The sequence below is a fragment of the Amblyomma maculatum genome, chromosome 6 (genome assembly GCF_055883805.1).
Source record: "Amblyomma maculatum isolate TAMU_Amacu chromosome 6, ASM5588380v1, whole genome shotgun sequence".
NCBI classification, from domain to species: Eukaryota; Metazoa; Arthropoda; class Arachnida; order Ixodida; family Ixodidae; genus Amblyomma; species Amblyomma maculatum.
The window spans coordinates 106756400-106828315 of NC_139349.1; the positions used below are offsets into that span (position 1 = coordinate 106756400).

The 71916-nt window shown below is 46.1% G+C and overlaps 2 protein-coding genes and 1 long non-coding RNA gene across 4 annotated transcripts in view; 1 reads left to right on the forward strand and 2 right to left on the reverse strand.

Annotated features, from left to right (window-relative positions):
- Positions 1-743: 743 nt before the first annotated feature.
- Positions 744-57883, reverse strand: Cdc16 (cell division cycle protein 16). Of its 2 annotated transcripts, XM_084607241.1 has the most exons (18): positions 57739-57883; positions 57520-57574; positions 57326-57423; positions 57177-57215; positions 56882-56992; positions 48012-48171; positions 45745-45839; positions 45479-45612; positions 41005-41084; positions 40874-40923; positions 37242-37312; positions 37027-37152; positions 36527-36613; positions 34999-35151; positions 29384-29509; positions 24522-24657; positions 14752-14842; positions 744-921 (listed from the first exon to the last, which is right to left on the reverse strand). In XM_084607241.1, the coding sequence occupies exons 1-18, from the start codon at positions 57856-57858 to the stop codon at positions 794-796; spliced, it is 1860 nt and encodes a 619-aa protein (XP_084463367.1). In that variant the 5' UTR covers positions 57859-57883; the 3' UTR covers positions 744-793. The 2 variants fall into 2 exon arrangements, with proteins under 2 accessions (XP_084463367.1, XP_084463368.1); XM_084607242.1 differs by lacking the exon at positions 36527-36613.
- Positions 57884-64350: 6467 nt separating this feature from the next.
- On the forward strand, positions 64351-67740 carry LOC146186517 (uncharacterized). The gene is made up of 2 exons (XR_014708126.1): positions 64351-64795; positions 64891-67740. It is a non-coding gene; the product is annotated as an uncharacterized LOC146186517 (long non-coding RNA).
- A 2455-nt stretch (positions 67741-70195) lies between these two features.
- The window catches only part of LOC146186518 (uncharacterized), a 4744-nt gene continuing 3023 nt past the window's right edge, over positions 70196-71916 (reverse strand). The window contains exons 1-2 of the mRNA XM_084608057.1: positions 71567-71916; positions 70196-70263 (exon numbers count right to left, since the gene is read on the reverse strand). The exon at positions 71567-71916 is cut by the window's right edge and continues 3023 nt beyond it. Coding sequence (XP_084464183.1) covers positions 70196-70263; positions 71567-71916 — 418 coding nt within the window. The remainder of the gene's footprint in view (positions 70264-71566) is intronic.

Below are 71916 nucleotides of genomic sequence, written 5' to 3' on the forward strand. Positions count from 1 at the left end.
TCATTTTTTATTATTTCGCCGCCGCTTCACGATGTTGAGAATATGAGTGATGGAAAAGCCATTGCAAAAGCTTGGCCACAGTTAAAGTAGCCCAATATTATTACCATTTAATGCCATCATCCTTGGCCAGTGTCACAGGTCTGTTTTCAGAGCCATGCAAAGTTTTTACTGGAATCAAATAGTTTCCCTTGCTTAATTTTTCTAACATCACTTGTTCTACAAACCCCAGTGTCAATCTCCCACGTGCATTATGACTTTTCATTTATTATTTCATTTCTTTTCCTCTAGCCCTCCAATCATATTCTTCTTTGATATGTAAGCATACTTCAAAAACTTTACTCTGCTGCCCAATTCTTGGCCGATTCCACTTTGTGGCTATGTGCTTGCTACCTAAATAAAAAGCTAATCATCATACCAAATTATAAACTGAAGATTTTCAATTCTCCTAGCTTGTTTGAGTAGTAGTCAAATTTTAGAAACTAATTTTGTTTGCAATGGCCCATGTTTGCATGTACAATGGCCCATAGCAACTACTCTTTTTTAAATGTACATTCTAATAATTGTCAGCTGGCTAAAAACCTAACTTATTTTTATTTTTTCAACAGACCTTGAATGACTCTTGCATTATCTCCAAGCCTTAAGCCATCAAATTATAAATGCTATGGCAACAGAGAGCCCAGCATGCAGGAGTTATATGTGCTCAGTGTACGACGTGGCAGACAGCAAAACAAAATTGTTTCCAGTTTTGAGCAAACAGTTTATTATGTACAAACACAAGGAATGATGGTTTTTCCTAGTCGATGCCCGCAATGTCGTCATATTCCTGAGAAGGACAAGTAGTGTTACTTGTGAAATCCATGTCCAATGTAGGGCTCTGCGGGCTGTCGCATGGGAGGTACTGAGGCGGTGCGTCGGGAACACCTGTAAAAGCAAAGTCAGACTCGTCACACTTCAATAAAAAACACCCAACCCCGCATTAAATATTGGCCCAATGTCGGCAATGCATTGGTCCTATGTAGGGCCAGGCATTGCCAACATAGTTCCGATACTGTGCCAAGTGCCAATTATTTGCACTGCATGGGACGCTGCACATGCACACTTCATCGGCTCACACTCACACATCCCATTAAAGATGTGATAATCAAAAATGCCCTGTTTGTTTGTAAAAAAAACTTGGGGACAGGAACTTGTCCAGCCAGTAATTAAAACAGCTGTTTTTTTTTCTTGTCACCTCATGACCCCAGCAAGCATGAGAATAAATGTTTGATTAGTGATTTGCTTTGAGAGTAACAGCATGTGTGCGGTGCTCTAACTGCAGAAAACAAAACAAGGTAAATGGTCATACATTTGAACGAGCATGCGGAACTTCTCCAATCAATGGAACCACCCTACTGTCATGATGTCGTGCTCAACTGCTCTGCAACTGCTAGTATTGCTGGTGGCTGGCAGGTTTCGGTCAGGGTGTTGAACCGGAAGTTTTTTGGGTTTGGTTTTGGTTCACGCCTTTCGGGTTTGGACACGGTTACGGCTCCAGAGACACATTCCGTACCATTTCGAACCGGAACAGATGGGTTCAAAATAATAAACTTTGGGTGCATTCTGTGCATTTTGTTCCAGTATGCAATAAAAGCAGAAAATTCATACAGTAATCCGTCTATCCTTTTTGCCGTAGGATGTGATGGGCTTCACTTGATCGTACAAACCTCAGCAAAATGTTTATAATGAGTGACTGACGATTGTGACTGACGATTAGACCAGGAAGAGGGAATAAAATTATTATTTTCATTAATACATAACCAAATAAAGCTGTTACGTGCTGAAAGAAAGTAAGAGAAAATAATGTTTCCTGTTTAGCTTTAAAGGTACACAAAATTTCGCATGAATTTTATGTGACAGCGAGACCTCTACAACTACACTACATGTACAGCAATGTTTCGTCTGGCTCCCACTAAACGACTTTGAAATCACACCAGGTCAAATCAGGCGCACGCTCCAAGACTAACGATGCATACACCATATGTGTGACTATATATCGCACAGCACGCGAACGCCTCTGCATTTTGCATTTCTATGGAGACAAAACGTAAAGGCAACCACGTGTCATGGCCCGAAATACGCTGACAAAAATCCCCTCTGCCACGTATTGGGGTTAGAGTCATTATCGTATTTGCTGAAGAACTGGATTGTCTTGCTCCTGTGACCACAGCGCAATATGACTCCCATCTTGTTGGGCATCATAGTTGCCTTCATAAGTGTGCTATTTTGAGTCGTGCAATATTGACTTACTGTGCCGCTCCCTGGCTTGCTCCATTCTGCCGAGCGCTGCCCCACAAGCCCATTGTTGGCTTGGGCAGGCTCGTATTTGTATGTCATTTTTGAAATAAAATAATTTATATATATATATATATTCCATCTTCTATAGCCACTGTGAGTCTAAACTGACACGTTTAGTCGAATATTTTGAACGTCGCAGCTTCACTCCTGGCATAGTTTAACTTCCCAAGGAAAATAACACAAGCAGACATTGCTAGGGGCAAAATGAAGAGAAGACAAAAGGCAAAATTGACTTATAGAATCACCTTTTTGCTAAGTTCAGATACAACTCAAGAACATATTGGTAAATTGCTGCCCAAGGCAGCGTTCCCATCATCAGCGTCAGCTTATCATTCTGAAGTCTTGGCCAACCAAATTGCATCTGCTGGCGTCGCAACGAATACGGCTGCTATGGATGTCCCACGTGACTCATTGCGTCGTCGTCAAATGATCCGAAAATAAAATGATTTGCGTAATGTTTTTTAACAAATTTGTCATTTTGTTTTTGAGTTGTACATGATTATATGTATTTATTTATCTAAATATGCAACTCAACTTACGAATTATATTGCCACCTGACGGTTCGAGGTAGCGCTTAAACGACAAAGAAGTTGGAGACTCTCGCGCGCTTCGGCTAGTTAACCCTTGTGGACTCTTGAGCTTGTGTCTTCGTGCTACCGTTTCTCGGGAACCTCTCTCTCGACTGTGTGTATCTGCCCCTGTTGCCGATACCCCTAAATCCCTGTCTTCGTGACAGTTTTGGTGGAGGTGCTGGGTAATTGTCCTCTCAATGTCACACACCCCTCCGCGAACCAACGACACCGAGCTTTTGCCTGTGGACACGCCAGTTCATCGCGTCAGCCGGAGGAACCTGGGCCTTCCTCCCGAACACGGGCCCTTGGAGTCCACTTCAACAACGAGCCTCCGGCCAGCCACGCAAAGCACTACGACAGTCATGCAAGGTACTCCTGTTTACGTTCAAAACCCCCGAGTGCCGAAATCGTTCCATGGCACTGCGCATGAAGACGTTGAGGATTGGCTAACTCAGTTCGAACGAGTCGCATCCTTTAATCAGTGGGACGACAGCTTAAAGCTACGGAACGCCATTTTCTGCCTGGAAGACCATGCTTTGACATGGTATGAGAACCGAGAAGGCACAATAACATCATGGCCTCAGTTCCGTCGTCTTATCGTAGAGGCGTATATCAGCCTTGATAAGCGCGAACGAGCAGAACGTGCTATACAATCTCGAAAACAGATGCCAAACGAGTCCGTCATGATGTATGTTGAGGACATGATGAAACTATTTCGACGTGCGGATCCCAACATGTCTGAAGAGAGAAAGCTGCGCCACCTCATGCATGGGGTTAAAGAACAGCTTTTTGCTGGTCTTGTATGTAGCCCACCAACTACAGTTACCTCATTTTTAACAGAGGCGGTCACCATGGAAAAGATCCTACACCAGCGCCGCTCGGCGGTCTACGACAGCTCAATCCTCGCTACGACTGCTGCCGAGCCTCTTACAGCTGCTGTAAGAAATACTGAACAGCTCCGAGATCTTATTCGTGCGATTGTACGCGAGGAACTGCAGAAGGTTTGTGGCACGTTCCAACCCAGGGGTGATTCTCTCGCACATATGATCCGCGAAGAGATTCAGCAAGTCACACAGCCATCTCTGCATGTTGCTGAAGCTCAAAGTACCCCTGTTCCTGATTATTCTCGTCCGACTTACGCTGACATTCTCCGACGCCCAGTTCCCGTCCAAGCTCCGTTGTCTACGTTACCACCAACCCAGTGCATGCCCGTCCAGCAGCCAATGCAATACATTCCTGTACAGCAGCCTACGCGGTACGTGCGGCCACCGCGATCAAACTTTCGACGAACGGACGTCTGGCAGGCACCTCGGAGCCGCCGCCTTTGCTACCACTGTGGGGAACCTGGTCACATTTTCCGGTGGTGCCTTTATCGGGAACTCGGACCGGAGGGTTTTTACACCAACGCACCTAGACGCACGTTCGGACAACTACCTCGTGACATTAGAGACAACCTCGCACAAGAGAGCCTCCGGATGGCGCGCCGACAATCCAGGTCTCCATCCCCACGTCGGCAAACCGCTTCAACAACTGGCAACTTCCCGCGAGCACCGCCTGGTCGCTCGTCAAGCCCCCACCGGGAAAACTGAGTAGAGCGACCTCCGGGGGCGGGGCCGCTAAATGTCAGCACAAAGAAGTCCCCCCAATGAGAACAGATATGGATTTTGGAGCAGAAACGACAGCATTTGGTTCACGAGACCGGCTATCGCTGGACATCCCTGTGTGCATCGATGGTCATAATGTCAGCGCTTTAGTGGATACCGGAGCAGACTTTTCGATTTTGAGTGGGAAACTGGCAGCTACCCTTAGGAAGGTTATGACACCATGGTGTAGCACACAAATACGCACGGCTGGGGGCATGTAATTACTCCTATTGGACAGTGCACGGCTAGAATCCAGATTCGTACTTCAACGTTCGTTGTCAGCTACGTCGTTCTCCGGGAATATTCTCGTGATTTGATTCTCGGTGTGGATTTCCTGCGGGAATATGGCGCCATCATCGATCTCCGACAGCGAACGGTCTCGTTCTCAACGGAGAAAGCGGCTGCCAGCCCCACCGATGGCCAACGTACGTGCGCCCTACGGGTTTCAGCCGAGTGTGTTTCAGTGCCTCCCCGCTCCAGCGTGTTTGTGAGCGTTGTGTGCGACGGGCTTCATGACGGGCCGATAATAGCTGAAAGCAACCGTTCTCTTTTATTTTCTCATGGCATCTGTGCAGCTCGAAGCTTAATTATTCTCAGCAATGGTCACTCTGAGCTTCTCGTCACGAACTTCACGAATGAATCTCGCCACCTCTATCGCTCTACTGCCATCGCTTTCAGCGAACTGTTAAATGAAGTTTCTGAATGTTTTGCGTTTGACGTTATCGATACTCCCAGTGTTCTAGACCACATCGATGTTAGCAGTGACCTTTCTTTCTGTCAACAACGCGCCCTGCGTGCCTTACTGCTGGAGTACGCCCCGTGCTTTGCCTCATCATCGAAAGTCCGGCAAACTTCTATCGCCAAGCATCGCATCATAACGTCTGACGATGCCCGACCTATTCGACAGCAGCCGTACCGTATTTCGGCCAAAGAACGTGAGGCAATTCGGACACAAGTCCAGGAAATGCTTAACGATGATGTTATTCAGCCGTCTAAAAGTCCGTGGTCGTCGCCCGTCGTGTTGGTTAAGAAAAAGGATGGCACGCTGCGTTTTTGCGTTGATTACAGGAAACTGAATGACATCACAAAAAAAGATGTATATCCGTTGCCCCGTATCGACGATTCACTCGATCGACTTCGCAACGCCAAGTTCTTTTCCTCCATTGATTTAAAAAGTGGTTATTGGCAGATAGAAGTGGATGAGCGCGATCGGGAAAAGACTGCCTTTGTGACACTCGATGGCTTATATGAATTTAAAGTATTGCCTTTCGGTCTGTGTTCAGCGCCAGCGACGTTCCAGAGAATGATGGACACCGTACTTGCTGGTCTTAAATGGCAAACCTGTTTGGTTTATTTGGACGACGTCATCGTGTTTTCGGAAACGTTTGACCAACATCTTAAGCGGCTGCGAACGGTATTGGACGCTCTTCGCTCGGCCGATTTGACACTCAAACCGGAAAAATGTCACTTTGGATATCAGCAGCTGAAATTTCTCGGTCATGTGGTTAGCGCTGACGGTGTCCGGCCTGACCCTGATAAAACAGCCACTGTAGCCAATTTTCCCATCCCTACCACGAAGAAAGCAGTCCGACGTTTCTTGGGCCTGTGCGCGTACTATCGCCGTTTCATTGCCGATTTTGCCAAGATTGCTGAACCTTTGACACGCCTGACACGTGATGACGTCCCGTATGTCTGGTCTTCCGAGCAGCAGGAGGCATTCACCGAGCTGCGCCAACGGCTGCACAACCCTGCCGTTCTTGCACACTTCGATGAGGACGCTGCCACCGAAATTCACACCGACGCCAGCAGTGTTGGTCTGGGTGCTGTTCTGGTCCAGCACCAGCAAGGCGAGGAAAAAGTGATCGCTTATGCCAGCCGCACCCTTTCTCGGGCAGAATCAAACTATTCAACTTCTGAAAAGGAGTGTCTCGCCGTCGTTTGGGCCACAATGAAATTCCGACCTTACCTCTACGGCCGTAAATTTAAAGTTGTGACAGATCATCATGCTTTGTGTTGGCTAGCTAGTCTTCGAGATCCATCAGGACGTCTTGCATGGTGGAGCCTTCGTATGCAGGAGTTTGATTACTCTATCGTTTATAAATCCGGACGCAAACATGAAGATGCTGACACGCTGTCTTGATCACCCGTGGAGTTGGCCCATGACAGTACGGATGAAGACGCCCATTTTCTTGGCATTATCAGTTCCTCTGATTTAAAGGCCCGGCAACGGGCTGACCCAGACCTCAAAACTGTGATCGATCATCTGGAGGGTTTCGATTCTACAGTATCTCGACTGTTTGCTAAGAACTTGTCATCCTTCTGTACGCGCGACGGAATCCTCTACAAGAAAAGCGCCGGCAACAGTGACCGAGCCTATCTTCTAGTCATCCCTCCAGATCTCCGCGATGAAATCCTTCATGCTTGCCATGATGAACCCACCGCTGGACACTTGGGCTTTGCACGCACTCTTACGAGAGTGCGCCAGGCCTACTACTGGCCCAAACTTACCGCCACCGTTCATCGATATGTTAGAGGTTGCCGCGAGTGCCAGCGACGCAAGACACCGCCATTGAAGCCAGCGGGTTTCCTGCAGCCTATTCCCCCACCGCTAGTACCATTCGACCAAATTGGTATGGACTTTCTTGGCCCTTTTCCTCTATCGTCAGCTGGCAATAAGTGGATTATCGTGGCTACAGATTATCTGACACGTTACGCGGAAACTATGGCGGTGCCACGTGCAACATCCTCCGAAGTGGCACAATTTTTCATGACGCAGATTGTCCTCCGCCATGGCGCCCCTTCATACGTCATTACTGATCGTGGCAAGGCATTTACAGCGCGTCTTCTTGAAGAAGTTTTCCAACTAAGCCAGACACATCACCGAAAGACTACTGCTTACCATCCTCAGTCTAATGGCCTTACTGAGCGACTAAACAAAACAATAGCGGACATGCTCGCCATGTATGTCGATGTCCGGCATAAAACATGGGACGAGATATTGCCTTATGTCACATTTGCATATAACACGGCCGTCCAAGAAACAACTCGATTCACTCCGTTGCGCCTAGTATACGGACGCGATGTACAGACCATGCTCGACGCTATGCTGCCATGTGTGGCTGACGACCAGCTGCTTACAGCTGACGCAGAAGAATTCACCACCTACGCTGAGGAAGCTCGCCAACTCGCCCGTAATCACATTACAAAACAGCAAGCAACAGATGCACGCCGATATAACGACCGCCATCGCTATGTCGTGTTCCAGCCTGGTGACAAAGTCTGGGTGTGGACAACTGTCCGACGCCCAGGCCTGTCAGAAAAACTTCTCAATCGTTACTTCGGACCTTACAGAGTGTTGCGTCGCCTCTCGGAAGTTACGTATGAGGTTATTCCAGACGGAACTGTACCGAGTTCTAGTCGTCAGTGCTCGTCTGACCTGGTGCATGTGCTTCGCATGAAGCCGTATTTTACCCGCTGAAAGTCATATTTGCCATCCGGAGCAGTTTTTTTCTGTGAACTTGCGGTTTTTTTTTCGAGGGGGGGAATAATGCCACCTGACGGTTCGAGGTAGCGCTTAAACGACAAAGAAGTTGGAGACTCTCGCGCGCTTCGGCTAGTTAACCCTTGTGGACTCTTGAGCCTGTGTCTTCGTGCTACCGTTTCTCGGGAACCTCTCTCTCGACTGTGTGTATCTGCCCCTGTTGCCGATACCCCTAAATCCCTGTCTTCGTGACAATATGGTATTATTTTACTGCCAAGGAAGGCTCTCGAGTGGGGCAACTTTCTGCATGAGCACGGCGCCACTGCGCAGTGCAGTGGCCACCCGTGTTTGGGATGAAATGGTAGCCCGGCATCAGATGATGGTGCTATGCATGTGGCAATACAGTCGCCGACTGATATTTCGGACCCTCAAGGGGCCGAGCTAGCATCCGGAAAATCAGGCAGTCCGAGAAAAGGAATTCACGCAAAAAAAAAATCACTTTATTTAGCGAGCGGCTTGAAAAAGTGGTCAATATGCTTCCGCGGGGCTCTACGTTGTTGTACAAGTAATACCTCTGTCACACTAGCAGACTTAATGTCATTCGAATCGAATATCATTCGATTTCTTTCGGTGCTACACAGTAAAATATAATGTCATTCGCAAATGGTGACAATTATGATCAGCTATAAAAGAACACTGCTTAAGGAACATCGGTGCTCATAAAAGGCGTTTCAAATCACTGTGTAGCATTTTAAAGCTGATTAAAACCTTTTTGTACAGTAATTCAAGTGAAAAAACATTACTTCTGACTGAGCTGTAGCCTCTCGCTGTACACAGCCGAAAGCACCATCAGAGCTCGGGTTCACTGCTAGCTGGCAGCACAGCCTCTGGCTCCTCACTGTCAGAGCCCGAGTCATCCCTTTCAAGCACCTGGCGAACAATTTCGTCGTCGGTGAGTTGAGCGCAGAGCTCGATTTCGCTATCAGCGTTAACAAACTGCTCCAGCGTCACTTCCATGGGAACGGCTCCTGCAGCACATAAGTGCTCGATAAGGTCAGCAGATGAAGACGGCTGATGGGATTCACTGGCGCTATCATCAGATGACGACGGCACTTCATCTCTGATAGCGAAACCCATGTGGCGGAAGCAATTCCGCAGTATCTCTTCGGTCACCTCCATGCATCGGAAAGCATGCCGAGTGCAGACAAAAAGTCGACACTGTAGGTTTTGCCGCTGTCCATGCATTACACCATGCGACTAAGCATGCGTGACCGATAGAGGTGCTTGAGTGTCAGGACCCTATGGGTAACGCCCGGCGTTAGTGTCCGATAGTTGATGCGGTGATGTAAACAGCGCAACACACAACACGTGTGGCGACTGATGACTGTGCACGACGGCAGCACGGCAGAACTGGCACTAGCGGGACGGTGCAACAAGCGGTGTCTGCTATCGAGGCTATGACGATATGACAAGTGGGTTCGAGATTGCAGAAAACCAAAATGACAGTGGCCAAAACAGCAAAATGGCACTGGCGTTTTCGTTTTCAGTAGCTCTTGAGTCGCAAATCGAAAGAAAAGTTCGGAAAATCAAATGAGAGGGATTTCAAACGTCCGAAATTTTGGTTGACGTTACACATTGACTCTGTGGAGTGCGTGGCGGTGCCATGGCAAGGTTCACATTTTCAGGCAAGTCCGGAAAATTGGGCGTCCGAAATATTGGTCGGCGACTGTATATTCTCCTTTGTTCTTGTCATCTTTTTGCGAGGGACGATTCTCCAATATGGTTGCGACGTTTAAGGTTTGCAGTGACGCTTTGAAAATAAGCGAGAAGAGCGCTTTACAAGCAGCGATAAATGAAAAAATAATGAAGGTAAGTAGCCAGCAAGCGTGAGACGGAACCGTACCGCGAACCAGTTCGGACCGGTTCCTCCAATTTATTCCGATTCTGGTTAAGTTCCAAGATGTAGGAAAAAGTTTGAATTCTGCTCGGTTCAGGGCAAAAATTGGGGTCCGGTTTTAGTTTTCAGTTCGGTTCCTGTTCGACACCCTGGTCTCGACATCATGACTAAATAGTATGCACCAGTGATTGGAGAGCCTTCTTTGAAAGAGAGGCATTGGCCACCAAGTCTAGAAATCAATCTGACTATATATCAACAATTAACCAAGAGGATATCAAGATAAGTGAAAAACTTGAATGCATATTAACTTTACTATGGGAGTTTAAACTGAATATTCAGCTCAGATTATATTATGCATTGAAAAAGCAACTGATTCATTATTACTGTAGGCCAAAGAACCACTGCAGGACATTGAGCCTTTGCCAAAAATATACAGCCCAAGGAATTTAGGCTTTTGCTTCTAAAACTGCTGTCACACGGGAAATCCCAATCCCCATTCAAGTATGATTCCAATTAAAGTTCTGGGCGTGCCCCACATCCAACACTGCTACACGCTTCCACTTGATCCAAGTTGACGAATTGGCCACCTTTATGTGAAATTGGCGCTGTATGCTCGCGCGATTATATATACGGCAGCAAACAAAAAATGGGTTCGTAACCAAATAACGGCAAACAAAAACACTGCTTACTTCGATGGTAGTGACGTAACTGCAGCAGGTTCCATCACAGACGAATGCAAAGCCCCCTACTATAGGCCAGAGGACATGAACGCTGCGATTGTTCACAGCCGTCCAGGTAGGCGTGCGGTGTTGACAGAACTTCAAAAGTCGCGTTGAATGAAATGAAGAGTTACTTTGAATTTTACAGTACACATTAAATTACACTTAAAACTAAGTCTGAAGTCTGCCTGGCCTGCTCTTCCCCATCCATCATTGCTGCTCACCGCCGTTACTCGACCTTCAGCGACACATACTTCGGTCAACCGCTATGCTCGAGGAGGTTTTTCCATTACGGAGGACACAAGCGGCATTGACTCTAGCACTTGACCCAACCCCCCTGCATCACACACCCCATCGACCAAATAATGCTTGGCAACCTTGTGATGTTAATCCCTGTTTCCAACAGTCGGTGAATAAGATGACTAAAACTACGCCAGGTTTTTTCCGTGATGAGGCTTCTAACATTATCTCAAATAACCTTTATAAAAACATTTGTAGAATACCTTTCTAGGCGACTCGATTTTAGTTAGTGTTTTTGTTGTCCGGGCAAGGGGATAGCAGCCCACAACCAGAATCAGAAGGTACTACAGTGGGATCATGTACGACTGCAATCGACTAATCGGTCATAATGATGATAGATTTGCACCGAGTTCGATCATGACTGAGCCAATTGCAATCAAAAGTACTGTGTGAGTGATATGAGCCCTGCAGTGCGACTTTCTAAACCTCCCCTAAACTTCTTAATTATGGACCAGCGAGATTTCTCTCACTTCCCAACTCCGGTATGCTGACCGTGCAAAACAAATCACATTGCAAGGCACTGAAGCAAGCCTTGCTTTGAGGGTTAAAAATTCTTCATTGCATGCATAACTGTATGGTGCACAGAAAGAATTATGCTATTAAAGAGCTGCACACTGTGGCGAAGGGCTTTGTACAAATTTACCCCACCTAGGATGCCTTAGCACAAGTCGATATCACCAACGTATCGGCATTTTTCCATTTTGTTTCCAATAAAATGCGGCAGCCACAAATAGGATTGACAATCCGATTGAAACCGTAATTGAAACAATGGGTCTACAGAAAAGTGCTCAAAGCCCCGCGGGGGCGGCGCAGCGGTTACAGTGCTCGACAACAGTGCCCAAGGAAGCGGGATCGAATCCCGGCCTTGGCACTGTGGCGTTCGTGTGGTGTGCGATGTCAGTGCAAGTTAAAGAACTCCAGGTGGTCAAAATTTCCAGAGTCCTCGATTCCGGCGTCTCCCATAGCCTGAGTCGCTTTGGGAAGTCAAACCCTACAAACCAAACCAAGAAAAGTGCTAAAAGGTGAAAAAATGGTGAATGTTGCAGAGTAACATTCACATCACACCGCAAAAGATGCCCTGGTACCTAAAGTATGCTAGCACCTTTCTAAGCATACATCCTTTATTGCAAAATATGGATTTTTGTTTTTGATGTCCTATCTTGTGATATTGGAAAATTTGTTGCAGAAAGAATTAGTCTTTATCACACTTCGTTCAATAGTTGTAACTATTCTTTTCTTCACTTCAGCTTAACTTATGACGCTCTAGCCAAAATCCGTGCCTATACTTAGTTTTAAAGGTTAGTGTGCATACAACCGAGCAAAAGCACTAGGTGCGGGACGCTACATGAGTGGGAGGGGGCCTTCCAAATTCATCCACAACAAAGTGAAGCCAGTATATACTGACCTCTGCTCAGAGGAACATTTAATTATCTGCAGTGAAAACCGAAAAATGCAGACGAGTGCTTTAGAATGTCTACGCGAGTTTACCCGTTCTTTGGTTAGACTCTACGATGATGTTACCACTTCCGTAATGAAAACCGAGGCATACCTGCCAGTCTGTCCAAGTAAAAAATTAGATTTTTTTCTACCAGCACCAAAAGAGCAGGGGTTGGGGGCACATTAAATAAATAAGTTGCTTCACAGGAAAGAAAAGGTGCAGCATCTGTCACACTTTTTTCTGTGGACACCTGAAACATGCAGTAGGGGAAGGGAAGGAGGTGGGAATGAAAGAGGAAAGAGAGAAAGAGGAGTTGTAGTGGAGGGCTACAGAGTAATTTCGACCGCCTGGGGATCCTTAAGGGGAGATGCACGTCGAAAAAGCGAGTTTTTCGCGACATTTTTCAATTTTCGGTTTTTTACTGTAAAATTATCTTTGGGCATTCAGCTACAATCCCCCCAAAAATCAAGGCAAAATTCGAACGCGAAGTTAATAAAAAATCCATTTTATTGAGCCAAGGTGACTCGAAAAACTGCAATTTTTCGCGCACATCGTCAACTTTCGCGCGTCTGCCTCTCGAGAACGCGGGAGCGCCCGCCATTGCCGTCTGCTTGGAGAGGAAGAGTAGGCCTTCTTCTCTCCGACAGCATCTCCTGCAGTTTCGTATTTTTGTATTTTTTATTTTTGTATTTTGTGAATAAATTTCATGTGCTTGTGTCATGTTTTTCAAGAATGCAGATGTTTCAAACTTTCAGATGCGTTTTTCTCCAATTCTAATTTTCAGCATTTTTTACATTTTGTGCACAAACTTTCAAGTGCGTAGAATTCTCAGATTTGGATAAAATTTTGCACACAGCTTCTTCAAAGTATGCAGAATGGGCATATCTATCTGGATTGTCAATATCTCTTCTACATTTTTTGGCAAAAATTCAAAATGTTGACTAGCAGCACCCAGAATGTACACTTTTGATGTTAGTGAATTTTTTTGCAAATACAGGATATTGTAATCAAATTTCAAGTAGTTTTGCTCATACTACTAAACCTAAGATGCAAAATGAGCTATTGCAAGCTACTCTAAACATAAATTTAATCATCAAAAAAGTGTGCACAAAAAGCCCTATATTTTACTTTTGAAGACTCTATTACACAAAAACTATGCATGCTACATAAAAACTAAGACCATATTTAGAATCTGCATTAATATCCTTATCAATGATATAAGTTTCATAATCATAGGTTGAATATTAAGAAAAAAGTATCTTCGAGGAGCATCTCCCCTTAATGTGCACTGGCATCATACAGCACACAGACACCTCTTCGTTTCGCCTCCATCGGAACGCATCTGCAGGTGGTCAGGATCGAAACCAGGCACTCTGGCATATTAGTCGGACATCTTAACCACTGTGTCACCGGGGCAGGCCCGGCTAATTAAATGTTTCAATGTTGTTTTCCTTTTTCAGAAGAGAGAGATTCGCTCAAACTTTCAGGCAGTGTTCAATGAGTCGTTTTGCAAGGCCTTGCAGCAGTGGACTGTTGCTAGGTTCAAAAAACTGACTGAGTAGTTTCACTCAAAGCATGGTGCAGACTGATGGCCCTTCACCAGCAGCAGACGGAGGGTTTTGCTGCATATTGATTAGCAGAATTCAGTTCTAATCTTAGTTCCAAATCACCTTTGCTGTCACGAAACACCCCGACGCCGCATACGCACATTGTTTCCTTTTCTCAATTTCACAAAGCACGGAAATTCAGAAGTATAAGACCCCAGGAACTTCTGCAAATATCTTTCTGGGCGTTGATGGCACCACGACTTCTAGCATACAAGAATTCCAACTTTACTCTGTGCACTGTACTCAAGCGACCTAGCTAACCCTAAACGTAATCAAAAGCAGCTGTAGGCAAGGCAACCAGCTACAACTACTTTTGCTTTGACTTTATTTGGCTTTGATGAGCTGCTTAACTGATGATGCTGACAGTGCTGGCGCTGCCATTGATGGCGATGCTGGAGATTACAATGCAGCTGCAGATTATGAAATGCCAATTTCATAAAAAGCGTTGTTGCATGGGTAGAGGCATTGTTTAGGAAGATTTTTGGAAGTGGTCGAACATTGGGAAAGTGTAGTCAGCATACCGTGTTGAGTGAATGAAAATTCTAGAAGGGAACTGAATATAGCAAGAGAGAAGCACTGTATGTTTCACTGATAACTCACTACTTCACTACTTTTGTATGCGCAGCAAAGTGGGCCGCTAACCATTGGGCATATAACTATTTGTCAAAGTGCAAGAATTTTCTATTTGTAGGCTGTACAGAAAGGCGCCTCAAATGTAATGACCTCCAAGTGCACAGGCGTTGCGGCTTGATCTACATACCTTTGCAAGGTGGCAGATCGTTCACCTGCTGCTCAATTGCTTGTGAAAGCATTGTGGTTGAGAAGGCGTCATCTCTCTGCACGCCCAAAGCCTGAAATAGAGAGAATGCCAAAAACTTCAAAAACTGCTAATGACTAGTTACTATTTTTTTTTTCACGTTTAAGAGCTATGGCATTCCAGTCACAAGCAGCAAAGACCTGAATGTAAGCCGAAACAAATGAGACTGAAGACAATGCTGTGTAGGTGACACCAAGGCACAGCAATACACAGTGCAATATACACATATGAAAGTCTATAGGTGTCAGTTTGTGCCCAATGTTAGTATTAACAAATTCCACTGCTTGATATGAAGCAACCTTTCTTGCTTCGCAAAGGAAAATGCGCATTCCACTGGTGAACCTGGTTCAGGTTCACGAGTTCCACTTATTGCTACAGAGAAGCTCGCTCCACGGTCCATAGTATCCTCTCCTTATCTGTCAATCAGAGGCAGACAGCCCAAACTCCAAGGATGCCAATTTAGCCCAGACGCCAAGGATGCCAGAGGCAGATTTAGCCCAAACTCCAAAGATGCCAGAAGCAGATTTAGCCCAAACTCCAAAAATGCCAGAGGCAGATTGAGCCCTAACTCCAAGGATATCAGACAGATTTAGCCCGAACTCCAGGGATACCAGAGGCAGATTTAGCCCAAACTCCGAGGATGCCAGAGACAGATTTAGCCCTAACTCCGAGGGTGCCAGAGGCAGATTTAGCCCAAATTCCAAGGATGCCAGAGGCAGATTTAGCCCAAGCTACAAGAATCCGACAGGTGATCTAGCCCAAACTCTGTGGGTGCCAGATGCAGATGTAGCCCAGACTCCAAGGATGCCAGGGGCAGATTTAGCCCAAACTCCAGGGATACCAGAGGCAGACTTAGCCCAAATTCCGAGGGTGCCAGAGGCAGATTGAGCCCTAACTCCACGAATACCAGAGACAGATTTAGCCCAAACTCCAAGGATGCCGAAGGCAGATTTAGCCTAAACTCCAAAGATGCCAGAGGCAGATTTAGCCCTAACACCAAAGGTGCTGAGACAGATTTAGCCAGAACTCTATGTTTTCAGCTTGATATAATTTACACGTCAGAGAAGAGGGTCACGGCAACTAGTGCTGTGCTTTCGGATGTACAAATCCCTCAATGGTGAAAAAAAGCACGACCTACAATAAATTTCGAAGCAACAGTTAAGGACCTTTACAAAAGGTAGGTGAAAGCTGTGCGCCGCGTTGACTGCATCCCGCATGAGCTCTGAACACATTCCAACAAAATGCTATGAAGAACGCGTTTGCCTTAAGCCAAGCCTTTGGACTCGCTAAGGCGAAGTTCAAGAGATGCTTTAAATCAGGTTTGCATCAACACTAGTCGAGTGAAACTCCCTACCGAAGCCACCAGGCGAACGAGCTGCGGCTGTCAAAAGGAAGCAGACTGCAGTAACCTCAGCAAAAAGCTCAAATACATTTTGTGCACATCTAGTAGTGGCCATATGGCAACAATGCACTGTGAGCAATTATGCTATAATAGTAAATCCGTTAGAAGCTGCACACTCAATTTAGCTTCTCATGAAACCACTGTGCAATGCCTGCTATGTATAAAGTGCAACGTTTGCACTGCACATCATTAAATTGATTACCATGCTTTTACGTGCTTTGTACCTTAAAATTTGTTTTTTCTTCTTTTGCTATTCTGCCTGGTACACCATGCCCAAGCAACTATGCACCGACAAACTTCAGAGGAGCAACGGAGGTCCATTGTCGGACATTGCCTTGATATTAGCTTATAAGACACGTGCATGCCTTTTTCGTTCCCACGAGACAATAAAATGGAGAAACAATTTAACCTCTAGCAAGTATATTTTAGTGCAGATCTGCAGAGGGCAAAATCTTATCTAGAACGATTGAACTGTGAGCTCTGGGCTACGCTGGGCTATGCAAGTGACATCTAGCAATAACCGCCTGGTTCAGGACAGACTATGAGTAAGCATGCACGGCCAAACTGACAGCACTGCCCATCTTTTTGGGGATTGCTCGCAGCCGCGACTTCGCCGCTTGCTTTAATCATCAGCGTGCTGTCCTCGCTGCCGCTGAAACATCAGAAGGTAGCAATCAGGAGCAAACTGTTGGCTTTTTTTATCTTTTTTTTTTTGTAGTTGCGGCCAGCGTGGACAGTAATCTCATGACAAAGGCAAGCGAGCCCCGAAAAGACGAGCAGTAGTGCTGTTAGTTTTGAATGCACACACTTACTCACAGTCTCGAACCAGGTGGTTATAGTTAATTGTTAAGTGTGCAGCCCAGCGGAGCCTGGAGCATGCAGTTCAGTCGTTCTAGGGAAGCGTTTTGCCCACTGTACATCAGTATGCAACTGGGCAGTATTTTTAAGATTTTCTAAATCTAACTCTTCAAATAAGGAAAAAAAGGCTTGGAATATGCATTCATAATCTTCTCAGCCATGGGATTTCCAGAAAAATAATCAACAACAAACAACAGCTTTGTGAAACTTGAGCCTTAGCAAAACACTTCAAAAAATTAACATAAGCGCTAACGGAGTGCTAAAAATTATAGAGTCGTCAAGGTAATGCTGCAGCAATGTTGTTCGTCAGATGAGGAGCACAGTTCCAGTTTCTGAGAATGCAGCCCAAGCTCTTGGAGCTGCCTTTTGCATATTAGTATACGAGATCATACAGAGCTCAAAGCTCGTTTAGTCAAAAAGCCGTCACTGTACTTTAGGCTTGGCTCGAGTCTTGGTTTGGTTTGATTTATGGGGTTTAATGTCCCAAAGCAACTCAGGCTACGAGAGACAACATTGTGAAGGGCTGTGGAAATTTCAACAACCTAAGGTTCTTTGATGTGTACTCGCATCGCTTTGTGAGAAGTTTTGGAATGAAACATGGCAAGAAAAATGAAGGACTGTAGCAGGCTCTGGAAAGTCAGCGGCGCTTCCGTCCCGTCTAATTCGCCGCACCTCCTGACAGTCGGTGGCGAAAGCAAATGAGCAAAAGATGGAAAGAGGATTTCTCTCTCTCACTTGAATTTTTCCCTTGCACTGCTGGCTCAGCTGCGCCCTTGCACGAACCACTGTAACTGTTTCAACTCCGCTTGTCTTGAACAGACATCTGCGTCAGTCGCCTAGCTAGCCTAGAGCCGTGAATTCTCTGCGTGTTGGCTTATTGACCACAGTCGCGATTGTTTTTTGTAGCTTTTTGTACGCTATGCATCTCACTCCTTCTGCCTCCCCGCCCCTTCGTGAGATGAAAGACGTTCGATTGCGTGCAGCTCGAGTTCCACGGACGCGCCTCTTCTACAGATTGTGCTGGCTTATTAATGTCGGCAACAGCCGCAGTAATTGGCATCATTAAACTTGCTACCCTCGTGTGCTGTGAGAGGCATAAGCGCGTTTCGAAGACAACAGTTCTTACAGGAAGGGCAGTGTAAACTTTTAAACCTGCATTTTGTTCACGTATATATCACTGCAACATGCGTTTGTTGCGTCAAATTCCAATCACCAGGAAACTAGAACACATGCATTTTCTCTAATTTCCTGCATCGTTTTGCTGGTATGAAATGTACGGAATGAATATGTGTATCAATTATTGAATTTCATATTATCAACTGTGCACATGCTGACACAACCAGTGCCGGCAAACTGGGTTCTTTTGCACAGATGGAGCAGGCATGCAAGACTGCAATGTTAGCGAAGTACTATAAACTTTTAACCACAAAACGTGGCTTTGTGTGTATGATACTCCATCGCCATCGCTGGGGACACTTAAGCTCATCCTTTGCGAGAACGTAAGCTGCCAGCCCACATATTCTTCATGGTTCAACCAAGCCGTATGGACGTGCCTGCGTGCAGTAGGGATAACGAGAATGCAAATGGTTCTGGCAGGCTAATTCTGATATCACTCTCCCATATGAAACGAGCGACTAGAGTGACAGCTCCTGCCCTTGGCACAGGGGTAACGTGAATTGAAATGTCATGGCAGTTTGATTTTTTTTATGAGGAGACCGTAGCTACGCCTCTTCACGGTGTAGCTGCCTCTTCACAGCGTAGCTGCAGCCACCAGAGGTCTCGCTTTGGCTGTGGTAGTATTGCTTTCAAAATAAAAAACTAAATTACAAGGGTTCAACGCTGCTGAACCAAATATTGAGCGAAAGCATTAGCTGCAGGTGACCGAGCGTTCTTCTTCTCTTCTTCCTCAGCCCACATATAAAGCCCCGCTTTAACCAACCCATATGAACGTGCCTTAGAACGAGCCTGCAGGGTCCTAGCAGGCTGATTCTGACATAACCGTCCCATGTGAAACGAGAGACCCAAGTTGGCAGCTCCTGCCAGCCAGTGTGTCATGTGGGGTGCGACGTCACAGCGTCACGTGGGTAAGACGCGCTACGCTGAAGGCTCGAAACCTAGAGTGGTACAGTCAAACCTCGATATAACAAACACGCATATTACGAATTATTGAATGTACCGAACTCTTCCGAAATTATTTCGTCAAACGCATGTATTTTTAACTTCCCATAGCAAACGCGGTTCGGCATAAAACGAATATTACGAACTTCGCGACGCCAAGCACTACCTCACTTTAATAGCAGGAGGCAGGCTTCGTTGCACTACACATGTGTTGTGCGGCGGAGCAAACGTTCAGGACTACCTCGCAGGCGCTGACAGCGCCACAGATGCCACGACGGCATTGGGAGTTGCCATCCAAAGAAATCCATGGCCTCTGAGATTACTCCCGCGCGCCTGTTTGTGCGCGCGGAGGGGATCTCGGAGGCCATAAGAAATCGTTCGCATCTCACAATCGCTGACAGCGTCACTTCAGCAGCGGCGGCAGCGGCGCGATCGAAGGTTGCTTTTGTCTTTTTTGGTTTTTGCGTCTTTCACGTTTTTAGTGTTAGCAGCGGCGTCGCGGCGTGGCTGGCGTGGCCGTCGTAGCGTTCGGCGGAGGCTGCGTTGATCGTCGTGTCGAGTGTGGTGCGCGGGTGTGCGTAGTGCTGTGATGGCGGTGATCGTGAAAAAGGAGCAGCACTGATGTTAAAGACCAAGCTCAAGATAAAATCAGGGCCTTCAAGGCAGTTTACAAGAGAAGACTGACACTCTTCTCGTGAAGCTTCTTATGGAGCAGGACTTGAAGATCGACTTGCTGGGAGCATTGAAGCGGCATCGAACAGCGTGAAAGGCGAAACGATTGCCTTCGGCACGCAGGTTTTGTTCCAGCAGAGGCCCGTGCATCAAATGACGATGGGGACGATCCCGACGAAGCAGAAGCAGAGCTCCGCGAGCTCGATGAGCCTGGAACGATTTTTCGCGTTTTGTTGGTGACATGCCCGCAACAATGACTGTAGAGGAATTTGTAGGCGGCGACATCGTGGCGACCACTGCTGTACTGACGGACGCCGAAATCGCTGTGGAAGTTTCTGATCATCCCACAGACCCTGCAGGCTGACTCTGCAGACGATGAGAATATTCCGACTTCACAAGAAGCGCTTGCTGCATTGGATTTACTGCGCTGCCACTGCAGTGCTATTGAGAGCAGTGGGTTTGCCCTTGTTGAGTGTTTGCAAACTGTGGAACAGGGCGTGATACGGAATGCGATCAACACAAAAAAGCAGGCCGCGGTAACACAGTTCTGTGCGTGTAAATAAATGGACGTGACCCAAGTAGGCACCCTCCGAGTTGCTGTGCCTTCTCTGATTGAATTTCGCTGCTCTTGCGTGTATTTTCTCCGAAATTTTATATTACGAATTATGGATACAGCGAACTATTTTCCGATTTTTTAACTGTTCGTAACGAGGTTTCACTGTATTGCTTTCGCAATAATACCGTATACACGCGTGTAATGGCCGCACCCCGAACTTTAAAAAGAAAATTGGGAAAAAAAAACTTTTAAAAAATTTCCAGAGTAAAAGCCGCACCAGGAGTTTCAGGAAGTTGGGCAGTGCCGTCTACTGTGCGGTGCAAGAAATATGGAACGTTTTCTGGTTACTGCCGCCAGGTGGGGCCCAAAAATCAAGTGAAAGCCAAAATGAAGCGTAAGGTTAGAAGTACAATTGCCAATAAGAATTAAGAACAAAATATTTGAGAAAAAAAAAAGTCGAGCATGGGGGCAGCGGCCACCACCTCCGTTACAAAGGGGGCACTCCTAGCCGCAGCGATGCCCGCCCGTTACAAAGGGTGAGGCCAGCAAATCCAATCCAATCCAATCCAAGTCTGTTCACTTCTCCGTTTTACAGCCATTTCCTCGATCGCCCGAAGCATATCACGTGCGATCACGCAATCAGAACGCATCGCTGCCCCGATTTGTTCTGCGCTCGTGAGCTGAAAATTTTCTTTTGTTAGTTATACCGCTCACTTTAAGCTGAAAGTGATTCACTACGCGAAAGAAGAAGGAAAAAGAGCGGCTGGACGAAAGTTCGGCGTTGACGAAAAATGTGTACAGAGGAGGAGGACGACGAGGAGTGATGTTTTGGACACAGGACGAGCCTGACATCCCGACGAGTTTAGCGGAGGAGGACGAGGGGTTTTTTGACAATAATAAAGGCAGGTACCACCGCAAATAATTTTTTTCGCTGTCTTTTTTCTCATGTAATTGCTGCAACCCCTGATTTTCACCCCAATCTCGGAAAAAAAATTCCGCCATTACATGCGTGTATACGATAAATCCGTTACATAGCGAATTTTCGTTACACCGAGGTTTGTTATATCGAGGTTAGACTGTAGTTCAATATGCCGATAACTGGACACATTAAAAAACCAAAAGTTGAGCTTCTTAGTAATCTAGAAGCATTATGATGCAGCCAAGCTGGCGGCACACGTCGTTGCAGGATGTGCGTCATATGTCTGGTAGAGCCAGACTGGCACGTCGGAGCTCAAACTTGCACAAGTGCTGCTAGAGTTCATCAAATGCTGCCTTCACTGCATGGCAGACGTTTTGCGTTGAAAACAAGCCCGCCAGACCGAAGAGCACTTTCAAGCAGACTCGAGTCCACCTCGTTAAAGGTCCACGGAAACGGCCCCCAAGAAACCACTGATAAACGTGTTCAGTGTGTAGAACACATCCTTTTGAGCATTAACGCAAAGTATAACTCCTTGGAACAAAGCCAGCGATTTATTATTAATTTTTAAAAACAGCGTTTTTTGAAATTTGCGGGCAGAGGGAATGTCGTTTGGCGGTGTCGCATGGAACTATTTCCTAATCCCGTGACGTCACGGGTAGATTGACTGGCAAGGCTTGCTAGAAGCTGCCATTCGCTGCGGTCACTGCAACCATGACGTCATGAACACACTTCCGGTAGCTGCGAAAGTCGTCTGCTCGTGCGCTGCTCGAACTCTGTGCGGGCTGTTACAGCTCGCCGCCCTTATCGGTTAGGTGGCCATTGCCCATTAAGTGCAACAACCGAAGCGACGCAGGGATCGGCAGAACGAAGCTGCATTTACAAATATCTTATTTATATAACGTGGATTCAGGAGTATCGGAGTGTCGTCTGACGAGGCGTCAACAGCACAGTCAAGCACTGCACGATGGCAGCACCTCCTTGACCGCCGTAAACACCGCCGCTGTGGCCCCTCCTCCCGCATACCGTTCGCGAACGACACGGCGGATCGTTAGCACCGATGTCCGAAATAAAGCGTGCTAAAATTTGTTGGCGTCTGGAATATTGAGCCGAATATCAAGTATGAAGCCCTCGTGAGGATCGCTGACCAGCAGCAAATTGCTGGTAAGAGCGATAGCCGTGATACAAGCTAGTTTCTGCTCAAGCCAGCTGCCGCTGGTGCATTTCGGCTGATCCGATCTGCTCGTACTAGCTCTGCGATTAATGCGTCGGCAGAGTTAATCCTATAATTATTTTACTATGGCAGGATAGGAATCACTATAAGGCAGTTTCATAAGTAGACTATTTACGACAGCGTTGATCATGTTCCAAAGCGTCGACCGCCGCGGCTTCGAAGCGAAACAAAAGGCCTAGCGACGACTAGGGACGGTCACGCACGGCGCCGGCGTTCGCCGCGCTCGCACGTTCCACCCCCGCGGTAATTGTGTAACGTACCTCAGCCTGCTCGCGGCATCCCGTGCTGCAAGCGTTGCAAACTCGTGTACTTTCATAGCTAAGGCTGCATATTTTTTGGCGTTCTGCTCAGCAACAAGCCGTTCAAACGATACTGTAGGCACGACAAGGCTTCAGTACGCAGTCGCTGCGCTGTCGGCCGTAATCGAAGACGTCGGGCGGCACCATAATCTATACATCGATCTTTAAACGTGATACAGTGAGCAAATGAATAACTTTGTGAAGCAGACCCGCTCGTACGTTTCGCGCACTCGGGCGCCGACGAGTAGCTTCCGTCAACAGACGCCGTCATAACCTCGGTTAACGACGCAAACCGAGGTCGTCAAGCTTGGTTTGCGGTAACCGCGGTTAGTGGTGCAACCATGGTTTGGTCCGCCGTGTAACATAGAATAACCACGGGTTCGCGGTTACACTAACCGTCGCTGCGCGAACTGGCGAACTCCTCAGGCGTGTGCGAGCGAGGACGGGTTGGCGTGAGTACGCCAGCGAGCGAGCGCGCGGCAACCGGAAGTTCGTCGAAGTGACGTATGTCGGGGCGGAGCTTTGAACTTGCTTGTATTCGTTTTTTTATGGCTCCTTTCGGCGTACGAGTTGAGAGGGAAAATTGGAAGGGTCATTTTTAATCGCCGATATCTCTGGTGTTGCAGAAGCTAGATCGAAAATTTTTGCGGGAGAATGATGGGTGGTTCAATAACTATCAGTATAACTATCAGTGTTATGGCGTTGTTTACCCTTCTTTGTGACCCCTTTCAGTGGACCTTTAAGTGGCTTTAGAGCATTGATGCTGCAAGCAAGTGGCAAGGCCGTGCAGTGGACCAGGCTTTGGGCACACTTAGTCATCATGGAGGTGTCATTAGGAGAAGCACCCCTCGCAGGGCCACGGCACACAGTTCAATATATCGAACATAGTGCTGAATGGAGGTTCGACAAACGTAAACAATACTGCTATACTTTTGCACAGGTTTTTCAAGGGGATATTCTGAGAGTTGAACATAAGTAACAATTCGATATGTCCAAGTACGATATGTTGACCGATTGTACATACAGTACCAAATTAGCGTTGAGGCGAATCAGGCAAACAAGAACAGAGGTACAATTGATGCTTCACCATCTAAACTCATTAAAACACCAAGCTGCCTAAAGATACATAACATCATTTGGAACAAACATAGATCAGATCTTGGTTTTTGTGCACTGAGCACGACTTCAACCTCAGCCTCTGACATCATAGATGTAGTACAAAGATTCAGACTCATAAAGCAAGAGCACAAAGCTAAAATTTGGTGTCCTAAGTTCCTTGCCAAAAATTGGCTGATACGTAGGTTAGTTGAAGTGTTTGACTACACACGTTAAATTATACAGAAGCTTGAACTGGTTATCACTTACCCCAGTCTCTGGACAATTAATGATGGTGGCTTGTTGCATGCCCTTGCTGTTTACATCACATTCTTTGGCAGCACAGCTGTTTTTGGTCAAATCTGCATTTTCCCATTATATAGCCTGATGATAATCAATACAGACCGACTATTTTCGCATTTGTACTCTTTTCAATGCACACTCATTTTTCTTTCTTCACAAAGGCAAAAATCAACAATTATGACAATCACTGTGGCAACAGCTGGTGCTAGGCAGCCGACAACGAATGCCCTGCAAAAATAAATTTCTTGCAAAGAACACACCTTGTGGAAATAGTCGACAGCGTCCGACCAATGGCGCATCAGGCTGTGGACAAACCCGATTGCCGAAAGTGTCGAGGCATTTTTCGGGCATAGCACCAAGGCCTGGTGGTGGTATTCCAGTGCTTTGTTGTATTTCCTGCAGTGAAGGAAAAAAAAAACACCTAGTGAACATGCTACATAAAAAAAAATGCTTAATTTAGCATGGTTGGTCTAAATGTAAAAAAAGTGCTTGCACAGCATAAGAGTAGCGTGTCTTACTCGAGATCCAAGCATCCCGGCGGGCTCGCATGTCAAAAAGGGCTGCCCAAGTGGGCAGTTTCTCGTCTATTCGGCCACGACACGTGGTCTCATGGTGTCACACAAACCGGCAACCAATCAATGTTTGGCCACACCACCTGCCGCCAGTGGTCCTGATATTAGAGTGCAAATATGTCATTTCCACTCCTAGGAGTAGTGTACTCAAGGTTAAAGGGTGCTGGTGGGTTCAACCCCCCTCTAAACAGTTCTGCCCAACTTGCCGGCTCCTGCCAGTGGCTAGAGACATCGGCAAAATCGGTCAACGAGGAAAGCTGTCCCGTTTGGGTTTGGTCTAAAACATAAGAACTACTGCTCAAGTTAGCAACGACCTCTAAGAGGCTGACAGACAGACTGAAATCCGCAAAATCGGTGACTGCGAACTCTAATGCTAGCACACTAAAAACTTACAAGGGTGAAAACACAAGTCGTTAAGCAGAAGGATTTAGTAAGAATTCAGCAATCATAAGTGGTCTTACTTCAACCCGTCCATTTAAAGAGAAATGGGTCTTGAGCTATTTTTTGTCATCTGAAGGCAAGAGATACTAAAACTGGACAGATGTGTTCAGTTTGTTCTTTTTCTGCTGACTTCAAGCACTAAGCATTTATTCTATTAGCAGGCAAGTTAGTCTCTTGCCCCTGTCTGTTCAAGCAATAGGACAACAATTTATAAGCATGGAACACTTTTAGTGCCCATTTCAGCACACCACCAGGGAGAACAAAGCACCAAATCGGAGAACATGAAGGCGAACAAAGGGTGAAAATAAACACTAATGGCTTCGACGGGTCACCACCTGAAGACTACATGCTACCCTTGAGTGCAGTATGCTTTTCTTCCAAGATCATTCCGTGCTTACATATACTTTGGACGGCAAAGTAGACTGTGATTAGTTTAACCCTTTCGCTGTCACGAATGTACCGGTTTTTGCGCTCCCCCCCAGTGTCACCTGCGTTCAAAACTTCGCGCTGAGTGCTTCGACTGGCTGCAGCATCTATCGAATCTTTCTACAAGTTCGTATTTTCGCCCCGCGCTGTGTAGTGTATGTGGAGCGACCCCCCCCCCCCCCTGATTTTCTTTGCTAGAGGAGGGGGGGGGGGGGATAATTGCGCAATTCTGTGATAAAATAAAAACACAAGCTTTACCTTGTGACGATTACTTCAGAGTGAGCAAAACTGCAAGATGCAACGCATACATTTGTTTTCCTTGTTTTTCAAGTTAGAAACAAAAAATTGTTTGCACAACACGCTGAATCATTGAAAGTACAACTGATACCGAAATTGTTCTTCTTACAGCTCCCAGTGTTCCTTACAGATCTCAAGAAGACACACTGCGGCTGTTTGTGGAGACAGGCCTTAAAGAAAACCCGCGACTTCAAAATCTACTGAAAAACCTGACCGATGCAGCTGTTCCAGCCATATGTAAATCAAGCTTGCTGAAGCGCCCTGTCAGTGATAGCAGTCACCTGGAACATTTTTCTTTACTTGTACTTGTGGCAACTAGATTCATCAGACACGGCTGTTTCGGCAGAAGCCACTCTCATTTCCTGCTGGACTGCCAACACATCAACCCCACGCTTTAAAGGTCTCATTCTAAAGATCAAATTTCTGCCAGAGCCATTCAACCACCGCACCTCCCAAGCATAGCTGACCTCTCTTGGCAGCATTCAAACAGGTCATGCAGAGCTGTGAAAAAAAGAACTTGTCAGTTTGACGGCATCAAAAGTATGTCGGAAACTGACCCTGACAAAACTAGCGAGAGAGCCTTTTTATGTGCAGTAGCAATGCCAAGCTTTCCACCCACCCAAAATCTATTTTATAGTTAATGTGCGGCATTGTAGGCACTGGGGATACTGAGGGTGGCTGCTGAACTTTAACAGGACAGAGTGAACGCATTTATTCCTTGCATGTTTCATGGCGTTTCCGACACAGCGTCGAATGTGCACTCTGTGAGCAAATGCACCATCCCTGGTTATGGTTTTGTTTTGTTTGAAGGATTTAACATCCCAAAGAGACATTGTCTATGAGGGATGCCGTAGTGGTGGGCTCCAAAAATTTTCTCCACCTGAGGTTCTTTAACGTTCCCAGACACCGCACAGTATACAAGCAGTTGGCAACTAGTGAGTCACTACGATGAGGTGCTTTCAGTGATGAATCTTTTCAATGCTTCACTGCTGCTCCGATATGTCATGTGTTGTGCCAGCCACTAATAGAATATTTACTACATTCCAGAGCTTTTTGCTCTTCACTTCTGCTTTAGGCAAGTAAAAGAAACCTGCATTAGATTGAAGTAAATACGGTAAATAATGCCACACGTGAATTCAAGTGATGTTTCAATGGGAATGCCCAAACTCTGTACCACTGAAGTTGCCTCATGGATAAACAATTACAGCAGTCATATGATGACTATGGTAATATGCTACACCAGGGGGCTCTCAAACTTACTTGCCTCAAGGAACTCCAACAGCTATCCATATGTGCCAATGAGCCCTACCGCCTGCTCTCCTGCAATGTTGCTTGTACAACATGGATCTGCCCTTGTTTCTTTCTGTCGTTTAGGTCACTTTTCTGAACATTTGTTTCCTTGTTTTTGGTAACAAGCTTTTTATTAAATGCTCACATCTCACTTATGCTCCCATCTGCTGCTCTCTGCTTTGGCAGTGACACAAAGTGGGCGTATCTCTCTGCTTTCTGCTTCGGCAGATAATGGTTTTCTGGCACAAATGAGCCTGTCGGCCTTGGAACCTCACTCCAGTGCTGCCGACGTCATTAAAATGCCCGGAAGGCAACTCTGACACGCACACTTTTCTTTCTGGCTTGGCTAACTCGTCTGCGGCCTATGCCTTCAGTCACTATGCACTGAGTGTACGAACCCAAATACAGTCGCCGACCGATAAATCGGACGCTGATAAATCGGACATGCTCGTTTATTCGGACAGCTCTGTGGCACCGCCACTGGCCCCATAAACATGACGTGTAAGGACGACCGATATTTCGGACAGCCTCCGGCTCTATATTCGATAATCCGGACTCTAAACAGGGTGCCTCGATGCGCGCGCTTCCCCCGCCGCCGTTCCTAGTTAAAAAAAAAAAGAAAGAAAGAAAGGAGACGAGCGCCTTCCTTTGGCGCCTACTCGCAATAAGCGACTGTGGCCTCCGTGATCGGCGAACGGTGCGCCGTCGGCATTGCTGGAGCTGATCACGGAGGCGGCGGTGCGACAGGACAGTTGCGACGGGAGAACAGCAGGCGGCGCTCCACTCCGCATGACTGGCCCTCGGGCATGTTTGGCCTCCCCACGTCTTCGCCATCGGCCACCAGTTTGTGCTCGTTTGTTCAGTGCCTCGTGCGTGAGTAGCGTTAGGCTAGGTTCTTTCAAGTGACCATACGACAACGTTTCTCTTGAGTTTGACAACGACAGGCCACAGCAAATGGCGCCAACGGTGCCTTCGCGGTCCGTGCCGACGGCGGCGAAACGTGGGAAATACACGACGCTGACAATGGCGAAGAAAGCAGCCATAATACAGCAAGTGCTGAGCGGCCGTTCTCAAGTCGAAGTTGCCCGTGAGTTCAACATCTCCAAGCAAACGATATCGGACTATATGAAGAATAGGTCCAAGATTCTTGAGGCCACGGAGAAGACAACAACAGCTGAACAGAAAAGGCTGCGACAAGGCCTTTACCCGAAGTTGGAAGAAGCGTTGAACATCTGGCTTAACGCTACTGTCGCCCAGCGTGTTCCTGTTTCTGGCCACCTTTTGAAGCATAAGGCTGAGACACTCGCACTGCGGCTTGGCATCGAAGGATTTCAGTTCAGCGACGGTTGGCTCAGGAATTTTAAAAAGCGGTTCGACCTCGCCTTCAAAAAAATGTGCGGTGAAAGTGGTGCAGTGAGTAGCACACTGGTCGCAAACTACCGCAGTGAAAAACTTGAAGCGCTGCTTAGTCGCTACTCGCCAGACAACACTTTTAACGTCGATGAGACTGGTCTCTTCTACAAGCTGCTTCCATCGCATCGACAAATTCTTCCCGAAACAGGCACCCTAAAATGTAAATAAACAGGTATTTTTTGCTTCATTCGTTTTTTCTGACATTCGATATTTCGGACTGGTTTACATTCCCCGTGGAGTCCGAATTATCGGTCGTTGACTGTACTGGTCGCCTTGTGCATCATGCCCCCTTTAAGCCTTGTCGCCAGCGTTCTAAACACACGTTCTACACCTTAGCGGCGTGCAGCAATTTGGCACGATGCAAGGTCTGTGCTACAAATAATGCGTGCGCTGAAATGAAACTGAGCAACAAGCTGGAATAAACTAATACTCTAAAATGGGTTTTAACAAAGTGGGTGCTGTGCCCTGTCCGCACGTGTAGCAAGAAGTGGGACAGAGGAAGTAGTGGGGGTGGAGCTACAATATGCTACTGACTCACTCATCGTCATACAGACTATGTGGAGTGTGCAGACATTTAGCGCACTGCCGAGGCCTCCACGCAGCTTTTTCACTCAATATACTCAACAAATGGCTGAGGTGAAAGGTGGTTTGCGCACAACGCCGATGATTAACACGCAATATACCTGAGCTTGCGAAAGGTGTGACCCAAGTTGTTCAAGAGGGGCTCCCACTTCTCGGGAAGGACCGCTTTGTCAGTGAACTTGAGCAGACTCAATGCATGCTCAAAATGCCGCTTGGCAGTGGTGTACCTGCGAGAAATGTGGGAAAGACAGTGGTATTAGTGTAACCAGAAGGTTGGATAAATAATAATAATAATTGGTTCACAGGAAGGGAAAGGTGCAGGCAGTATCTGCCACATGTTTCTACGGACACCTGAACCACGTCATAGGGAGGAAGGTAGTAGTGAAAGTGGAAAGAGAGGAAGAGGAGCTGTAGTAGAGGGCTACAGAGTAATTTCGACCCCCTGGGGAGGCATCACAAATCGGCATGACACGACAAAGAACAGCTTATAATTAGGGGTTGGACTTTTCATTTTTACTTTTTTGCACATTCAGCAAAATTTTCTGCGCTTGTTTTGGAATGCAGGTTTAGTTGCCCTCTTTTTCTTTTTCAGCAGATATTTACAGCAAACAGGTTATTGACCTTTTTTTTTAGTGATCTAATGCAGCAGTCCTAAATGACCAAAAGTCACTTAGAGCCGGTCTCAATGCTTTAATCCACATGAACAGTTCAAACTCCAGTAATTGACGTGCAAATGGTATTGCTTGAAGCTCAGCTTGTAGAAAGAATTTCAGTCATCATTAAAAAAGTAACCAAAATTAAGGTGACCACCAGACAAAAACTGGGCTCACATACTATTATTGGGTTTTGCGCTAGGTTAAGCGAAAGGACACAACACCATGTTAATGGCAGTGATAGAGCTGCCTCTCAATTGTCACGGCACCCACGTGACACTTTTTCGTGACGCCCATGCTCAGTTTCACTACAGTGTTCTCTGTGTGGCTGATGGACCTTCCTAATTGACTAACTGGTACAAGCTATGCCTTGCCAAAAATACTGACCCTTTTCAGTTAAAACCACATTGCTAAAATTGGGCTCGGTGCGCTTTTATCAGGTTTTATCAGTTTAAATCGAAGAGACCAACCCCTATTTATAATCCATACCTAACACCGTTGCTACATCATCAAATTGATAATTCTCTCCCTGTTGTTTTCACGTGCGTGGAGCAAAAAAATAGTAGGGGTACAGCAGTTTGGAATGAATAATATCTTCAGTGTTTCATGTCATCGTTCCGTGCCAGTTATGTTTGCCACGATCAGCACCAACACCCTCTCCTTGCTGCGTTTGCCCCTGGCACAGTTGTCATCCTTGAATGTCAGTGTCTTTTCTGGTAGAAGCCGATAGAAGAGTGCAGTCTCATCTGCGTTGAATAGTATGTCTTCTGGATTATATTCGCTGAAATACAGTCGAACCCGGATATATCGAATTTCGGTTATATCGAACTCACAGAATATCCCCTTGAAAATCCCATGTGAAAGTATAGGAAAGCCGCGTCATATATCGAACTCAATTTCACCGGTCGTTCGATATATCGAACTCCGCACCACGCACTGGAAAGCGTGCCTTTCCCAAAGACGATCGCATCACCCTCGGCCGTTTGCCGCGTGATGTTTTCAAGCCGCGCGCGGCAGTAATGAGAGGGGACAGTTCGGCTAGGGCAGCGCCGCGCCCATTCCCTAAAGGCGCGCGCATTTGCGGTTATCGTTTCCTGCGCGCCAGCACGTGACGTTTGCAAGCCATGTGCGTGAATGAATCAGAGAGAACCGATGGGAACAAGTGGGGAAAAACGCGACAGAGCGAAGCGCAAGGGTGTTCCCATTCTTTTGCCGAGCTATCTCTCTCCTTCCTCTTTCCCGGCCTTCGTTCGCAGTAGCACGCGCTACGCATGCGCCAAGCCAGCTCAGCCCGTTTTCAGAAAGAACGTCGGACGCTTTCCCCAGCGTGTGTTGCGAACCCTCTGCGCGCAGCGGCTGACGTGGCTATGACGCCTGTGGAAGTTAACAAGCGGCAAATCTATTTTTTTTTTGTCGTTGTGCTGTACGCACGGCGTAGCGTAAGATATGGCGTTACGAAGCGGCTTTTTTTCTTTTTTGGGAGTCGTTTATTCTTGCATGTATGAATTAACAAAAGCACGCGGTCAGCTGCGATCATGACACCGGCTTTTAGCATTTTTTGCTTCAAACAGCATCTGCAGCTACTGTATCACGCTGATAAATCGAACCAGGCTTGTGCAATAAAGCCATCACGGGCAGTCTGCCAAGTTCGCTCCCCGCTGCTGCAGGAGCTATAAAAAGATAAACACGCCGCGACGCTATCGCTGCGCAGCATCTTGGCCCGATGCCAAGAAATGAGCTGTGGATGAGACGGAGTGCCACATGCAAGCGAAAACGCTGGTGATTTCTGCTGCGGCCACACAGAAACCTTGTTTTGAGCTGCCGCTGTGGCTGGTACCGCAGAGGGACGCAGTTCCAACAAGTTGGAAATTTTTTGCTCTGTCGCTGCCACTCGTCGCTGAGATCGCTTAATCGCTTGCATGTGAGCGAGCTGGCCTTAACGCTTTTTTTCTTTTTTCCAAATTCTCGAGTGCAAAAGTTAAGGGTGGGTTCATTATGCGAGTGAGTTGATTACGCGACAAATACAGTATCGTTTTTCGCATCGTAAGTGCTGTCCCAAGCCGATTTCTGTATATCGAATTATTGATATATCGAACTATTTCGCGATCCCCTTCGAGTTCAATATATCCGGGTTCGACTGTATTTCCGCAGCTTTTCGTCCTTCCACGTTGCACATGTTTCCTGGTTAACGGACACTTCTTCACCATACACACTCTTAAAAACCAGGTCATGGTGATCTTTAAAGCGCATCAACCATCCATCAGAAGAAACGAAGTAATCGATCCCCAACATTGCTGTAAGCGTTCGGGCTTTTCTCGCAACGATATCTCCGCTGAGAGGAAGTTTGCTGCTCCGGGCCTCCCCAATCCAAACCAGCAGAGCCTTCTCCAACTCTGGGTAAGCGCCGGTGCGCGTTCGCTTCCGAGACGTCTTAAACTTCTTCTCAAATGCATCCATTATTGTGCGCTTGTTCATGATAAAGTTTGAGAGCGTGTTCGGCTTGATCCCGTACTTCCGTGGAATGTCTTGTTTGCAGCACCTCCCTTCCCAACTTCCTTCAAAACTTCCGACTTTCGTCGCCAGGTCGAGCTTGCAATAAGAGCCATGGTTTGCCATGGCTATCAACGGCACGACTACAGTCCAATTCCGAAATGCAGAATCGCCCGCGGAACAAAGCGGTCGAGTGCGCAAAACACAATGCAACAAAGGGCACAACCAACACACGCACCCACGCCTCACTGCTGGCTGCGCACGCTGCAAGCCTAATTTCACACAATCTTGCCCCTGCTTAGTATGCAGCGTTGCGTGCACCTATATCATCTGCGTGGCCTCCGCGCCGCTGCAAAAAGTGTGGCGCTGTGAATGGCTGCGATAGCGATGGCACCAACATGGAGCGTGGATGACGTTGTAGCTCTTGAAAAATTACACATTCCATCAAATATGACGGCCGCCTCGAAGATCCCAACTGAAAATAATCTTCCAATTAAACAAAATAATTGGCTGAGAACTTCGAATTATTGAGCGATTTTTTCCATAGGATTACCGTAAAAACCCGCGTATAATACGAACCCGAATATAATACGAGGTGAAATTCTGGAGACTCGAAATGGAAAAAAAAAGTTTTTACCGCATATAATACGAGAGAGAAAAAACAAGACATTTATTGAAATCGGACCTCACACTTCAATCACTTTCATCTTCAGCAGCGCTTTCCTCGGAAATTTCTTTGTCGGACAAATCATCCCACAGGTACTCATCTTCTGTGCCATCGAGGGCGTTTGAGATGCCGCACTTCTTAAACGAACGGCGCACAAGCTCCTCTGGGATGCTTGCCCACGCGTCCACAATCCATTTGCACAGCGTGGCTGGCGATGCTCGCTTCAGCCGCCCGGCCGGCGTCACTGCAGGCTCACCTGACCGCATCCATTCCGCGTAGCATCGCTTGACTGCGTCCTTGAAGGGTTTGTTGACACAAACGTCGAGAGGCTGAAGTTGTGAGGTCATCCCACCCGGAATCACAACAAGTTCTGTGCGGCAGTCGCTTAGCAGCCTTTTCACCGAGTCGGCCAAATGGCAACGAAACGCGTCCAGCACGAGGATGGATGGAAAGGACAACAGTGCACCGGGCCGTTTGCACCACACTGACTTCACCCAGTCGAGGACAAGATCCTCGTTCATCCAACCTTTTTCGTGGCATCTCACGATGACATTCTTCGGCAGCTCCTCACCTTTCGGCATTGTCTTGCGCTTGAAGATGACATAGGGCGGGAGCTTGCGGCCGTCTGCCGTGCACGATAGCATGACTGTAACCCGCGTCTTCTCGTTTCCAGTAGACCGGATACAAACTTGTTTAGAGCCTTTCTCATGGACGGTGAGGGGTGATGGCATGTCCAGGTAAACCGGCGTCTGGTCAGCATTGCCTATTTGCCCCAGCTGAAAGTTTTTGGTCTTTCGCAAAGAAATCACGTGGCGCTGAAAAGCCACCAGCAGCTCTTCGAAGGATTCGGGCAGCTTTTGTGAAATCGAGGTTCGCCGGCGTAGCGAGAATCCAGCACGGCACATATAGCGATGTATCCAGTGCTTGCTTGCTTTGAAGGCGGAGCTCGGAATTCCCTTTTCCCTTGCAAGCTCCCTAGCTTTTGCTTGCATAAGCTCTACGCTCACAGCTAGATGCGATGCTCGCTGTTCTCGTACGAACTCCGTCAGAGCGAGTTCAATTTCCGGGAATGCGCCATTCTTTGGCCCGCGAAAGCTTCTTCGCATTCCCTTGCACGCGAAAAGGGCTTCTTTCTGTCGTCGCCATCCGCGAATGCTTCCCTCGGTGACGCCAAACTGCCTCCCGGCCGCACTGTTGCCGATGTTTTCAGCAACTAAAATCACCTTTCTCTTAAAAGCAGCCGAGTACTGTTTCCGAGACCCTGGCATCCTGCTCGTTCACTTAAAGAAAAAAGCGTGCACTTTTTCGCGAACCGTGGTTTGCACGAGAGCACATGCGCTGATGCTGTGCGCACTCGACGACTCAACAACAAAGAGACGACACCTCGACGTCGTGGCCACTGCGGGGTGCGGCCACGTTAGGGCAACGAAGCCAAGCCGTAGCCGCACATCGATAACAAAGCCAAGCCGTAGCCACGCGGCAACAACGAAACCAAAACTTCTCGCAAAACTTTGACATTTTGGTTGGGATCCGCAAATAATACGAGGCGGAAATTTGGAACGCTGAAAGTTGGAAAAAAAACTCGTATTATACGCGGGTTTTTACGGTACATGCAAAACTGAGGGAACCAGCACTTTACTTCTAATTAACCGAAAATTCCAAATAAGCGGCTTCATATTATTAGGAGTCGACTGTAGTTCAATGCTGAATAAGTATTTGACGAACAACTAGCTGCGATCCCACCTAAAGCCCTGCCCGGACAAGAGGGCTGTAGGTTTCATGGTGCTGCAAAACAACTTGTGAGGCGGAGTATACAGGTGCTCACAGGTTACTTCTCGTTTTTCCTAAGTGACGTCTTGCCTCAAAAATAAATAATAATGTTGTTAAATCGTAAAGTGTGACCTACTCTTGGTTCTGGAAGGCCACCACACCCATTTCGTGCAGCACGAACGGGTCGTTGGGAGCAATGGCAAGTGCCTGGCTGAAGAACCGCTCGGCCAGCTTGGTGTTGTTGGTCAGGCCATACTCGAGGCCGATGTACAGGAACGGCAGGTGGCACCTGAAGAACAGGTTTGCAAAAACGTCAAGCTACCAAGAAGCAACAGGTGGCAAAACTTCCTTGCTTTGGTTACCAACAGTGTTAAAGCAAATGAACCAGTTAGGTGCACCGCCAAAAAACAAAATAGAAGCGTCGTTTCTTGAATAGTCCACAGGTATGCAGCTGAAAGTCAATCTAACAGTTCTCTAAATGAAAAACAATAATTATAACACACTTCTAACTGCTTCACAAAATCCAGAAGACAATTAGTTCTACTGTGACCTTCACAAAAAATGCAGTTTCCAGACTAAATTAGACCTTTCAAACTGTGGTTAGTTTAGATCAAATCCAACATGGAGCGCACAAATAGTAATTCAGCTGTCTGCAAAAACTCAAGGTCATCTATTGATCATCACATTGTACTTTGCTGCATAAAAGCCGACATTTTTTGCAAAAATGAGCAGCTAGAGAAAATGGTCAACCCATACGCAGAGCAGGCGTATTTGCAGAGTCTCTAAGGTACAAGTCAGATATGACTCATATGACTCAAAGACGTAGATGCGACACTCCTCAAAAGAAGCCTTCCAACCAATAGCGTCGACTGGTTCTCATCAAGTAGCGGTTAAACCCTGAACTCTAAATTGCGGGTAGATGGCAGGTGAGTGCACTAAACAGGATTAACTGTGACGTCATGCAATTCAGCTGACACTACTACTAACTGAAGGGCCTTCCTCTAAAAGGGATTTGCTGCTGACTTCTTCAATTGCGCCCGGCTACAGCTTCGGCTGAGCCACGGGTAGCACATGCCCAGCGCCTGCAGGCTTTTATTTCCCATCAATAATCATGGAGATTCAAATGAACACACAAAAAACATTATAAATTGTATGCAGATCAGCTTTGTAAAAAAAAAATAATTGAATTCTGCTCTGTTTACCTAGTTCACTTACACCAGCTGCCGTTTCTCCAGGTAAGTGGTAGACAACACGAAAGTGTAATTACGATAACATCCAAAGCGGGGTGCACATCAGAGCAGAATCCAATAGCTGTATTGAAATAAAATATTAGTTGTAACTTGGCAGTACAGGCTGCTGCTAGTCTGACCACAAGAGCATAGAAGGATGTCTAAGTCTTAATGTGCCTCCAAATGATGGCCTCATGATTGCAATGACACTGTAGATATGCATCTCTACCTGTTTTGGCTAACCTGGCTAGCAGGGTGGCGTCAACTTATGCTCAGTCGTCTTACACAAGGCAATTATACAGCAGTACTCCTCCAAAAGGTGGAGTCTTTGGATATTTCTGAGTGCCGGGTATGCCACGCGTCAACTAATACGTCACAAAGAAAAAGACACCTGCACAAGTGTTTCGAGCTGAAAACACCAGCCACTGTGCTTACGTTCGTGGCACTCTTGAACCGGTAGATAAGTCTGAGACCTTTGCATTGTTTGCCAATGCAAGTAAGCCTTGCCTGTCGGGACTTAATCTGGAACATACACACACACACACTGTAACACATCCTAAGCAACTGCTATATAAAAAATAAGTGCTATATCACAGAAAAAATTTACTTCGTCACAAAGTCAAATAAAATTTCCCAAACAAGCTCTTTAGTTCAGAACCTAAAGGTTTTCATTCCATTGTGATGCCGAAAGACTATCATCTATGTGTTCATCAGCTTCCACTGGCGCTCGCCTCAATATTATATAGCACAAATTTCAGACCACTCTTCTTGTCAAGTTAAACAAGGAACAGAACCCGATTCCTAAATTGAATGCAAGCTAAGCCCCGAATGAACGGAGATGAATCTCCAATGTACGAGAACACTTGATGCATCAGCAGGCAGAGAAGCACGCACTGCAAAAGAACAACAGTAGGGTGTCACAAGAGTGTACCCACCCCTTGATAAGCTGCAGAGCCTTGAAGTAGGCCGCCATGGCCTGGTCGTGCTCGCTTTCAACGGCGAACGAGTGGCCGTACATGAGCCAGGCAGGGCCAAACACCTGATCCAACACGGTGGCTTTGCTGTCGACGGCATGTTGAGTGGATGGGAGGTAAAAATTGCCCCGTTAGTGTGCAGCGTATGTCAGTGCGGCAACCAGTTACATGCTCACCTGAGGTACCGTCTTGCTGAATCTGCCTTTCCAATGACATAGTAGTAGCAGCCAACGGCAAACCAAGACACCTGGCATGACAGCAATCATCAGGACATCAGCAAAAATTCAAGCATTACAGCGACTACAAAAAAGCAAATCATTAAGGCTCTGCCTCAATGAAGGGGATAGAAAAAGTGGTTTAGAAAGATTGCGCTACACCTTAGCATTGAGCTGAATACTTCAAACTGGAATTGATGCATGACCTAGAGTAACTGAAGGTTAACTATAAAAGACTTCAGAAACACTTTCGCATTCACTAATCTTAACTGTAATGATACTGCTTGCTCTGAAACAGAAAATTACTGTTAGTAGAATCCGTCTATAGTAAAGATGACAGGATAAGCAAAAACCTTTAGTACCTCAGCTTTTGATGATAACATGGCTCTGAGGATGCTGTCTGGTAAATAATTAGCTGCTTACTAATAGTTTAGACAAGAAACACTATGAAGCATGTTCCACCCACAACTTTTTTCCATCCACAAAGGTCTTTTTTCCAATTTTCAGAGCTAGCTCTACTTTTTCATTTTCCGTGAACACCATGCATTTTGACTCCTGACCTCAAGGCCTTCTAACAGTCCGCTTCTCCTCGCAGCCCACGAACTTGACGATTCAGCCACCTCAAGCAGTGCCATTTCATCGTCTATGGTATTTATTTGCTCCTGAACGTTGGCCTAGTGATCCCAGACTACATGCAGGTTGCGATGTCATCATCACCCCAGCCAGACACTTGTGATTAAAACAGACTTTTGATTCACAATGTGTTTACTATAAACGAAAAAAAAAAAAAATGGTTGGCTGGTTGTGTTTAACTTCCAAACGTGACCTAGGTTATGAGGATTGCCATAGTGGAGGGTTCCCAGAAACTCCCATCTGGGTTTCCTCAATGTGCGCAGACCTCGCACAGTATGTGGGCGCCTTGCTTTTCGCCCCGATCATAAAGCCCCACCCCCCCTGACTAGGATTGAACACTCGTTCTTGGATTCAGAAGTCGAGCACCATAATCACTGAGCCTATGCGGCGAGCAATGGGAAAAAAGTTGTCATCTAAAAAGTTCAGTCATCTAACTTTTCTATATCAAAACTTGCTATAGTGGTGTTGTACTGTATAAGCAACAGTTCTTAAGCCCTAACAGTATTCGGCAGAGTCTGTCCTTCCTTCTAATTACTATTTGAAGCAATGTGTTCACATAGCAACGGTAATGGCAGTATCACGACTATTTTGTGTATTCAATAAAACTTTAACGAAGGAAAGCAAAATATTATCCACCTTGTGATACCGTAGCACAGCACGCAGAACGGTTGCATGGCTCGTACATGACAAAGCAAGAGCCTTAATCTGTAACATCATATGGCTAATACACGTGGGCCAATTTTGCAAACTAAACAGCTAGGCTTTTTCCCATTGGCATTTGGTTACTTCAATCACAGGGTTCAAAAGGAGCACGGATTTGTTATGAAAATGGTTGCAAGTCATCTAAAGAGTATGAGCTACCTAAAAATCCTGACATTAACTGCTGGCTCAGGAGAACGTCACTGCTAAGGCGGTCTTTAAATGACCCTTTTCTACATGCCTGCACAGAAAATACGCAGCAAAGAACGACATAAAGCTGGGCAACTACATACGGTCAGCCAAGAACAAAAGGTATCAAGTCGTCGAATGGCAAAGCCAACAGAAAATATAGAGCACTGCAGAAGTTTCGTGTGGCTAAGCCTAGTATTTCATGCGAAAACACTAGTTTCTCATCGTTTTTCTAGGTAGTTGGTAGATGTCGATGGCATTGTTGCCGTCTTCTTGCCCGCTGTTGTTCACGCTGATGGGCACGGCTTTTCTCAGCCGTAAAACAACTGCCCCGAAGGACCAGGGCCTTGGCTGTGGCGAGGAGATTCCTGGCCGGAGCATTGGACCTGGTTTTCTTGACTTTGACGCCCAGCCCACAATCAGCACATGACACACACACAAAAACGAATAAATAAAACGTCAGCGCAGAATAAGCATCATGTTCAAGCCCCTCTTCCACAATTTAAAGAGGTAACATGTAGCGAGAAAAAAAATTTGAACAAAATGGGCTGCAAGGGTTGTGAGCGCAAAGAGGAGATTACACACGGTTCCTCCGCAACAGACAAGTTCTAAATCACGAGCAGCTGGAATACACAGACCAGGCCTTGCAGTACATTTCTAGTATGCAAGCGCTACTTCACAAGGTAAATCGTAAAAACAGGAGGCATGTGTAAAGTCTTCACCATTGACCTCTATCTTTGACCTTTGTTTTTATAGCTACTTGCCTTTGTGTTTGCTTACATTAAATGCACATGTAACGTCAGCAGAGATGTACGCTTCACATTATTCAACCGTACTATATCAACTTTCTTGATGAGCGGGGTGAATTCAATCTGCTTTGATATGGGTAACGAGCCTGGTCCTTTGGGGCAGTTGTTTTACGGCTGAGAAAAGCCGTGCCAAGCAGCGTGAACAACAGCGGGCAAGAAGACGGCAACAATGCCATCGACATCTACAAACTACCCAGAAAAACGATGAAAAACAAGTGCTTTCGCATGAAATACTAGGCTTAGCCACACGAAATTTCTGCAGTGCCCTATTTTTTTTTTTCTTGTTTGTACTCGTCACTCTACTTTGCTGAAACATTCTCACCTGCAGACTGACTTAGCTAATGCCCCTACTTCCTTAAACCCCTGTTCACACTTAAAAAATAAAATGCAACTCCCAAAAGCAGGTCCCACCGGCAATCCTCGAATGTATTCCACATGCCGTTCTGGTTTATTTATCTCGGGTGTTTACACAAAACGCCACAATAGCTGTTCATCAAATCTTTTTGATGCAACAGCACTAAAGGGCTCATTCCACAGAAAGTCCAGTCCTGACAACATTGCCTGCATTGTCAGCTCTCAGAAAGTGAAAAATCACGAGCATGCCTCCAGCAGGCATGCTCGTTGGTGGACGACATGTCCAGGCAGTGACAGGTCACAGAGTGCGTGACGTCACGAGACCACATAATGAGGACTGAACATCAAACAAGAGAAAGAAGTCTGAAAACTATTACAGCCGCTGTTTGCTACTATTTCTTTCAAAAAGAATTTTCTCAACCCAAACAAGTCTGCAGCACCCATAAGAAAGCCAATTAGTGAGGTCAGCAGAAAAAAAAGGCCCAACAGCGCTCTCTCTCTTTCTTTTTCTGTAAAGACAAGTAAGTTTTGTGTAAAGCATCTATCACACAACAGTTGAGAATAATTGTATATCAAAATATCAGGATTTCTCATACGAGTCACTCGAGGCATAAGAGAAAAACTCTTATTTTCGAAGATTTGCATCTCTCTAGAAGAGCAAAAACAAAAACATAAATATTATTATAGGCGGCGAAATCTGCCTGCAGAACTGCGCCGAAGGACACGCTACCAAGCTGACTGCTCTGAGAAATGCCATTCATTGCATTCACTAACAGAACAAGAAAAAGCATGCAGCGAACATTAAAAATACAATCTGAGAAAGAATGCAATCATCGAGGCTCGACTGCTGAACCTTCAGCACTGAACAGAGCTCACAGAAAGGTTGCCTTCAGGTAAATTAGAACTCACAGCACTTTCGGGGTACATATCCACGAGCTTGTGGGCCAGGAGAAACAGATCTGTCAAATACAAACCCCAGAAGCTGAGTCACAATAAAAGGCACGATTTACCAGTTAGTAAATGCACGAACGTGTACACACCGTTAGATTTCCCCAGCTCCATCAGGCAGGCTATGTGCACGGGAAAGCAGTCCGCGTGGTAGGGGTCCTTGCCAAGTACCCTGCACATTGTAAAGTCCGCGACATATTATTGTGGAGCATGTTTCGGCAATCTCCTTACCTAACAAAAATTAGGAAGCTGCTTTATAAACATGTTGGCACACGTTGCTCGTGCGCTTGCATGTGAAGTAAAGAAAGCATTGTATTGTCTCTGTGGAACGCATGAGAATGTCTGAGACACCAGAAGTCTGCTCGTAACATTTTGGCCACTGAAAATAACAGCACTTGGTATTCTGCAATCATCCCACCTTACATTCTCACTCTCCCTATTCCTGTATTGAACTCTTTCCCACTCTTCCAGTGTAGAGTAAACATTCTGTGCATCAAACAGGTTTAATTTGCTGCAGACTACTCTGACAACAATGAGCAAGACAAGTGTAAAGTAAAGTAAGCGTTTTCACACATTTATTCGCCACAGTTTAATATCTGTGAAACAAGCTAGCCTAACACAGGCTGTGCCACGGCAATTCCATACAAAAGCAATATTTTTCACCGAAACAAGTACAGTAGAACCCCTTTATAGTAAAGTCACTTGAAGTCACTGGGACCTGCAAAAATCTTCACTATACCAGCGTCATTACTTATATCAGTGGTCGGCAATAACATGGTCCTGAAGTTGCCGTTCGGTAACTAAATGGCTACTTACTGAACACATCTTGTTGCTCAATAAAAAAAAAAAAAAAAAACGATTTCAAATACCTTCCGTCTCTCTCTTATCAACTCTTCACCCATTTTTTCAGTTACAAGGTTTTTTGTTTACATTTTGTGGAAGCACTTCTTAAGCATGAGGGCAATGTGGCTATGAATACAACCGAGTTTGATTTCATGTGAAAACCAAAGCGTCGCATGAACACGGCGTCACCTTCTGCTGTTTCTGTTGGTAAGAAGGCAATAAAAGAGAAATGTGCGTGGCAGTCAAGTGCTGCAAAGCCGCACATGCCGCACCTCCAGTTCTTGCCACTGCTACCTCGTGCTGCACAGTGCTGTGAATGTTCGGTCGTTTCTTCCCTTCCCTGTTTCTCTCTGCACTTTTACTCTCTTTTACTTTCTGAACGGATCGCGTCGCCTTCTTTCCATGCTTGTAGACAGCTTTTTCTGTTTTTTCTATGCGCTGCATGATTTCCCTCATGGCTCCAAGGCTTACGTAAAGCTGGCTTCTGAGTGCTACTAAGCCTAGTGGTAAAGCCATTTAAAAAAAAACACTCGGTATTATTTTATTCTTTTTATTTTAATTGCTCTGCGATTCTAGATAGAGCGCGTGCGGCGATGTCATTTCGTGGGAAAGCGTCGCCGCGGCCAGGTGCACTTTACTATAACCGGTTTTTATCAAAAATGCCTTTACTAAAAAATGAACTGGGACTTCAGTTTCACTTTACTATATCCGAGTTTACTATAGCGGGGTTCTACACACGAAGACACCCACATTCAACAAACCAGAGCACAGAAGACCCTATTTTTTCACTAATGCAAAAACCTGAGGGCGTGCGAATAATCTAAATTTCAAATATGAAAACAGTAGGTTTGTTATTTGATTCATATAAAAAAATTGATATACAAAATTTTTGAATGTTCGAAAATTAGTTTTTGCAGGCCAATACATAAATTTTATTGATATCTTTAAGGCTGAATCAACGACAGTTTACTATATTCAGCAGTGATATGACATCTCCACTCAGTTTCATGCAGGTCCTTCCCGTACAGAAAACCATTTGAAGGAATTCAGTATAAAATCTATACTGGATTTTTCAGTAGAGCATACACTTCCCTGCAATTCTAGTTTAATTTTATTTGCAAAAACATGTGAATTCTGAAATATACGAGAGAAACAATGTTGGCTATTTTTTTCAATTTCCATTTTTATTTTCTCTAATCAGATATTCAATAATTTGAAGACATTTTTTTTTCCACATTCATATTAGAAAATTTCAATATTGGCACACCCATAGAAATATATAACAAAGCTGTTCTCACTGCGGCGTCACCCCGTCGCCTCGCTTTATATTTATAAATTTTGTTGACTTTAGTCTGTTCTTGCTGCTCCACTCCAGTCTGCTTCTTGTAATTTACTGCCTCCCTCCCTCCCTCCCCTTCGAAAAGCATCTGCATTCATAGATTTTTTTCATGACCCTAAGAAAAACAGCCTTGAGCTGTGGGGTGGGCTGACAATCCTCAACTCTTCACCGTGCTTTGACCCCTTTTTGAAATGTCAATAATGTTAGGGCAAAAATTATGAAAAGCCCCTCAACACTGCAAAGTGTTACATGTGACACAAGTGAACAATGGAAAACGTCGCAACTAAAGATTTTATGAACTCTTTCTTTTCCCCATTAATATTATAATTATTATTATTATTTTTATCTTCACTTTTGGCTCTGACATGTGGCCCAACTAGCAGTGGCTGATACAAGAGGTATAAGCACCACCAACAAGCGCAATGTGAAACTGTTCAGAATAATGGTCGAGTAGGCTTCAATACAAAGTGTTCATCAGGGAAAACCTACGCTTAACGAAATGGCAGGTAATGCATTCAGCAACAGTAAAAAGCCATAGCTAGCAGTGGTTAAACAACTGCATTGACCTTTGGCCCGCCAGCTTCTGCTAGAGCATTACATCACACTTCTTGGTAGAAATGAGAGCTCACCCATGTAACGAGCAAGCAAAGCTTCTCAGTTAATGGACATTCTAGTCCCTAAACACCATTTCTATTGCAAGACAACAACATTTTAGAGAATATTCCTGCCTGTTTCAAACTGGAGCCCGCTAGTACCAGCCACTCTGGTAAATATGCTTGTTCCTTCCAGTGGTCATGTCTATACTACCTATTGTTACTATAGCAGGCAGAAGTACTGACAGTTTCAATATTTAGGGGAATGCCCCAATTTGGAGCAGAGCTGTAACAAAGAAACTACTGAACAGCAATTATCTAAGCACGGTCATAAGGCTACAAAGCGAAGCTGTACCAAGAGCTTTCATTCTGGCTCAGGGTTCGAATTCCCTATCACCACCTGGCCAAAGCAGCTGCTCTACTAAGGTAACCAGGACGACCAGCATATGATAGGGCAAGAGTGAACTCTCAATGCAGCGATGCACTGTTGCGATAAAAATAAAACACGTGGCACCTACGTGCCCCGCTGTTAGCATTTATTTTAACTGCAATTGCACACTGGCAACAAGAAAAACATTTTAAGAGTTGCCCACAGTCGTCTCAAGGACAACTCCAGCTTCTTTCGCATTTATTTTCATTGCCACACGTAGCTGTGGTGTAACGAAAAAAAATGGGCTGTCATTAATATTCTTGGAATGTGAACATCAAAAAGGAAGGGCCATTGGTTTCTCACGTGCACTGCGTCAAGAGCACCATGCAATACCAAGCTGTTTTCACAAAAGCAAAGTGCATGTCATACATCAGAGACAACATCAGTTACAACGTCGAATTAGACGTATGTAATTCATCTTTAGCAAGACCACTGCGGTGAACGCTGAGCTTTGAAGGCAACTGCCGCCATTGAATGTGCTTAGTTTCTTTGTTAAAAGTATTTTAATAGTTTGGCTTTGTTGTTCTAAATACTAACTTTTGCCCTTTTCTTATGTCTCAACATTTTTTTCTGCTAAAAAAACTTCATTTTCCTTTTTTTTTCTTTTTGCAGATAAAGTTCAACTCCTCAACATTTGTCCCACGAACAAATTGAGTAATGTCAATGTTGACACCACAAGATAAACATCAAAACTTTGGGTGAAGTTTTAGAAAATCAATTGCTCTGCGGTCAGTCCTTTATTCCTATAAGCCCTACGAAATAAAAATATGATGCCAACTTCCTGTTTTGGACTGTTCCCTTCCCCGAGTGAATGTGCCTCAGTTTCTTGAAGTGGCTGTGTCCACTGCACTCTGTGAGCGTGGATCGTTTGGCAGGTGTCGCAAGGCAGCACTGGCCCACGACCCAATTACCCATTTGACCCAATTGCATTGGATACACGTCCACATCCTTGGGCAGCCTCTGTGTACACCCATAAGGAGCACAGTGAGAGCATCAAGCATGTAAAAAAAGGCGCATGCGACATGAGAACCATGTGCAAACACTGCTGAAAAGTGTTGCGCCCAAGTCATACCAGTTCAATATTTCAAATCAAAAAGCATACTTGAACTTATATGGCTGTAAAAGCCTTTACTATATGTACCACCCATACAACTAACGCCGCAATGCTGTGGAAGGTTTAAGTAGATCAACGGTTTTGAAAACATCATTGGTGCCTATGTCAGTATTTCAAAAAGAATGGTGAACTACGCTATCAACCAAGGCTGTGTAATCAGCAAGGCCTTGGAGCTGGATTGTGACGTACCCCAATCTGCCAGTTGCACAAGTAGTAACAGAAAACAGATCAAAAAACGATAGCTTACGTTGAAGTGATCTCGAAGCACCGCTTGTAATTGCAGTTGTAGAAGCACCTCTCCGCCACAGCAGTGGCGATGTCAAGATTCTCGCTGAGGTGGGCAAGCCCACTGGGAAGTTCAGTTGGATCTGGCTTGTCGTACTGAGGCCAATGCAAATCAAAGGGGAGCAATGTTTACATCGATAAACACCATCACAGATAAGAAGAGCACGCACAAAGAGGCCTAGAGTGAGTGAAAACACCACTGTCCTGCAGGCATTATATTAGGCTCACCTTCTTAACCTTTGTTGAATAAAGCAACCTGACGAACTCACTGTCTTCACTAGAGGCGCCCATGGCCATTGTAAGAAGGTTAAGAATGCTTTCCTCTGAAAGAGAAAAAAGATAATTAAAACACAATACCTCACATCAAGATCCAACCTGCATTCATGCCTAATACTATCACCTAATCTCTGTCCAGAATTGGTAAGCAAGTCAACTTCCAACCGGGACAAAATGCGAGCTCTTCCAGCATGCGTCAGACTCTTAACCTCGACCTAGCTGTATTTTACTGGCAGCCCTGACCAAAGCCTCCTATATGGGACTAACTGCTTCTCAAAGCTTTCCCAAGCCTCCATGTACTGTTTACTTATTTGCAGAAAACATGAGAGATGACTTCACCAAGCAATCTTTACTTTTTATTTCATGGTAAGGTGGTCCCAATGAAAGTTTAGTTTTACTTTGGGACCATTTTGTGGCACTGAAGCAGAAGCTACAAGTGAAGTTAATAATTTCCAAAGCATGATAAAGCTTCACTTCGAACAAACCACATGAACATGCCTGCATGGCCTAGGAGTAGTGTGCATGACTAGGGATCCAAAGGTCCCAGGTTCAATTCCCATCTCACAGCAGTTGCCTAAGATGGCAGCATATTGGTTTATAGGGTTTAACGTTTCAAAAAGACTCGAGCAAGCCATGAGGGATGCCGCAGTGGAGGGCTTTGGATAATCTTGACCACCTGGGGTTCTTTAATGCGCGCTGGCATCGCACAGCACACAAGCGCCTTGCACTTCACTTCTATCAAAATGTAGCCTCTGTGGCCAAGATTGAACCCGGGGGTCAGTAATCGAGCGCCTAAACCACTGAGCCACTGCAGGGAGTGAGACATATCATGTAGGAAACAATTTGTTAGGTTCTAAAGGTTGCCCTACAACTCTGCGCATCATATTTGAGGTCTGCAGCAAATATTTAAAAAAAGTTGAGCAATTAAACAAAGTCAATCAGTCACTTAAAGGGAGAATAAAAGATATAGCCTGATAATCTTGGCTAGTGCCAACATAGCGCATCCAGCTCAATTCATGCTAGAGGTGACTTTTATTTTTAAGATCTTGATTCCAGTACGAAACAACTTGTGTATGTGCTATGCACTCAACTCTTAATAATTTTCCAAATGCATATGGCAAATACTACCAACAGTACCTTTCTTACAACAACCAATTAAAGTGCTCAAAGCAACAATCTTAATATATGTGTCACACAAACCCTTTCTTTCTTCACTGAACTTGACTTGCACTGAGAGTTTCAAGAAAGATTGAAGCATCTGGTGCTACACAGGCATTTTGAGTGACCATTGAGAAGTTTCCTTCGTGTGCGTTAGGTGGCGCTAAATGCCATCCTTGCTTGCACAGCTGCGGTGGAGTGTAGTGTCGCGATTATCAAAAATATGTCAATATAAACAAGCATATGTTCTAACAGTGTTCTATCACACCTTTTAATACATTTCTGTGTTAATATTCGAGGTTTTATTACATCAATTCACTTATATTTTTTACAGCCTGGTGATGATGAGAGCGTCGAGGCCCTTTCTCGAATGTGCTTCAAAAATGAAGAGCGCCAGATAAAGTAGATTGCCTGCTGGTTCCCATTTGAGAATTAGTGTTAGCCCTCGCACAAATTGTTACAGGCACATGGATGAACAAACCACAGCAAACAGAACTCAAAATGAACCCTAAAATTTAATTTACGCTACTGAAAACAGCCTCTCCAGTTTACAGAATGCAGCCGTGGCAGTGCCACAGTGGGCTAGAGTGCTCGACTGCTCTAAAAATGCGGGATCGATCATGGCCATGGTGGTCGCTTTTTTATGCAGGCGTAAAGTGCCCATGTGCTGTCCAATGTCAGTGCACGTTAAAGAACTCCAGCTGGCCGAAATTGCCAGAGCCCTCTATCATGATGTACCTAACAGCTTGAGTCGCTTTGGAACATTAACCCTATAAAACCAAACCAATTTGCCAAATATCACACCAGGAAGTTATTGAGGCAGCCATTAACGTAATACCAACTATAGTTAAGCCATATGGCTGCAATGAAATAGTCTATCTCTTCTTAAACCTTTCAGAAGTCAAAAGCTTCATTCCTAGATCCCGCATCAAAATCGGAACCTCTGTCAAAGGAGGAATGCCACCTTACCAAATGCGCTAGCCCTAAATGCTAGCATGTGAAAAAGAAAGGCTAGATTAAAATAGGTGCCTTAAACTGAAATGCAGCGTGTGCTGACATACCTTCTTCTCGTGAAAGCATTTGGTGCTTCACCAGTGCTTCAAATGCCTCGTAGCAGTGGATGTCAAGAGCCAGCGCCTTCTTGTAGCACTCAGTAGCAAGTGCTCGGTTGTCAATAGCCTCGTATGCTTTTCCTTGCAACAACTGCAGCGAAGCCTCCAGCTGCACAAAAAGAAGAGATCAGAAAGAGGCTTGAGAAAAAGTGCATTGACTTAATATAACTATGTATGCCCCTGGAGCGGTGGCTCTGTGGTTAGGGTACTCGACTGCTAATCTCAATGACACGGGCTTGATCCAGGCCATGGAACCCACGTTTTAATGGAGAGAAAATTAAAGGCACCAAGTTTACTGTGCAAAGTTAGTGCACGTGGAAGTATCCCAGGTGGTGTAAAGAAATCCGTAGGCCTCAGCTACACCGTCCCCATAGCCCATGTTAGTATTGGACACCAAGCCCCATATACCATACACCAAGCCCTAAGTATGGTATGCTGCAAAAAAAGAAATAATGACTTTCTTAAAAAAAGGGTGTTCACTCTGCTGTCAATAGGTGTTGTAAGCATCGACAGCTTCAAGACTCAGGACAGGCTACTTCAGTTCCAATTTGACCCTGCAAGTCCTTGAGCATTAATGGAGGATACTGCTTGCATTAATGTCATTTGTTTTCATTTCGGCAAGAAAAAGATATATAAAGGCAATGCTCCTCAAGCTCCTCGGCAGTGAGCTGTGAAGCCCTACGCTGCACTATTAAACGCAAGCTTCCATAAGGCATATTATAGAAACTCATGTAAATTATTGTCCGTAAGGAACAGAAGAAGACTCCTGCTCTTATTGTTGTCGGTGAGCCATTTTGAAAAGTCCTCTTCCCTTGTTGTAGCCAGTCCCACTTCTTGCAGAATCTTTATCCTTGATGCCCTTGTCCCTGCACAAGTACACAGCAAGTGGCGAACATCCACTTCTGGGGCTGGTGTGGAACACTTCAGGCATGTGGTGGGCCCGATGTCTTCTTCAGACTCCCATCACCCGACGGGATAAGGGCCGCCCCAGCTCTTATCCTGCTATGGGAAACCTCTTCCAATCACGTTAAGTTAGGAGGGAGGGGGAAAGTACAAGGGGAAATGAGAGCATGTGTACTTTTCCTTGAAGAGGATGCCAAGATGGGAATAGCGGAGCGGGCATCAAAAGGGGGCCTGAAGGGGGGTGCATTAGTGTTTTGAACTTCATGTGTGAGGTGGCCAACTTTTTTCTGCTCAGCGTTCTGAGCATCGTCTTGTGTCCAGTGTATCTGGATGCGTATCTTTGTTTCTTTATCGAGTGCATGGATTACTACTTTCTATTAATATTGTGAGCGCAACGCGTGAACTTTCACCTCTTTCATCTGTATAGATCCATCATCATTATCATCATCATCGCTGACTGCTGCTCGGAGCGTCGCGCGCTGTGTGCCAGCTGGCTCTGGAATAGAACAGACGTTTTGTGCAAGTGCTGTCTCACAAGTGGCGGAGGTGCGATTCGTATTCCCCACCTCTCGCTTTAGACCCGCCTACCGTTCTCCCTGGAGCTCCGTTCAGGCCTTCGCTTGCGTCCACGGTCCTGTGCTATGGATGAGGGCAACGGTGCTCGCTCACCCCCGGCGTCTCCTCCTCCTACTGCGGCTGCCCCTGCCTGGACTGTCACCAGCCGCCAGCGCGATCCCCAAATCTTTGCTGGCCTTCGCGGTGAAGATGTCGACGACTGGCTCGACAACTACAACAGGGTCAGTGCATTTAACCGCTGGGATGACGCTCATAAACTGCTAAACGTCGTCTTCTACTTGGCTGACGTCGCCAAAACCTGGTTCCTCAATCACGAGGATGACATCGCTGACTGGCCTACATTCACGGACCAGCTAAAGAAAATTTTCGGCACTCCGGCTGGTCGCTCAGAGCAGGCAAAGAAAAAACTTGAAGCTCGTCTCCAGCAGCCCGGCGAGTCCTATACGTCGTACATCGAGGACGTTCTGGCCCTTTGTCGCCGTGTCGACGCTGCTATGCCTGAATCTGAGCGTGTTCGCCACTTAATTAAGGGCATCAACACTGCTGCTATCAATGCCTTCGTGTTTAAAAACCCATCGTCTGTATCTGACATCACATCCACATGTCAACGTCTGGACCAGCTACAGTCCTGCCGCCTCGTGCAAGACCCCAGTGATGGTGGCTCCCTCATAGATGGAAATTTGCGGTCCCTAATCCGCACCATGATCCGGGAGGAGCTCTACGGCCTCACCAACCCCTCTGCAGTATCTCCAACTCTTCCGCCAGCAACGGTGAATTTGCGCAGCATCATCAAAGATGAACTGACGAATTTCAACTGCACTGTGGCACCTGCCCCACCTCCCATTGCCTCCCAACCTCCCTCGCCGCCTCCCAACGCCCCCCAACATTCCTTGCCAACCTATGCCGAGATTACTTCACGGCAACCCACTCCGCCTTCCCCGACTTGTTCGGCACCCGTGTGCGGTCACATCGCGGCAATGGCACCATATCCTACAGTGCATCGTCCTGTTACAGCCTGGCGCCCCTCCCGCCCTGTGTGCTACTATTGTGGGATACGTGGCCACATTGCCCGTGTCTGTCGCCGCCGCCAACAAGACGAGCAACGGGGTTATGCTCCCTTTGAACGTGCCCGCGTGCGCCAGCCTGATGATTCTGCACTGCCCTACTCAGACTTTTACCGGCGTTCTTCCTCTCCTCCGAATTCCACCAATGTTTCACGGCCCTCGCGTCCTTCCCGACGCCGATCCCCTTCGCCTTTTCGCCGCACGTCACCGCTTCGTCCTGCCTCGCAACCCTTCCAACCTATAACGGAAAACTAACCGAAGCAGTTTTTGGAGGGAAAGCTGCTTCGAGTTCGAAATCTACAATTCCTCCTGGGCGACCGTCGAATATGTTAGTAGTGATTGTTGAAGGATTGTACGTTGAGGCCCTCATCGACACCGGCGCCGCTTATTCCGTCATGCATTTCTCTCTGTGTTCTCATCTGCGCAAAGTTATAACGCCATACATCGGTCCGCCACTTCGTGGAGCTAATGGAACTCTTATGAAACCCACCGGCCAATGCACAGCACGTGTCCTCATCGATAACCAGCGGCATCATATCGAATTTATTGTGCTCCCCACGTGCGTTCATCTCATGATCTTGGGGTGGGATTTCTTATCGTCGGCGTCCGCCCTCATCTCTTGCCGTGAGCGCCTTATTCATCTTGCGGACCCCGATACATTACCGACTTCTGATTGTTCACCACCACACGTGTTCGCAGCAGTTGATTTCGTTTTGCCCCCAGGACGCGAGCAGCTGATCATCGTGGCATTGGACTACCCTCTCGATGGCGAAGCCTTCGTTATGCCCGCTCCTCGGTGGACCTCCGACGGCCTAGCTCTTGCCTCGTGCCTCACCTCCTTCACCCGCGGTTGCGCGGTCATTGCGGCCCTTAATACAACTCTCCAGCCGTTCTTACTGCCCAGAGGAGCCACAGTTGGGTTTATTTTTGACTGCGATCCCGTTCCCCTCAACACACTTTCCAGCGCACCACCGCCTCCTGCCAAGCCTCAATTTCCGACATCCTCTGCGCTCGCAGCCGCCATCAGCCCTGACCTTACATCCGAGCAGTCCACAGCTCTGCTAGACGTCCTCCTGCGGCACCGAGAGTCTTTTGATGTGTGCGCCTCAGCGTTGGGGAAGACCTCCGTCACCTCTCATCGCATAGAGACGGACGGCTCTGCTATTGTTCGACGAAGGCCGTATCGCGTTTCAGCAGCAGAACGCAAAATCATTGAGGAGCAAGTTGCTGACATGCTTGCTCGAAATGTCATCCGACCATCCACGAGCTCTTGGTCCTCACCTGTGGTCCTCGTTCGCAAAAAAGATGGCTCAGTCCGCTTCTGCGTGGATTACCGGGCACTTAACAAGATCACGCGCAAGGATGTTTACCCTTTGCCTCGTATTGATGACGCATTAGACTGTCTTCAAGGCGCTGAGTATTTCTCCAGTCTCGATCTCCGCTCGGGATACTGGCAAATTCCTATGCACGATGCAGACAAGGACAAGACTGCCTTTTCTACCCCCGACGGTCTCTACGAATTTAACGTGATGCCTTTCGGACTCTGCAATGCGCCGGCCACCTTTGAGCGCATGATTGATACCGTGCTTCGCGGCATGAAATGGAAAACATGCCTATGTTATCTCGACGACATCATTGTCTTCTCGTCAAACTTCACTCAGCACTTGCAGCGTCTCACTGATGTCCTCACGTCCCTTGCCCAGGCGGGGCTTCAGCTGAATACCAAGAAGTGCCACTTTGCCAGTAAGACCATCAAAGTACTCGGCCATGTCGTCAGTAAGGCAGGAATCCAGCCTGATCCCGAAAAAATTACGGCTGTCTTTAATTTTCCTCGGCCCCAACGTCAGAAAGATCTTCACAGCTTCCTTGGCTTAGCCTCCTACTTTCGCCGTTTTATTCGGAACTTTGCAACAATTGCTGCCCCGCTACACAAGCTCGTGTCTTCCCAAGTGGTTTACACCTGGTCCACTGAATGTGAAGACGCCTTCAAAGCTCTCAAGCAGGCACTCACTTCCACCCCTGTGCTTCGCCATTTTGACGCTGACGCGCCCACCATACTTCACACAGACGCCAGTGGCCACGGTATTGGCGCGGTTCTCTTGCAACGCAACGCAGTGTCTGAAGAGCAAGTCGTCGCATACGCCAGTCGTACGCTTACTGCAGCTGAGCGTAATTATACTATTACCGAGCAAGAGTGCCTCGCTGTTGTTTGGTCGGTTCAAAAATTTCGACCTTATTTGTATGGCCGCCACTTCACCATTGTCACAGACCATCACGCACTCTGTTGGCTGTCATCGCTGAAGAACTTATCGGGTCGAATGGGTCGCTGGGTACTACGTCTTCAAGAATACACCTTCACCATCACTTATAAATCTGGGCGAAAACACCTCGACGCTGACGCCCTCTCCCGCTGCCCATTGCTACCTACTGACGCGGCCCCACATACGGTCTCCTCTCCCTGCTGCCATCCGAGTCAGCCTTCTTCTGGCCACCTGAATGTTGCACCCATCACTATAGCTCCACTCGACAACAATGCTGATTTCTCGTCCCTGCAGCTGACTGACCCTTACTGCCGCACAATCATCGCTCGCCTCCGTGGAGAATCAGTTGTCCCAAACAGTCGCTTGCGCCGTCAGCTTCGTCGGTTCCGATTTCACCATGGAACACTTTACCGCGACGTTTATCACCCTACGGGTCAACGCTGGGTACCCGTTGCCCCTCGCTCCCTTCGTTTTAAAATTATGGAGGCTTACCACGACGACCCCACTGCTGGACATTTAGGCCACTTTAAAACTTACGACCGTATCAAGAGCCGCTATTTCTGGCCTGGGCTTTCTGCCAGCGTCGCCAAATACATTTCATCATGTCCGTCTTGCCAGCATCGCAAGCGTTCAACATCCCCTCCTGCTGGCCTACTGCAACCTCTACCTTGCCCATCTGTGCCTTTTGACACGGTCGCCATTGACTTATTTGGTCCTCTCCCTTTGACGTCAGACGGCAACCGTTTTGTTGTCATTGCCATCGACCATCTAACGCGGTACGCTGAAACCGCACCTCTTCGCTCCGGTGCCGCCTCTGAAGTCGCCGATTTTTTCCTGCGTGCGATAGTTTTGCGTCATGGTGCTCCTCGTATTCTCATTAGCGACCGTGGAAAGACATTTCTTTCTCAAGTCCTTGAGGAAGTACTGCGCGCAGCCAACACCGTCCATAAGACTTCTTCTAGCTACCACCCTCAGACCAACGGACTCATCGAGCGGTTTCATCGCACTTTGTCCGACATGATATCCATGTATATCGCTCCTGATCACCGGAACTGGGACAACGTTTTACCTTTCGTCACCTACGCCTACAATTCCGCTGTTCAGCGCACTACTGGTTATAGCCCTTTCTTTTTAGTTTATGGCCGTCAACCATCGACAGTACTGGACACTACTTTCTTCTCTGCTCCCTCTACGTCTGAATCTCTGGGCGAAGAGTTTGCCACTCGTATGGCCCAGTGTCGCCAACTTGCCCGTTTGAACACTGAAGATGCTCAACAGGAACGCAAAGCCCTGTATGATCAACGCCATCGAACTCCCTGCTTTTACCCCGGTGATGAAGTTCTCCTGTGGACACCAATCCGCATTCCTGGCCTATGTGAGAAGTTTCTCCATCGTTACATTGGCCCTTATACAGTACTCCAACAAACGTCTCCGGTGAACTATCGCGTTATTCCCTCGCACACCGTCGCAGATCGACGTCGTCGCTCCGAAGAGATCGTCCACGCCTCGCGCATGAAGCCCTATGCCCGTCGTCCCTCATCCCTGTAATCAGCGACCAGGGTGGCCGCTCTTTTGTCGGGGGGGATTTGTGTGAGCGCAACGCGTGAACTTTCACCTCTTTCATCTGTATAGATCCATCATCATTATCATCATCATCGCTGACTGCTGCTCGGAGCGTCGCGCGCTGTGTGCCAGCTGGCTCTGGAATAGAACAGACGTTTTGTGCAAGTGCTGTCTCACAATATTATTAGTAGTAGTAGTAGTAGTAGTAGTAGTAGTAGTAGTAGTAGTAGTAGTAGTACCGTTATTAAGTACTATTGCATTCCTCCTGCACTTATGTGCAGCCACTGTGGCCAGGATCAAACCTGCAAAGTAGCCTCTAATGTTCCAAACACAATTATTATAGAAGTCTTCAGTTTGATCAAAACTAGCACATTCTGAAATATACACCTATGGGTGTGAATTGAGTAGAGTAGATGTAAATGGTTAAGATAGTAGACCAAACTACTATAGTAGTTTCAGAGAGTTTTGTGCGGCTATGTAGGTGCAGCTATGAGGGTGACACATCAGCTTACTAGCCTGTATCTTTGACTCCATTAAAGAAGCCTGGTACCTTGCGCACGTAGCTTCCACTGTATAGCCACAGTTGTCATGTGTTCAAGAATAACTGTGTCAGTGATTCTCTGTGTTGACAGAGTTAGAAGCCAGATGCTTGCTTGTTTATTTTGTTATTTAGGCAAGAGTTCATTTAGAAATAAAAAATTTCCTGTAATACGAGTTGAGCAAGTTCGTATATGTATGCAAATTACGAGCGCTGCGACAAACAACGAGAGAGGAAGGACAAGGACAGGCGCTACTATCAACTGAAAGTTTATTCAAAGAAACACAGGTTAAATACTCGCAGAAGACAACCAAAGGCACATGCGCTTCACAGATATTTCCTAGGTATTCTTAGGTAGAAACTTTTAGTTGATAGTAGTGCCTGTCCTTGTCCTTCCTCTCTCGTTGTTCTTGATCGCAGCGCCCGTAATTAGCAAAATTTCCCGTGTAACAATGAACAAATTAAGGCAAAAGAATTTCCACTCTGTTGACAAAAAGAATTACTTCTGCTCTCCAAACAAATGGGCCGAAACTTCCTTCACGAGAAGCACAATTTGCTCTAGTCATTTCTGTCAAACTGAAATTAGTAAAACAGGTCTTGTTAGGCCCTTCCTTGACTGAGGCTTCTTAGTCAGAGGTAATAAATGAACACATATCCTACTACATAATAATGACACGTGCCTTGCACCGCTTGGCACGGTGCGTAAAAGACCAGATTCTCAGGTTCACCTCCGCATCTTCCTGAATAGCTCCTTGGGTTATGACACAATACGAAGGCTTGTATACCATCTAATAAACGGGGTGCCACTTGACACTTCACAATATTGTTGCTGAAATGACCTGCCAGCCATGCTGGTTACACAATAAAAGGTCAACTTTCATGGTATGGCAACAAATGTTTCTGAAATAAGGCTTATGCAGAACCCCTGCTGTCTCATCATTAGGCAAAGAATTAAATATTTGCCAACTCAGCTTAACATCTCTCTCTCCCTGTTGACTCATTTACATGACTCCAGCAAGAGTGGATAAAGCCATACGTCAGGATGAGTAAGGCTGTCCCACTCTCAACTACATGTTGACAAAAGTCAACTTCAGTAATTAAAGTCTGACATGGCCTGCTGAAATACCCACTGTTAAACAGGGCTCTGCAAAGGCAGTGCCCAAATTGTGGAGTAATGCAATGCCTCAGAAATGCAACAATGCCAGTATAAAAGAAAACCCTATTTTTCCTCCATTTCTGCCATCATGTATCTTTGGTCAGATAATACTTACAAAGACTTAGCCTATTTAGTCGAGAAAGTCATGCCACCCTGTCATGACCTGATTCTATTACATGAGTCAAAGGTTGAACTCCATGACTCAGCTAGGCCTGTCAGGTTCCTGGAGATGACATTACTGCACCAACACAGACCGCGAGCTCTAGACAATAGATATTTGATAGGACTTACTGTTTGCAAGCAACTAAAGCCTTCACTAAAAGTGTAAGAGCTAATTAATACATGCATGCCTGAGCTGAGTACCACATAAGTTGTGGCATCTCTTGCAGCTTCATAAGATTTGGGAACTGAGCAGGGTCCGTATTCGAAGTTTGCGTCGTTATCGAAAGCGTTGCTATCTCCCTGGGAGGAAATGTCAGAACCGAAAGTGGATGCAAGCAAACTGACATCTGATTCCGGTGTTTCCACCAACCTGATGACTCGAGGTAAGGGAGACAGCGACACTTTCTATAACGACGCAAAATCGGAATACGAACCCAGCTTTGCCTTTCTCTCTCTCCCGAGGTTCAGAGTTCCACAAGGTGAGCAAAAGTTCAGCAATGGCCCGCAGTCTTTGGATTGGATACTTATATAGATGTTAAATGTTCATATGTGCACCACTTGCATCCAAAAATGTTACATTCATAAAAACGACATACCCGATGTTGTGAGATGGAGTCCTCCACTGCACTCTCAATAGTAGTAGGAGCAGCATCCAAAAGAGGTGCCTCAGAGATTTCAATGGCCGCTTTATATTCCTTGCCTGCAAGCTAACAGCGTTTATCGTCATTAACAGATGGGCCCCACAGTGCAAACACAGCTTTCAACCCTAATATCAGCGTAAAAACTAACACGTAAGCAAGCACTCACACTGCACCTAACACGTAAGCAAGCACTCACACTGCACAAAAATGCTGCACGTCATTATGGGACACTCAAAAGCCGTAAACTTACCCTGCTGTTCACTGCTAGAATCTTGAAATTAAGGTGCTTCTGTAGAATAAAAAAAAAAGGGGGGGGGGGGGGGGGCAGTTCACAGAGCTCATAAATTTCTTTTTGTCTTTTTTGCCTAACGGGACAGAAGCAACTGCGACAGTACTTGCCTTATGAAGGTCTCTGCTTTCAATGAAGTGTGCCGCTCTTTGGTACTGCTTATTCAAGTACAGGCAATGAGCCACGGTATAAATATCCTCAGTGGATTCTGCATAAACAGAACAAAACAAATGCCGATCATGTCGAAATCAAGAGACGTCAAATTAAGGGGCATACAAGAAATGGGGAGCTCGCAAGTTCCTACCTCCTGATATCGACGCCAGTTTGTCAGCCCAGAACAAAGCAGTTGTGTACTGATGCTGCGAAAACAAGCAATGTGATCAGTTGTGATGCGGAATACAGACAACTTGTGGCAAGTACAACTGCGTTCACGCGAAACCTCCACAGCAGAGTCTCGCACACGTATGTAAAAAGCACAAATAGTAGCAAGCACGAGATGGTGCTTTAGCGAGAAAATTCTAACCTGGTCGATGTACCACTGAACCATTTTCTTGTACATTTCAAAGTCAATCTGCTCATTGCGAGAACGTACGTGAGGGCTTTCGCCGCAGGAGTCAAATTTCGAATGACCCTCGTCCGACATTTTCAAGATGTTATGCGACAGTGGCGCCGCGGATGATCAGTCATATGAAGTTTGCGTTGATCAAAATCTAGTAACTCCTAAAGATTATTAAAACGTTCCAAGTCGTTTGAAATCTTTAATTTTTAATAATGTTTGTTTTGTATATTATTACGTTAGCGTTATTAGTTTTTAGTTATTTTATAAAAAAAATGCTCAACCATAAACACATACACTGCCGGTGCTGCCGGTCTCGAGGGAGAGAGCGCGCGCTCTTTCTTACGGCCTTCGAACAATGGGAACTTTTCTCCTTGAGTTACGCTCTCCGCCACCGCAAGGGGCGCGACCTGCTCACTGGTCGCTGAGCGTCTGCTTCAGCGGCGGCGGGTGGCTTTTGACTGGTTTCGCGCTGTCGCTCGCGAGTTTCGTGGTGAGTGCAGCCCCGAAATTAAAGAGTACAGAAGGTAGATGCTGCAGTGGCATGTCGTCAACGTGCACACGTGAACGGGTATAAAAAACACTGTCGTTCAGCAAACGTTCGACAAGCATGACATACATTGCTGCACGGTAGCTACTTTTGTCCATTTTAATCCAAATTTTCCCCAAGCCTGTACAAGAATAGGAACAAAAAGAAAACTGAATGAGCAGTGATCACATCGAAGCTTCTTCAAGGCTAACATGACAGCAACTCGTCTGCAACAGCAAAACCGTCTTTCAGCGCTAGATGCGAAACCATTCATGTAACACCGAAGATGAAAATAATTTCATAAAAATGTAATGTAAATTGCAAAATGCTTGCATGATATAAAGTATTTGTATAACAGTCAAAGTAAACGTTGTAGGGTTGAGTTTTAAATGTTATTACAATTCATATACAGTAGAATCTCGATAAACGGAACCTCAAGGGACCGGGAAAATATGTTTCGTTTATCAGGAGCGTCGCGCAATCCGCTTCCGCGTGAGCCCTACGCGGCTGGCGCGCGCGCGCGCAGTTGGCAGTCTCAGCGGTTCTCAATTTGCGAAATCTAGGTAATAAGGAGAACGGTACACTATGAGAACAAACTTTATTAGAGAAAAATAAGCAGTGAATTTTTGTTCCAGTAGTACTAGTACTGAAATTAAAAAAAAAAATGTCAAAAGAGTGGGAATTACCACTTATTGGCTAGTGAAAAAGGATTCCTGAAGAATTCTTGTTAGGCTGCTTTTGGGGACGGCGTACTTCGTCGCTAGCGCCGTTTTCGTGAAGCCACCACTCTCGAAGTCGTTGATGATCTCCATCTTCCTTTCCAACGCAAGTGCATTGTGCGGTCGTTTTTGCGCTGCCATCGGACCGAACAAAAGCTCTAGGGCTTAGGCCTAACTGAACACAACCGCCGTGAACGCGAGCGAGCGATGCGGAGGGCAGTGTACGAGCAAACCGGAAACCGGCGGAGACGGAAACCGGAGTGGTGATGCGGGGAGGAGAAGGAGGGGAGCATTGATGCGTACCGCGATGGCACTGCGCTTGTCTAACTAGTTGCGGTTTCGAGTTTTTCGGTTCCGTTAACGCGGTGGTCGCAAAATTTGAGTTCCGATTAACGAGATTTTTTTTACATTGGCTTAATACAAAACCAACCAATCGCGAGGCGTTTGTTCCGTTTAAGCGGTAGTTCCGTTTAACCGATTTCCGTTTATCGAGATTCTACTGTACTATGCAATGTGTGGTATTATAAACATTATTTTAATTTTGCAAATAAACATAGTTTTAATGAAATTTTTACATGATATTATGCTTATTATGAAAACAAAAAATGGTTTGATATTCATGACACCACGTGTGCTCAAAGTGGTAAAAAAGGACAATAAATGATGAAGGTGATACTCGATGCAGTGACTTACAAATGAGTTCACCTGCTATATCGAAAGTATGCAAGAAACTTCTAAAGCGTTAAAGAAGGACAGTCTCACTGAAGACTCATTTCAAGCCCTATATAGCGACCCATTGAGGCTCTCTTCGGGAAAGTAAGGTTAATGTGCGGAAGGGAATGACATATGCTAGATGCGAGGGCCGTAACAGCTAGCGGCACATGGCTAGATTGTCGAGATGGACGTTTCATCTGAGAGCAAAATCAAGGCACTGAAGGAAGTGATGGCATCTCCTACCATCCCATTTCCCACTGTCACATATTCCGGTTCCCCTTACGTCGCTGGATATATCGTTTAGTTAATCAACGTCGGGTGTGACGCTTGCGCTATTCTTCTTGAAACCAGCGAAAGAAGCAGCCCCATGTAGTACGCTCTTCTACGAGGACAATGTTCTAGTGGACTGCATTATCCGAAACCAGAGCTTGTTGCCCTTTTGGACAAACTTTTTTTTTCGAAAAAGCTGCCGTGCACCTACTACACACAAATGTTCTCGAAGTACTTAAGATCCTGATTCAGTCAGCATTTCAGAACTCAACACTGAGTTGCCCGAAAGGAATTGACAACAGCTATGTTTTTAGGTCCGCTTATTTGATATTTGAAAAATTTCTCAGAATTCTTCTTCTCAATTAATTACACCAGGAAAGTGACAGAGAAGACCGAGAGGCCAACTCCTTATGTGCACAAGCCGTGCAGAAAGATTTTGAGCCTGAATTTTCTAGACGCAGGTCGCATTTTGATTAATTGATGAATATATAGTGCAATGTGTAACTTTGAAGGACAATTTTTTATTGTTTGCAGCTCTTTTCGATTCTGCTTAACTGTTTATTCCCATTTCCTTGATTAAAAGTAGTCGTGAGACTACATATACATCTTCGGTCTTTCAACCTACTGATATGTTTTGAACGAAGCTAGAACAGCCCACTCCACTAGACAAGTGAAGTTTTTACTATATGAGTAAATTTTTGTTATTTACTCTGAATCTGAGACGCGCCATGAATTTTTGCCGGTGCCTCTTTTGATCTAAACGAAAATGGTAGCGGTTGACAGAATATTCACCCAACAGTTCACCATGCATGCACTCACGTCAAGTCGCGCTACACCTGCTTAAAACTTTCAAAGGCACATTGCATATAGCCTGGTAAATTTATTTTTGTACAAAACTTAGGGGCAAAATTTTGAAGTGTATCCGAAGCTTCATTCGACCATGCGCGGCCGCATTGACGAAGGAGCGCGCGCGTGAGCGGATTATTGACTGTATATCATTCCTCGTACACGATAAATGTTCGATGTTAATGACGGACTTTGTATAAACCATAAGGGGCGAAATGTCAGGACCTGCCAGTTGCAACTGACGCGGGCCAAGCTAAAAGCGAGCGCGCGTTTCCGTTGCGCGTGAACGGCTGTAGCGGAGGAGCAGCAGTGGGGCGGTGGCGACCCCACCGAGGCGCGGCGGGCAGTGGAATCAGATCCCATTGGAGAGGCCGTAAGAGAAGAGAAGCGCTCTCTGCCTCGAGACCGGCCGTGACACATATACAGGGTCATGAATATTTGGAGGCTGGGACAGCTGGGATTTAAAACATTACTATGCAAAATCTACTACGCCATTTGAGCTGAAATAACGTTCACAAAGTAGCAAAATATAGTCTACGTTATCTGATAAGTGATTCAACATCGGTACTTGCCTAGATTTTCCGAAATCTAGAAAAAACTGCTCTCGGTGGCATGCACAATTTTCGCAGAAGAGAGTCGAAAAGCTATTTTGACATGGTGCGTCATCTGTCGGGCAGCGAGGCAAGCGCGCCAACGGCCGGGATGGAGCTTGCCTCACTGCTCGACAGATGACGCACCATGTCAAAGCAGCGTTTCGACTCTATTCGGCGAAAATTGTGCACGCCGCCGAGAGCAGTTTTTCGTCGATTTCGGAAAATCTAGGCAAGTACCAATGTTGAATCACTTATCAGATAACGTAGACGATATTTTGCTACTTTGTGAACGTTATTTCAGCTCGAATGGGGTTGTAGATTTTGCATAGGAATTTTTTAAATCCCAGCCCCCAAATATTCAAGACCCTTTACAATTTATATATTAAGTAAAAAAGGCAAATTTGTTATTTGTTCGCCTGCACAAATTAATGAAAACTTTAAAAAATAAGTGCCTATTAAAATGGCGCTGGCTGCTAACCATGAGCACAGCCGGTCTCAATGCGCGCGACCGGCCTAAAGAACACTATAACCGGCCGTGCCATAAGTTTCTTACTCTAATTATGGTGCCTGGACTAGCAAACGAAATGCACGTTTGCAAGAACGTTTTTCTGACTGCAGTGAAAAGTAAGCATTGCGAGCGGTGTTTTTTTTTTTTTTTTTTTTTGGGGGGGGGGGGGGGGATTTTTTCCTGCGTAAGCAAGGTTTCAGCGAGGTTATGCGAGGTTTCAGCCCGTCGCGTAAACCCAGAATGTAGCCAAGTTTGACCTTTGATCTTTAGAGAAGAAGAAAAAGAAAGAAAAGGAAAAGAAGAAGAGAAAGAAGAAGAAAAAGAGGAAGAAGAAGGCAAAGATCGAAAAGAAAATGCAAAGGGAAAAAGAAAAGAAGAAGAAGAAGAAAGAACAGAAAGAGAAGCTACGTCGGCTTTGCTTACGCAACCTACCGGGTTTAACTACAGCTAAACCCTAGCTAATTTTTTCTTACTCAAATTGTGTAGTTTGTTACTGAAACTATTTAATCTGTGACGCGTCGAAGAATACAGCTCCTGGGGCGAGTAAAGAGCAAAATGCGCTGCTGCTTTCAAACACGGTGCATGCACAAGAAGCCCGTCGTTTCATTAGGATTAAAAAGCTTTATGGTCCTAGCAGACGACACGCACGTTTGCAAGAACGTTTTTCTGACTTCAGTAAAAAGCAAGCAATGTAGGGCGGTGTATTTTTTTCTTTTACTCTGTGTGTGTTTTTATAGTTACATTGATTAATCGGTGACGCGTCGAATTAGCGAGTAAACAGCAAAATGCGCTGCTGCTGCGTGGACATGCAGACAAGGCGCATTCAAACAAGAAACCCGTCGTTTCATTCCATAAGTCCCTGTTGATTAAGAGACAGGAGGAGAGTCGTTCAAGGTAATCATAAGAAAAACTGGCTGCCAAACAAATCGTTCAATCATTTTATATGATATGCAGCTAGCATTTAGAAATCGACTTTCGGGAGTGCGCATTAGCTGGCCTCTCAGCATGGAGGTATATGGCTACATCCACGGATTAAGATCAATCTTACTCCGTGGCTACATCCAAGTTGCTGTGTACGTAGTGTTATGGTGGCTGTGTACTGTCATATGGACACCATAGTACAGTTTACTAAGATACACCTGCGTTGTGTACTCTCCGCATAAGAAATCATGTCCCTCAATGTTCGAACAACACGCACCGTTCCAAAAAAAAAAAAAAATTAACCGGAGTTCAACTCTGCCTAAACAGACGTGCGAATTTAAGGCAGTAGAGGCTTGGTTTGGCCAAATATGTTACTTTTTCCTGCTGCTGCGGCTTTTTATTTTTTTTTTTATCACGCTAATCAGCGGTTCCAGGCTAGGAAATTCACACTGAAGAAACAGTCTTTCACTCCTTGCCCTACTTCTTTCCCCCCTCTCTGGCTTTTCTTCTTTAGAAGCAAAAGTATATTTAAACCCTTACTAGATAACGAGCTGCCCAGACGAAGACAAGTCCACTTGTTGAAATGTTGGCCCGATTTGCGAAATGCGGCTCCCCATCAAGTACTTTGGCGTTTTGCTTAATATTACATGCATGTCTGCAAAACAATAATTCTTTCAAGTTGAAATTATATGAACGCTATAAGTGTGGTAGAAATCCAACTGGTATTTTTTCTTTCTGCTTAGTTTAATAGACTGCCATCAGTTATTTACGTTTTTAACTATGGCTTTAAACAATGAAATAAAGAGCTTCAAATGAAATGTCGTGGACAGCAGGAAATTTTCCTATCACAGGTGCTTTTGATGAGATAACCTTAGCTCCCTTTTTATTGAACAAAATAGAAGCTGGCATAACTTAAATATACCATGTTCTGTGCATCCAAATGTACTGGGCTTACAGTTCCCTCATTCATGACTACCAGCTGCATTCTTTCTGCGACACCCATGACAGTGCTTTACATTGTATCTGGTTCTGAGATAACCACCAGTGGCAGCCGAACAGGCGCATTCCCAGCGCACACCTGTACACAAGAGGAGCATTGTTAAAGCCTAAATGCACTAATGGGAATGCTGTTGATTTGATTTTTGACAAGTGCAGTGCATATTTATTGAGCTGCATATTCACACGATTTTACCGAGGGACAAGAAGAAAAGACTGCCACACTATGCGCTGTGAACTCTGTGAACAGTACTGAAGGAGCTGAGGAGCTGTTTCTCTTCATGGAGCTGCAGCAGCTGCTTCGAGTGATCGACACAACAGAGGTCATTGTTGCCATATTAGGAGGTTACTAGATATCCAACCTGCATATGTCAATGGACTGGGTATTTTGTGCTGCTTATTAGAGCAGCAATTTTTGGGCATTCCTGCGTCCAAGCCGAAGTGCACTGCTTGTCGATTTGTTTCATCGAAGTGTCTAAAGGTACGTCCGACGTATCCATTCGATTCTTGTAAAGATACGGCGGACGTCGATATACAGGCTCATGGCTATATGCACGTCGAACGCGGCCACATTCCGCTTGCTACGCGTGAATGATCTTATCCTCTATGATATCAGCTAGCCGGACTCTCGATGAGGTGCTACGAAGAGTGCATCCGTTCTAACATAGAATACGGTCTTCACTTAGGGTTGTGTACGGCAAGCATCGCTGTCACGCACATAGCTGCAGGCGATGCTACGTACTGCACCAGCTCCACCAGCTGGCATCGAGATACGCACATTCACGAGCAGCTTTCGCTTCGCACTAAACTATCACCTCGATCTGCCCGTAATGCGAGCGAGCTATTCCTAGCATTCATCGACCTCCGAAGATCTAGCGCTGGCACAACACACACACACCTCGCCGTGCAGAACATTCAGCAGTCCAAAGTATGTATGTGAAATGGCATTATGCTTGTTCCTCACATGCAGACCGAGGAAACAGGATGTTTCTAGCTAAATTCTTCGTTTAAATTCTACCTCAGAGTCGTGGCAGAAGACATGCCGAATCTACTAGAGGCCTGCGCTGCTACTGCGGCGAGCTGCACATCGACTCGTCGAGGCGAAGACCTACTGCACCGCACCGCAAGAGTGCACAACCGGAAAGACGGAAGCGCGAATGATCCGATTTCCATGTGAAGAGCAATGTTCTTTGTGCTTAGCCTGCATCTTTTTCTTGTCGTTGAATTTTGCGTACATGTAGTTTAAACCTCCGCATGCTCGAGGTTAGCGTGACCCGACTGAACGGCCGCGCAGCTTTGAAACGATCGGGATCGATATGCATGCATCGCCGGACTTAGGTACGCGGTAGAAAATGTGCGCTGCACATTTCGTTGCAGAAGCTGACTCTTGCAATTTTGCAGAGTGTGCCATGCAAGTGATCGTTGCTACAACCACGCATCCATGTTCCAACGGCTGGCCTACCCCGAGGCGCATAAATGTTCAACCGTGGACGTATCAATGATCGAAGAGAGGACAGATTTTCACAATATTGGGCGCGAAATCGATAGTTACCAGTGCTCAGTGTTAGAGAAATTCTGCCTTGATCATGCGCAATTCAGTGTTTCAGGTGTGGTCTGTAGCTATAAGTTTGAACAGTTCGCCTGTCAAGTCAGCGGCGCCAGCGATGGACCGGCGGAGCGATTTTCCACGTTACACCGCTGTCTAGCTAGAAAGCCTACCTAGGCGGCGTTTGACATTCAGCTGCTTTTTGTGGGCCCCGTAATTGAAAGCAACGCCTTCAGAAACGCGTTAAATGTTAAAAAATGTATTCCCTTCAACAGTTTCACTCCAGGCTGTCAAAGCAGGCGGACGTTGATAAAACAGTTGAGCACTCCAGTCTTTAGAAATCTGTAGAATCGCCTTCAGTTTGTAGAATTATTGGAATAGGTCACTTTCCGATCGCTGGGACATAGACCCTCATGACAGCGCTGTCACGTGAATAAGGACCACACCAGACCGAAAGCTTGTCTCATATAACATAGCTAACCAAGGTATACCTTACAGCATTGTATTGATTTTTATGGTGCATAAGCAACTAATGCTGCCATGCACCAAGAACAAGGTGTAATGTATTTATTTTGTGTGTAATGACTAAAATGTTCTTTAGGATGTAGCTTGTTTAGGAACATTTTAGGAAACCAAAAATGCAGGAAATTTTCACGTCTCTCCTAGAATCATGCTGGTATGGAAAAGGATCTGTTGCAAAATTGTACAAAATGTTTCCTCTTATTTTCTCGACTCTGGCGCACGTGTAAGATATGGTTTATTGTTAGTTCATCTCCACACTCCTTGCATATTGGTTTGTCCTCTTTCATAAGTATGAAGCTGTGTGTGTGAGTGTGGATATGTGTTTTGTGAAGATGACCTAAAATGGCCTCCATGTTGTGTTTTTGATTACTGCATGATTTCCATTCCTTAATGACAGGTTTGACAAGTATAGTTTGTAGTTTATTTCATTGTTTCAAAAATCCTGCCATTTCACTCTCACTTTTCTTTGTACAAGCTTCTTGGTATCTTCATGCAGCATATTCACCCTCTGTAATTTAGCATTGCGTCAAGGTAACCTAGTTATTTCTTTTCATCACCTTTCAAGACAACTGTCCCGATTTCATAAAGTGTAGGGTTTCTGACGACAGGAACTCCTTGGAAGTCGTAGAAATAAATGAGATCCACAATCATGAGCTATCTAGGGTGTGCATATACATGTCCATCGCTCAGTGGAATGGTGTCAGTACGCTGTTAGAATAGGTCTTGTGGTAACAACAACCATTGTCTGAGGTGGTCCTTTAATGGGCATTGAAATGCTATGTAACTACAGGTACTGATAGAACTCTTGATCATGTTATGTGATGGTGCGATCCTTGCATGCATATTAGGTATACATTTCAGAATCTGCAGTGCACCACTTGACCATTTGCCACCAGTTTGTGTGAAAATGTATTTGTCATGCATGTTAACCAGTATTTAACAGATGACCCCTGTGCACAAGCCAAAAGTGCCACGAGCCAAATGTCACGAGGCCACACGACATGGCAGGAGCTGTTAAGTCGAGCTTGCAAAGTTATATTTGAAATATGTTCTGCGACGTTTCAGCTCCAATTAAGAAAGGTTGAGGCTTACAGAGGTCTATGCCAGGTTGTCTATCACCTAACAGGGCAGCCTACGACCGTATGCTAATGAGTATATCTGAGATAACAGAGACATGAATTAAGGAATTAGTAATTATGTTTGTAGCAAAGGGCATGTAAATTAACGGGAATCCACAGTGGGATCTGCAGACAAGAACCATTAATGCTGGCACACCATACCCTTAAAGGTGGAGATTAGGAGCCTCCCTAATTTTTTTTCTGCTCAACGCTTGTCATTTCCTTCGTTCTTCCAGATGAGGAAGATGTGAAAATGATAGCATCGAAAATTCCAGAGACCATCGTTAACAAGGATGCTGATCCCAACAGCGTAAAAAAGGAATTTCAGAAAAGATGGGTAACTAGTAATGCTGGCAACAGTTGAAGCTAAGTGGAAAGGCATGAAATTGAAATGTAACATATGCAGAGATATGTTGCGAGACGACCAGTCTGTGGTGTGCGACATCTGTCTCCGTTAGTTTCATCAAGTGATTGGCCAAAGCAGATGGGGCTTGTGGTTTTGTGATAAGTGCAGTGTAGTAGCATAGATGCAACCTTGCCCATTAATAATTGGAGTGGAGTAAGTGCATTGTTTTGTTTTTGTAAGATGTTCATGGTTTCCATGCAAACATTATGAGAAATTTTTTCCTAGAGAATGTTTGCTGAAATGTGAATATAATGTGCAATAAAACTAATGTTTTATTGCTATTTACTTTTTCTTGTATACATTAGTTCTGTGAAGAAAACCACAGGCTAGAAGGAAATGTAATGGCATGCATTTTGATACTTGGCCCCGTTGTGCTGGCTCAGTAGTTAGAGTGCTTGGCTGCTGAACCCAAAGATGCAGATTTGGTTCCAGCCACAGCAGAGGCATTTCAATAGAGGCGAAACAATAGTCTGTCATGCACCGTGTGGTGTCAGTGCATGTAAAAGAACCCCAGGTGGTCGAAATTATACCGGAGCCCTCAACTATTGTGTTCCTCATAGCCGTAGTTATTTTGGGATGCTAAACCAGATATATATCACATCATACTCTGAGTAAGGTGCTATTCATGGTCAGTTAATCATACACTAAATGATCAATTTTTTTCTGCATGGTACAGCAGCTGTTGTACAATTTTACTTTAGCCTTCATGAAGAATATCACACTGGCTCCACATGGCTTTCTGTTGACCCTTGATATGCGTCACAATCACACACCCGAGTATGTATTTGTCTAAAGGCACCTATGCATGCAAGGAGGGGACCATTACTTTCCACTTGTCAGAACTGAAATGCATGACCCACATCATTTCTGTAATTCAACTGCTTGCTATTTGAACAGTCCAGCATTGATGCAAGTTTCAAAGAACTGCAATTAGAAAATTAATCTAAGCAGCAAACCATGCCAAGAACTGCTTCAGTTTCATCTTTAGCAACTGTTTGGGAACTAAAATTAGCCAAATGTTGCAAAACATTGATGAGAGGTTACAAAATCTAAAAAAACAATGCAGCCTACCTGTGGCATGTAGGGTTTCACATCCTAAAGTGACATATGTAGCTATGAAGAATACCGTAGTGGAGAGCTCCAGACTAATTTGACTGCCCAGGCTTTGTACTTTGCATTGACATCTTGCAGAAAACAGAAGCATTTGCATTTCACCTGCACCAAAGTGCGACTGCCATCACTGGTATTAAACATCACGACCTTGGGGCAAGTAGCCGAACGTGCCACTAAGATGTCGCAGCGTGTACGTACATGCTATACATGTCAACCTTTCTAGCATTAAAGCTGTCACATGCATGGCAGATATTCATGTTCAGCTTTGGACTGACAAGTTTAAAAGTGTACTATTTGTGTTTTTCTAGCATGAAAAACAAAGGAAATTAAGGAAAAGCGAAAAAAAATGAACATAATATGTTGAAAAAACACTAGTCATTAACACATAAAGCATATTCGTTCCTTTATTAATGATAAAGTGGCCTTCAACAATAGTACAAAGCCTGAAAATTTCGAAAAGTGCTGTGCCAGGCAGCTATTTTACAGAAACCTGAACCATTTCACCTGTAGGAATGCGCATCCCGGCGGTGTGGGCTGGGCACTTATTTTTCGGTCCACTCCAACATGCGAAAACTGCATCATGTGCATTCCCATTTTCCGAGTTTTGAGCTCTGTAGTACAGGCTAACAAATTGTCGATGACTTATTTTCGTCTGATTGTTGCACAGCGCGTGTAAATAAATTACTACTGCACCTAATAAACACTGACATGCACGTGCAACATCGCCGATCATGAACGGACACACTGATGTCCGTCCGGGCATCGGCGCACTCATCACAGCACTCTTCGTAGTCTCACACAGCACTCTAGTAGGACGTAATCCGTAATCACAGCATCTCACGGTAAGCACAAACCACACCTCCAGTTGTACAACAAACACGAATGACGCGATGCTTGGGCTAGAGACACGCCGGCGGTGCCCAGCTTTTTCAGCGCCGCTTGTACTACGTAGAACTTGCAGCACCAAACCTCAATGCGAGCAGAAAGCAATGCGTTACGTGACGCATCTCATCACATATGGAAGTGAGGAAACTTTGAAGAATCAAAACTACATAACGACCGTCGTAGACGTTAATCCACATGATAACGAGGACCAAATGAGCGGGCGTGCGGGCCGCGGGCTGGCCGTCAACACCGCGATTACTGCTTGCCACCCTGCCGCGGTCCAACTCACGTAAACCTATCATCATGCCATCACGTAGTATATCACCCATTCTAGGTACTATTATTGCCACTGTACTATTCTTTGTAATTTCACATTTCACGCATGCAGTATGTATACATACTTCTTGCACCTCGTACGTATGTACACCATGCGTACACCTCACACCAACTTCGATTTGGCTACATATGGCTACCATGTTGTTGCTACAACCACATCTGGGGATCTCGGATCCGTCCGGCTTTCCCGACGGATCCCAAGGCCCATATCGGAGAAAAATGCGTTGGGTCCGTCGGAAGAACCCTACCGATCGGGTCCGTCCGCCGTACCTCTGAAAAATATTTCCCGTATCCGTCCGACCCGTCCGACGGATCCCGAAGAAAAACGCACCGGGTCCGTCGGACGTACCTTTAAGACCACTGATCGGGTCCGTCGGACGTACCTTTAGCCACAGCCTTGTTTCATTGCAAAAGTCGAACTTCCTGCAAGTACTGAATGTCAGTCGTATTAATCGTTGTGGTCGTCGTGTCTGCGTTGAGATAATTTGGTCACAGAATAAAACTCCGGTGAAACTTAACAAACTGATTTAATGGCTACATATGAAAGAAACTGTACACAAATTCAAACTGACGACCGTTTCGTTCGGCGTCTTGCAAGCCACTGTCTTTCGACGACGGTTGGCCGTGTTCCTCTCTCCAGGCCTTCCCTTCTTTCCCTTTTTTTTAGGGGGGCCCCACGCTTGCGTGGGCCCTTGGAGCCTGGCAGTCGCGGCGCTCGTTCGGCGGTGTCGGTAACAGAGGAATCCTCCTCACTCACTCCTCGCGTCCCCGGTGCTGGTCCGCAGCCCCCTCGTAAGCTCGGATTTCAGGGCAGGCGGGCGTCCGAGTCTTGTTAGGCCCATCGCTGTGCCCTCAACGACGCCAGTGGATCGGGACGCTTTGAGGGGCGACGAGCCGTTGGTCGACTGGCCGGCAGTGGCAAGAAGCAGCCGTGCCATTTCCGAAAAGGGCACTGCGGCGCGTAAACATACACACACACACAAGCGCGCACAAACACACACACCCGCGAGTGGCCGCTTGGCCGGCGATCAGGGGAACAAAACAGCCGTCTCCTGACACGTCCTTCTGATCTGGTTTTTGTCCGTTTTTGTCCCCGACACATTCCCCCCCGAAATGACGAAGTCATTTGTTAGTCGGAGAGTTCCAGAGGGTAGAGCAACTGAATTGGACGGCGAAGTCTGGTCCCCCCTGGCAGTCGGACTTCAAAAGCTCTTGTTCGGTTGTCTCTTCCCGTGAATGCCCTTTCAATTATTCCCAGCTTCCACATTTGCCGCGGCTGTAGGGCTTCTTTCAGGAGGACCACGTCTCCAATTTTAACTTGCTTTCCCCGTTGAGCTCCTTTGGAATGGGTCAGCTGTAGCTCCTTTAAGTACTCAGTGCACCAGCGTCTCCAGAACCCTTGCAATGCTTTGTTGCGAGTTGAAATCATTTGTCGCAGGTGGTTACAGGACAGGGCAGAGATTTCCTTTCTATGCAGCTCCGGAAGAGAGGTAAGCCGTCTTCCGGTAAGAAACATAGCGGGACAGAGCGGTTCAGGTTCGTTCGGCTCTGTGTAAACATGAGTAAGTGGTCGGGAGTTCAGCACCGCTTCCACTTCAGCCAGCGTAGTTGACATTTCCTCGAACGTCAAGTAGCTCGTTCCTAGCGTCTTCTTTAAAGCTTGCTTCGTTAGTCCGACAAGACGCTCGTAGAAGCCGCCCCACCATGGTCCGCGTTCCACAATAAATTTCCATTGAACCCGCGAGTTCATAAGGTGATCTTGTACCGGGTCACCTCGCATCACATCCCAGAGGCAGCCCAAATCCCTGTTGACCTTCTTGAACGTGAGGGCATTATCACTGTAGATGGTGCTCGGGAGTCCTCGTCTGGCAGCGAACCGGCGAAACGCGAGCAGAAACGAGCCTGCCGACATGTCGGCAACCAGCTCCAGATGGATGGCTCGAGTCACCGCGCAGGTGAACAGCGCTACATAGCACTTCGTAGGCGAGAGCCCCTTGACGACAAGTGGTCCGGCAAAGTCGACGCCCGTCACCTGAAAGGGTTGGGCTTCTGTTATGCGGTCTGTTGGCAGCGGTGCTGTTACTTCGTTTGCCGGCTGTACGTTGAACCGCTGGCACGTTATG

What these genes read in the sequence shown, in the direction of transcription:
- Cdc16 (XM_084607241.1), bottom strand. Translation starts at nt 57,858, where the DNA reads ATGTCGGACGAGGGTCATTCGAAATTTGACTCCTGCGGCGAAAGCCCT. An exon ending in ACTGGCGTCGATATCAGGAG is followed by an intron (nt 57,424 to 57,519) that starts GTAGGAACTTGC and finishes CTGTTTATGCAG; the next exon opens with AATCCACTGAGGATATTTAT. An exon ending in GTGGCCTTCCAGAACCAAGA is followed by an intron (nt 29,510 to 34,998) that starts GTAGGTCACACT and finishes CATTTCTCGCAG; the next exon opens with GTACACCACTGCCAAGCGGC.